The following is a 72,089-nucleotide window of genomic DNA, read 5'->3' as shown; positions in this document are numbered from 1 at the left end:
TGTCAGGTACAAACTGAGAAAACCAGGAATTCACAGTTATAGGATAATGTTAAATCAGGAATACTATCCATTGCACACAGTGCCTTATCTTGCAATATTTTTCTTTTGACTTTTCAACATTCCTCTTTTAGTTTCAGTGCTTGGTTTATTTGCTGGCTTGTGTTTGTGTCGGTGTGTCATCAGTCCTGTCTCCGGCGATTTATTATTGTCAGAAGCGACGGGTGCTGTTTTCAGTGTGGGGCCCCTGTCATCATTACTCTGCATTAACTCTCTAATAGGGGTTTTGTTATTAGTTAAGTACCAAAATCTCTGTGGCAGGCTGTGAAAATGAAGATGAAAAGACATAAGAGTGAACCAGCAGAGCGATGGGCGATAGCAAACTTATATATTATATATTACGGTGCACTGCATGACACTGCTGCTAGTGTAACCTCCTTAGGATACTTGCTTCTCCCAGTTCTACACTACACACACCATATTTCAGTCTTGAACATGCATTCCCTGCACCGCTGGACTCCATCGCTGCCCGACAGCTCTGAGACTGCTTTGAATAAAAAGCATCAACTGGGAATATGGGCTTGGATACTCAAAGCAACAGCGTTTTCTCCTGTTACAACACTGCTCCTTGTATCCAGCTGTGCATGAGTCCATATTTAGTCCCAGTTTTTGCTATTTCCCATCTCAACCTGAAGAAGGCAACATCTGCATGACATCAGAGTGATAACTGTGCATCGCGGTCTTGTGGATGGTCAGTATGGATCTCATAACAGGATAAATCTGGATGCTGCTGCGGTGCTGAGGGTCTAATCTGAGGTCATGATGGCAAACAGCGAGCAGCAGCTAGGACAGCATATTGGTCCATTCATCTTAATGAGTCCTATGGGCAGGGCTGCAGCGGACATTGAGGGAAGGAGCTTTTGCCTGAAAGCCGTCTCCGGTGACCTTCTGGGAGTAACAAATGGAGCGCCTCGGTCTGGCAGATGAAACAACCGACTTGGCCGAGGAGGCTGCCAACTACAGTAAAACTCTGCGAGAAGAGAAGAGAAAGAGAAGGAGAAAGAAGAGAGTAGTACCCCTATCAGTCCGATTTTTTTTTTACAGCGTCCTTTCCAGTGCATCAATTCCACCATTCCCTCACGCCCAAGTGAGTTATTACATTTTGTTCACGTTCGGCTTGCGGAAGCACTAATTGAATGCATCCAATATTCAGGCAACACCCACCTACCAACATGACCTTGGTTACTGGTTCCCGATAAGTTGAACACACACAACTAGTGAGCAGTGAGGAAATACGGCCTTGCAACATGCTGTGTCATCAGTGTATACAGGCGATAGTGGGCCAAACGCAACCTGCAACACCCAATTTGCAAAGGCGTGTTTGGGGAGCTACAACATGGAGTCATTTCTGGCTTAGCAAGCAATTATGAAGGGAGAAGAAGAGAGAGACAGAGAGAGAAGAGAGAGAAGGGAGGAGAGGGCGACTGTGGGATTGAAATCTGAGGATGGTGCAGAAATTTGTCAGTCCTCCGTGCTGACACCCTTATCCAAGTCATCTTCCTGTGGCTGGTGATATATGGCTAAGGTGACCGTAATCATTATTCACAGACTGGTCTTCTTTTTCCCTGGCATCTATTCCTCCTGGGTCTGATCAAGTGTGTTCTATTATCCCACGGTAATGATTTGTGGAGGTCTGTGGCGGTGCAGCATCTGAAGGACGGCACGTTGTAGCGCCTTCCAAAACAATATCATAACCCGCATCCATTAGCCATATGGGTTTCATTCCCCAGATTTGCCCGATGCAATTTAGACGTCCTCCCCGACGGTGCCACAGCGCAAGCTCCAGATTGATTTAATTAGATTTTTCCTTTGTTCCTCTGATTTTCGCACTTTAAAAAAATGCATTTACTCAAGACGCTTGTTTCCATTTATCATCTGCTTTGTGATTAACATAAAGATGAAAAATGGAAACCACATCTTACAGTGAGTCTGACAGTGTTATACTCTATATTTTCAAGAGGTAAAGTTGCTTATGTTTTATTTTTGCTTCAGTGGGGAACAATGAAGTGTGGTAGCTCTCCCTCTGCAGTGCTTGCATTTTAAAGCCTTTGATTGAGTCTGTGATGTGTTTTGCATTCAGTAGAGCATGGGATCCATATTTACTACCAGTGCAGTGTTTGGTGTGTAATTGACTTCTGAACGCATAAATAATGACAGTGGTTCTGGCTTGTTGTTCCCTTTCTCTTCTCGCTTGCTAGATCCCTCTTATTGTCCGTCCTCTTCTCCAACTCGCTTCTAAGGCCCAACACACCAGCCAAAGCCCTTGAGAAAGAACAATAAGTTTGAAACAAAGAGTAAACACATAGCTTCGCTCCAGGTAGCCAAGGTATCCAGAAAAAAACATGATCTTCCATCTATATATGGAAACCGTTTTTGGGTCTGTGTTGCTCAGTGGGTCGAGCATTGCACTAACACTGTCAGGGTTAGAGGTTCAATTCCCACTGGGGTCACTCATGCTTAAAATGTAAGCACTCAGGCTACTGTAAGGTACTTTGGATAAAAGCATCCAACTGCCAATGTGATATGAACTATAGCTTTGCAGGGCAAAAAATAGAACATGAGCAACCCCAATTCATTTAGTCTCATATTCAGCCTTCAAATCTTATTTTTCTTCAACCAAGAGAAATATTCTTCCAATGAGGAGAGATAACTCCACTTGTTTCCAATGCAGTTTCACTTCTTTCAGGAGTTTTCTAGAAATTAGTGTCAATATCTTGAAACAAGTCAGAAAAAAGGCAGATCACTGCACTACTAACAAGAAAACGACACTTGATTCTACAAAATTCTTAAAACAAGTCGATTTGCATTGGAAACAAGTGAAATTATTGAACCCCACTGGCAGATTTTTTCACTCATTTTAAGAAAATGACGATTTTAGGACTCAATAATAGACTAAATGACGAGATTTTTTGCAGTGAAAGTAGTTTTGATCGTTGCCAGCCTGCTCACTTTAACCAAAGATTTATAGCGCTGGCCTTACCGGGGGATGAGGAAGTGTCACCAGGTAGTGACAGACTGGAGTTGACGAATGTGTTCACTCTGTGCTCAGTGTTGCGTCACGTCCAGCGGATGTGTCAGAGTCAAGTTAACGTCTCCTAACTATGAGACACATTCCTCCGGTCTATTCCCATGCAGCCACTCCATATTTCATCACCCATACCGGTCTGACTCAGGATTTGAACTCATTAGTTTCTGCTGGTATTTCTGTCTCGTCTTGCCAGGTCATAATCTGAGTATAAATATGTAATTTGAAAGCAGACAACAGGATCGATACCGAAGGAAGATACCGAAAATCCTCCTTCTTTTCTCTTGTTTTATGAATCGATAGACAAAAAAATCAAACCCTGCAGTCGTCGGCGTCTCTGCTAGGTGTTTGGTCCGGAGGTATCATCATCTCCACTGACCTCTCTGTTGACAAAAATGATGAGAGCAGCGTCTCTCTGCTCCAGCTGACTGCAGATTACTTCACACACACACACAGAGACAGAGTCAGGGTTTTTTTTATTTTCTCTCAACAGTGTATTGTGTTGCATCATGTGCTCAACACTTTTTCCCTCTCTCTCAGCATTAGCGCTGCTGCTGGAAACTCGACCATAAAAAAGATTTACCATTGAGGCTTTATTGACGTGCGCGGACATAATGCCACCGTACTAAATGCAAAAATCATTTCTAATTATATTTTCTAACCGAAAGCTGATTTACCCGGAGTCGTTTCGGCAGACGGATGGCAGCCTATAACAAAACGAGAGGCAAGTTCATCAATTTCAGGAAAAGTACCTTCCCATGTGGCTGCTATAGGAATTAGGGGAGGAAAGGCTCAGAATAAGGCCTCACTTCTCTTTTTCAGCCCAGAATGGTTTTGGCTGCTTTTCATTTCTGCTCAAATAATGCTAAGCTAAAGGCTAATGAACATGAGATAATAAGAAATAACGTTCCCTCACATTACTTTATCATACAAATAAAAAAAAGCAGATATAGCCGATAGATAGAGTGGGTTTTTGAGGACTTAAAAATGATTATTGACTTTAAATGTGAGTTATTTACTGGCTTATCTCAGGATTTTGGGTGCAAATTTGTCCCACTAGAATACTCAGACTGAACCTTGAATGGGACACGCTTTGGTTTTGTCTGGCTGTCAGGGCCTTTTTGTCTGCATGTAGCACAAGTGATACAGGCGTGATGCTTAATTCTCCGCTGCTATCTACTGCTATCAATTAGAGCTTTTATGGGGAGGTGCTGTCAGCGTTACCATGGCAACCAGTGTCTTTGGCAGTGCGTTGCATCCCCTGCAGGGCCGCGGATGGAGCGCTCGCGAGTATTACTGCACAGTACATTTTAAAGATTCAAAATCTTCATCGCCCAGGGACAGAAACAATAAGCATGAAATACTTAGCAGTGTTGGCAGGCTGCGGCGTTCACGGACCTAGTTTCTCCTCCGCTTTGTTCCCTTGGCTTTTATGCGATTTGCTGAGGCTATTTTGATTGTTAACGGACAGCTTTGACGATTTAAGGAAGTTGCAAAGAGTGTCTAGCAGGCAGCAGCAGCAAGTCATTGGATGCTAGCCCAGAGTTATACGGCATATACTTACTTTTGCGACTAAATATCACCTGTGCTGACCCACTTTTACAAGCTGCTTTGAGGATTCTGTCAAATGAAAACGTCTGAGCTAACAACTTACTATCCCTTAAATGCGGCTGGGATTCCCTATAGTACACTTTAAGAGCGGTCATGTCCAGGTTTCTTGAGGTGTTGTGATTTAGTGGTCGGTTTTACATGAGTGTGAAACTGAAAATATCCAGAGAGACAGGCATGAGCTGCAGATAAAGAGTGGCCGAGCTCAGCCATGGAGTGAAAGGAGGAGGAGGAGGATGAGGAGGAGGAGGAGGGAAGAGTTTAGTCTCTCTGGCTGCCTGTCTGGCCCTGTGCAGAGTGACGCTGATGAGGAGAAACCTGAACCTTCTTTGGGATGAGAAAAACACCAGCAGCCCCCTCTATCCCACCTGTGAGTTATGGCCCTCCTTTATCTGATGGAGCACTTAGTCGCCGGTCCAGCCTTGTTTTCAAGTATTCTTTTCACTTACGACGCATCGATCGCTGTTGCCAAGTGTTAATGATGAGTCATACTATTAAATGTGATGACCTGCTGCCCGTATTCTATTACCTTGCTTTCTTACAGAGGCAAACCCCCCTGTAATTAAGGTTCAAGAAGATGCAGCTGGAGAAGCAGATTATAGAGCCAAAACCCAATTAGAAATAGCCTTCCCCCGAAGAGCGCCGAAGAAGAAATGTCGAGCGCGGTTTTAAAAGTTTTAATGTTTTATTGGTTTCTGCCACCGGAGGAGATGAATGTTTTCTTAAAGCTGATGCTGATGTAAAATACTGCTGTGAGAATGGCAGGATAATCATTTACAGGAATTAACGGTTAGAGTCCCAGGCTTTTTAATTTATGCTGCTTTCATTTTTCTATTGACTGCGGGACTAGGAGCTGTTGGGAGCGTGTGGTGAAAGATGTAATACCGAGGGTCTCCGGTCAGACTAAGGGTTTTTACAGTCATTAATAATTTAATGTGACAAAGCAGGGTGTGACAGTGTTGTGTAATCACGGGGCGGTGCACTGAGCTATTAGGGGCTCTGTTCTTACACGATCTTAAAGTGAAAAGAAACTGCAACTGAGTCGATAAGTGATCTTTTTAGACTTTTGTCAGCTTCATGTCAAAGATCACCGAATTCCCTCTAGATCGGCTGCCTGAGGGAGGAAAAGTGATGGGTTGGAGCCATTTCTGGAGCTCATGCAGTATGTGGGGCTGCACCAGCCTCAGATGGTGGCTGAGAGACTTTCATTTAATGGCAAGCTAAATTATTCACATGATAAGAGCGAATCAAAAATTTTTCATTAGCATTAGTTATGTCTGGGTGGCATCAGCGCGGCTTCTCTTTTGATGGGAACAGTCGACGCCTCACTGACGCCTACAGATCTTTTAAGGATTATTGTTGATTTTATTTGATATTATAGAGTGAAGACAAAAGGAAATAAGATGGGAGGGGAGATAAAACGAGACAGAGTTTCAGAGCTTCAGTACATTCACACTGCAACGTCATAAGTATTTGTTTATTTGTTTATTGATAAGGATCCCCATTAGCTGTACACAAGGTCAGCTATTCTTCCTGGGGTCCCACTAAACCTAAAATAGAAGTAGAAATATAGAGACATATTAATAAGATAAGACACATTTGTACAGTAAAAGTAAAAATGACGTACACCTTCACCCGCTTTTGTTGTTGTTATCATATATCTTGATACATATAAATCTTACAGGATATATAACATTGTATGGCATATTATTTTACATTCTTCATCCACTCACTATGCCTACAGTTTGTTCCATCCAAAAAATTTCCATATGAATAAATGAATTCCATGAGTAAGAAGATGGTAAAAAAAAAAACAAACAGTCTTTATCCTTTTAGATACAGCGTCTTGGAAGGTAGAGTATAACTGAGGTCAATTTTACAACAAAGGTTTTCATTTTTGACGGATTCTTGTCGTCATGGTAAACACCTTTAACCCTTTCTCACCATTGATTTAAGGCTGGAGGCTGTAGATTTAGCGTTCAGAGTATGTTCATTGTTGAACACCCGCCACAACGTTGATGTAAGGTTCATGAAGTCGACCTGGCAACAAAATATTTCAGATGCCAGGGATGTATTGGGTTTTCTTTGGCCATGGATTTCATTTCCAAAGCTTGCAGTCTTTCCAGAAAGCCAAAGAGTCCTCGCAGGTTTATTGCAGTCTCAGGTCAGTCCTGCAATTCTGCATTCAGGTCAGCTTTTAACCGCCCGGAGGGATTTAATAAAGGACGTGTCAGAGGCCATAAAGGCTGGAAAACTGGAAATATTCTGCAGTCAAAATAGGAAAATCCTATTAATATTTAATGTGTCCCACTATAGCAGAGTGGGGTTGAAACGGGTTTTTTTTCCTTTGCCATCAATTAGCTGTGTCATCAATAATCATGGGCGAGACCAAGCTGCTCTTGCGAGGAGCGTGCAGACGTTACAACCCACAAGACTGAAGAAGAGATTGTTTTGTTTTTTTTCTGTTTTCATGGAGGTGAAGGACAGAGTTATATTTGTGATTCAGTGATCAGGCTAAGCACATAAAAAATAGCCTGAACTGGAATTTTGTTGCTTACAGTGTTGTTGCTTACTGTTGTGCTGCTGGATGAAAGGTTGCCGAAAAGTGGAATAAAGGGAAAAACATTCTTGTTTTGCACATCAATAACCCTTAACCCTGCTTCAGAAACTATAAACGATTGAGATATTGAATGAACAGGGCAGAAAAGAAAAACTTGTTATGTTCAAATCACCCTACTTCTTTCTCTGTGTGCCCTCTCCAAAAAAAATAATAATAATAAATCGTCAGCAACATTCAAATAACGCTCCCTGCAAAAATACAGCTTGATTCCAACTTTCTGAAATCTGTCAAATCCACAGCAAGAGCCACAATAATGTCTTTAGCTGTCAGTTTGCACCATAACGAGATCCGTAAAACCGTCTGTAGCGGGGGGGGGGGAGATTCAACATTATGCAACCTGTTAGAATTCAGAATATAGAAAAGGGTGGAAAATGTTTCAGCGTCCCCTCAGGGCAAGACTTTTTTTTTTTTTTTTTTTTCAAGAATCACATACAATACATCAAGAGTTTTTGTCACTGGATAGAATGAGGTGGAAGTCTGTTTCAAGTCAGGGTACAGAACGTCCTCGGGGATGTAACCTAAATGTTTTTATCTGCACAGATCTGCTGCCATGCCTGCCATATCTCTGACTCAATACGGCTGCTCTGTTGACCTTGGGGGGGGGGGGGTGACAGAGGGAGATGGGATGTATTTTAGCCTGGAAAAGGAAACACTGTAAGGTCGGAGTCGGGTTGTTCCAGGATGTACTTGCTCACACATGGGGGAGAACATTTTCACGAGCATCTGGAGAGCGTGTGCCTGCCTGGACACTGCTCCTCTCTTGGGTACGATATACACTAGTATACTACATAGTATCAAATCTCTGAGGTTGCAATTATAAGTGCTGAAGGAAACACAGCAGGGCCACAGTTCTCATTCTTCAGCGCTGTTGTGCTGAGTCTCCCCTTTCACTTTCTTCTCACCTGCACAAAGCACAGCAATCAGCCGTCCCCTTCGTTTTGCCCCTTCAGCATACACACTGCGTTTTTGTTCCCTCGTTCTCAAATAAATTACATCTGCTGTTTCCTCGTGTGGTATTCTTAGTATTTGTGCGTCATAAATAGGGTGGCAGGGAGTAACAGTGGTTAGAGAGTCTGTCCCGCAACAGAAAGTTCACAGTTTTAAGTCTACAGCGTCCAGCAGCAGCCATGTGACCTTTAACCTCAACCTCCTCACGTATTGTAAATCGCTAGAGCGAAATCGTGTCAGTGAAACCCCTGAAATTTAACTGCAACTCTTATCAAATTTTGGTTTGCTGGTAGCCTGAAGGTTAGAGAACCATGCTTGTGACTGGAAACCCTGGATTGGCTGGACAAATCAGCAGATTGGAGTTCCAGTTATAGAAACATTTCTCGGACGCAGAGCAGAAATAATCAAATTGGTTGAAACCTCAATGGGTGGAGCCAAACAACCACAGTCTTCTTCTAGGTTGGTAATGTTACAAAAAGACAAGGGGTAAGAGATGCAGGTAATATTATGAAGCCTTGTGTTCTTGCTAACTTACTAACTAAAAAAAAAATCCAATTTAATCATACTAAGTTAGCTAGTTAGCCTAGCTGACCTAGCTGAAGTTCAAAAAGCCATACTAGCCTATAGCTATCTAGGTAGTTAGCTAACTGCTGACCTTCCAACATCATGAATGCCATGATCATGAATGAATGAAAAAAGGAAATCATTGCCATTTATAGTTTTTATTTATATTTTGACCAGAATTGCTTCTTTGCCATTCAAGTTCGCCAGTTAGCTAACTAACGCCAGTTAGCTAACTATCGCTCTGAAAAACTGTGGTTCTTTGTCTCCCATTGAGGTTTAACTCAACCAATGAGATTATTTCTGCCTCCAGAGCAGCTCTGCCTTGGAGAAATATTTGTATGACTAATCAGCAAAACATTTGTGCAGGGTATAATTGTCCAGTACAAGAAACTCTCTCTCCTCCTAACAGCTACTGTACCTTCTGAGGCGCCCTTGAGCAAGACACTAAAGCCCCAGCTGCTCCAGTGGAGTCACTCAGCAGTTACCAGCAGCTCACAGGCATGAATGTGCATACCTGCGAGTGGGAAACAGGGAAGTGCAATGTATTCTCAGTCAGCCTGACCTGGATAAATGAAGGTTAAACCAAAAAAACCCCTCTGAGAATGGATACAGAGAATGAATAAGCACATTGCTGGATTACAGAAAACTTTACAGGGTGTGTAGGGGTGGCGGTGGGGGTGTGGGTGGTGTTTGGGGTGGGGGTAGAGGTGGTGGGTGGGTGGGAGAAGGGAGGGGATGGGGGCAGAGACAACAGAGAGGGCCAGCTCTTTAAAATAACAGTTTGTTTGGAGCGAGTGACCTCGGGGTTAACAAATGCATTTGCAGGTCACGGGTGTCCTCCATCTCCACAGCCACTTCCATCGAGCGGAGGACAGCCCAGCATTTTCCATGATTAGGTGCTGCCGCTGCATCACAAGCACAATGGAGATGAGAGGGACGGTGGGGGAATGAAAGGGGGAGACAGAAGAGGAGAAAGATGAGGAGGGATTGGATTGGAGACGAGCGCAGCAGGGCCATCCATTCTGAATACGCCGGCGATTGCCTGGATCGGTAGATCTAGTCCGCGGATGAGTGTCCCGACCTTCAGTGGTTATCTTTAGTATGGACCACTGACCCGGCACATTGCTCTCTTTGTCACGATATGCTTAAAGCTGCACTAGGCAAGATTTTTATGTAAAAAAACACCCATCCTATCAACCTAAATCACAAAGTGGGGCCGCAATGGAGAAGAGCGTCCCATCTCCGCTAATCGAAATGCTGTAGATTTGCCCTGTTTGCCCGAATGAAATTCTGGGGTCAGGTGTGGTTAGTAGCAGGAAAACTTTTCCACCCTCAGGAAATGACAAATCAAAACTTAAGTGGGAAATACAGAACTTGCTACTGAACAGCAGAGAGTGAAAGCTGGACTCACCAACGTTAGATCTTTTGCCTTTCTTGTCCTTTTGGTTTCCCTTGGTATAAATTATCATAGACCAGGTTATTTTTTATATATATATATCTTTGGTGCTCAGCGCTCATTACTGTGGTGTTTCTACACTACACTTCCCAGAGATCACCTGTCAATCAAACAGCGTGGGCGGGACTATGACGTTCCTTTAGCCTTTAGCTGCTGAGGAGCAGGAACAGACATTTATTTATATGAAAATGTCATAGATTATCACTTTAACTTTTCAGCTAATAGGGCTAAAATTTTGGTTTTAACTTACTGTGCTAGGGCATGTTATCACATTGATATATGAATCAATGTACATATAATATACCAATATACATACAGTATATAATAATGTATAATATTGAAACAACAGATAGGGTCAATGACAAATTTTAATCTTATTTTAACCTTTATTTTAACCGTCACCGACCACTCCAATTTCACCAGTCAATCTGAGGCGGCTTCTTCTTCTTCTAAGCCTCTTTGTAGACCATGTATCCCTCTGTATCCCTATAGCTTTAACCTATACATGATGTTTGCGTAGATTTTCTTGCTCTCTGAAGCCGAGCAACATCTCTTTCTTGCGGCGCCATGATGAATATGTTGCAGCGCAAACGCCCACAGTCCCAGTGGTACGATCATTTTCCACTCGACTGATCTGGCTTCTGTTTAATGAGGCTGACACCTTCACGCTCCACATAATGAACCCACCTGTGACTTCACTAACTTATGCAGTTCCATTCTTTACATGTAAAGGTGTGCTGCTGCTGCTGCTGCTGCTGCTGCTGCTGCTGCTGCTGCTGCGCGGCATCATTTACATTCATCGCGCCGCGCTCGCCATGCGTTTCCCGTGTGGGGATTTAATTTCAACTTTGTTAGATTTACAGCTACCGTTAGAGGAGACATGTTTAGTTGCAGAGGAACAAGTCTTGAAGATGCCTTCTATGAGTCTGTTTCTGTTTGACCCTCTTTCTCTGTCTGCGTCTCTATTTACTTTGGTCTCCCCTTATCTGAAGTATGACAAAGATGTCTGCCCTTGGCTACACATGCCTGACCAGCAGCCACCCACTGACAGCATAGTCAGTGCACACCAAGGTTTAGAAACAGGCAGCTGAGACATCTTCATTCTGTTGAGGAATAGATTTTTCTGTTGCATGCAGAGAGCCTTAGTCCTACAGAAAAGTAATATGTTGTGACATTTTCATATAAATAAAGGTCCTTTTGCTTTTGTTGATATAACACAATAGTGATTCAACCCATACCTAAAAAACTTTTTCATTTGCTGTTCTAAACGCCCACTAGCTTTCCCCCAAAAAATATCCTCTTGTACACAGGAAGTGATGCAATACGTTACCGAAAGCAGCAACAGCAGTTTGTTTGGAATAAACAGAAGAAGAAGAACTGGGTAGTTAGCACGAGCAGTGATAGCCAGCATGGCTGAACAGACAGAGAAAAGAGCGCCAACCTACAGAAACTCAACCTTCATCAACAGAAAATCAAATAATAAAAGTGATCTCTGGGAAGCGCAGTGCAAAATCACTACAGCAATGTCTGCTTAGCACCAAAGATGTCACTAAAATAAAAAATAGAAAACCTGCTCCAGTTAGATTATAAGAAAGTCCAGAGGATCTAAAATGGCTTGAATTATAAGTACTGAAAAATCCCAACATAAACCCTGTTAGAGTCCAGGAGCGGCTGTGGATAAGAACAGTAGCAAACCTTCGCTCACGCCGGCGGCCCGGTTTAGAGAGTAGAAGAAGAAGAAGAAGCACACTAGCCTTTAGCTGCTGTCCATGGTGCTGATTCAGCCTCTTACCCTGGATTACACTGCTGCATACTGAGGCACAATGGCAGGATAAGAGCCGGGGCCGGTATGCTCAACGGCTTTTTGTCTGAATAAATGGGTTCTACCGTTTAACTTAGACAGAAAATGAATGTAATGATTCTTTGGTTATCTCAGGTGACACAAAGGTATATTTACATTCACGGCAGGTATTCTCACTCCAAATACTGTAGCTCATTAGTGTGGCCACTTGTCTGGGCAAATAGCTGTTACTTCACTGAAATTTTAAAGCAGGCTACAGCTGCATCCTTTTATGATGGGGAATTTAATAAATAACTAGCGCGTCAGTAATGCTATATGATTAATTTTCTCTATGATTTGTGAGATAAGTAGCAGTCTTTCAACATATTTTGTTTGAAGAAAGACTAGTCATTACAAGAAATGTATATAATGGACCAGTCTCTGTGTGGTTGGTAAGGAGAGAGGTGACTTCCAATAGAGATTGATGTCGACCATGTGATGGGGGTTACAAACCCATTTCTAAACGTAGAGCCCGTGATACCATGGCCAAGGTAAAGCTCTCCTGTTATGTATAATGCATCCTCTCAGGCCGTTCTGCTCTCTACACCCAGAGCAAGAAGAGGGAAATTGTAAATAAATCTATTAAGACGTGACACGGGTTGCACAGCTCCGCGCAATGCACACATAAAATGTATGGCTGTAATATTGTTGTATGTGCGGCACAAAGCAAATAGATGACTATCAAGGCCCGGGTTATGAGGCAGAGTTTATATGAGTTCTGTGATCATTGGAATGCATTTTTATACTCAGCTGTAAATAAACCAATGGCAAGAGTGGCCATGGGCAGATGAGCCTCCGTTAAAAAAAAAAAAACTGCAGAATCCCATTAATTTTTTTTATATTTTTTATAAAAGCGGCCATGTTTTATGAAGCCAACTCCACTCAATATTATTTCCAAGGTCCGTAGCTCGGCATTGGAGTGTGGGCGTAGCTGACAGGATCTCATTACAAAGGGTGTAGCACGACGCCGTACAATAACAAACCGTAGATCTCCGGGCCCGCAGACATCTAAGCCAGTGTTCTGCTCATCTCATCGCAGCAGTCAACCTCTTTCTTCCCTTTTGATTTCATCGTTTTCATTTCTGCTTGCCCTCTTGCGATATCACACGCCGAAAGCGATGTCCTTGCGCCGAGGCTTGAAAGAATACTATATGTGTAGCATCGGGCCACTGAGACACGATGCTCACGTACTTCCAGTCATCACAACAAGGAAGTGAAATAGAGCTGTCCGCACTCCATCACAGCATTTTTTGATTTTTTTTTTTTTTCAAAGTCTGTGCCAGCGCTGCATCACTACACACAGCACACAAAAAGAGCTCTCTTTAACTCCTGATTTGGCTCCAATGACTTGATGTTTGGCTGCGTGTGTTGATGTGATTTACTCCCGGCCCCCAGCTGATGCTTTCCACATTATTTGTCAACACAGCAGAGCATTACTTATTAATGAGTTCTTCATGCTTTATTAAACTTACTGTCATAACACTTCATCAGGGACCTTGGAGAAAGTTCTCTCCTCCTCCGCCCACTGATGAAAATAACTCTTTCAAGCTGAAAGGGAAAAAGTTGTTTATTTTACATATTTGCTCAATTTTCCTCACAGGATCTGACACTCCACCGCTTACAGAGCCAAGCGGAAATTAAGCACTAGATCAAACTTTGAGGATTTATACCGGTTGCTATTGGACTGGGCTGCTGGATGTGTGCTGCGCTCTTGGCCGTGGGCATTTTAGAGGAGACTGTCGGTGTTATTGCAGAGGGGTGTTTGCATTTGCACTATCAGTCAGGCCGGGCATAGTCTTTGGCATGCTTAGCCATCACCATTTATCTTTCCTGTAGATGTCCATTTACAGAGCCTCACGCCTGATGATTTCAGCAATCTAAAGTTATCACCACCTCACCAGTGAGTGCAGTTATGCCAAATGGGCCCGCTGCCTGCCAAAAGGAGTGCGGCTCCCCCTGCCACGTCTGATCAGCGGGCGCTGCCATCACGACGGAGACAGCCTGGTTATTTTAGGCATGGCTCCTCTCCTGTGTCCCCTCCAGCGTCTCCTGCAGGGCTGCTGTCATCTTTATGGATGTCACTTGCTGCAGGAGAACATGGCCGTGCTTGCCCGGCCTGAGAAGTCCTCAGGAGGGGCGTGCCGCCTGGGCCAAATTATCTGGAAGTCCTCCCCTCCTGAACTTACTTCATTGGAGGCAGACAATCCCTGATCCTGCTTTGCAGAGTCATTCTGTGTTTGTTGCTGTGATATAGACTTACTGCCTTTTTTAATACATTCAACCCTCTATTTAATCCACTTCAAAGCTAAGTTGGTTAATAGGAATATCCTCAAAAGCAAGTGTTCATTATTTGTACCGCTAGAAGTTATTTTTATTTGTCTTTTTCATCTTTAATACCGTGATGTATCACAAAGTCTAGACTTGGACATATAATGACAGAACAGATAGCATCTGTTTTTATAGTCTGCTTTTAAACTCAGACAAAGGAGATAATCTCATCATCACCTGAGTGTGGCATGATGTTGCACCATCTCAGCTCGAATGATCAAAGACAAGAAAAACAAGCTAATTGGCACTCCCTGGAGACACCGGGCTGGAGGATAGATCCAGTCTGGAGCGCTGCCTCAAAAAGCTAAAAATATTCTCTTTGAAATTATACAATGCAAAAGTTGCGGTATACAGGGTGTCATTTAAACTGGCAAATTAAAATGAGACAGAGAATTCGGAAAGAATACTTGCATCGAATTGTTTCGCCTCTCTAACTGCTCAGTGAACTGATAATAATGCCTGCGTTACAAAGTTAAAGCTGCACTAGGCAAGATTTAGAAAAGGCATCAGTCTTATCGGCCTAAATGACAAAGATAGAGAAGAGCGTCCCATTCCCATCAGTGTTGGGGGTAACGTGTTGTAAAGTAATGCGTTACTGTAATCACATTACTTTTTCCTGTAAGGTAAGGAGTAAGGTAAGGCATTACTGTTGCGATTTCAGTAATCACATTACAGTTACTGATCTAACAGATCGGTCGTTACTTAATTTCATTTTTTAGCCTCTATAACCTATTGGTGTAATATCTATCAAAACTGACTTCAAATCATGTCAGAAATATCAGAATTACAAGTAGAGCACACATAAACAAGACAACAAAGTGGAAAAAATTCACTGCTGTAGACTATCTTTCTTTTTTTTCCTTTATCTTTTAAAACCTTAAAAGAAAGATTTTGTGTCTGTCATTATTTAGATACTTCTGGTAATGTGGGCTTAGGTCGACAATATTTATCGGCCCAATGAACGCAAGTAAGCCTAGCACAATCATTTTAGGGTGTAACGCAAAAGTAATGTAACGAGGAGTGCAACTAATTACTTTTAATAGGGAGTAATTGGAATCACCAGTGTGTCTAGTGCAGCCTTAAGTGAAAGCGTTTATAAAAGGAAATTCAGTTACCACACCTGTCACTCCGGACTTGTTGAACCATAGTTAAGCATAAGTTTAGAAAGCACTTAAAGTTGCCACTCATTTATCTTCTGTGTGAGCAAAACAGGCAAACACAAGAGGCCCTGCCGGCTTCTCGGTTATAATGAGCCTAAATGGGTCTAAATGTCAGGGAACAAGAGCAGCTGCTAGAGCCTGGCAGGCCGCTGTCATAGTGGTAATAGTTGACTGGCACATACAGTCTGCCACAGGAGCCGGGCAATTACGTGGGCAGACAAACTCCCTTATCTCTAATGAACACTTGCAGTCGCTTTAAAAGCTTTCACATCTGTCCTGGCGGAGGGGGGGGGTAGGGGTGTGTGTGTGGGGACGGTTGGGGAGGGGGGGGGGGGGGAGTACTACTCTCTTACCAACATGCACTCTCCTCTGAACTGCTTCAGCAATTTGTGTCTGTTCGGGGGCTGCAGGACGACTGCGGGCAAATAGCTGATCGTTATTGCGGCGGGTTTTGAAAGGTGGAAAACAAAGTTCGGCCTCCACACTGCTCTCCTAATTATGGGCTTTCAGTGTAATAATCTTGGATTGTTTAAAGGTGCCCTTTAACAGCCAAACCCTTCTATCTGCACATTACCTGTGTGGCAACAGCCCCGCTTCTCTAACGCCCATTAGCAGTTTGTCTCATTGTCTGACACAGCTTACCGGCTGAATCACATCTCGCTTAAAGGTGAAGTCATGTAGCAGTAATTACAACATAGTCACAGAATAGTAAGCCTGCCAGTCTTATCAGTCGCATCGCACATCAGGTATCGATTATTATTTTTTTTTTTAAGATTTATTTTTGGCATTTTATGCTTTATTGACAGAGAGATAGTGAGAGAGAGACAGGAAGGTATGGGAGAGAGAGGGGAGGATTCGAACCTGGGTCGCTGCGGGAAAGATTGAGCCTTATGGTACGCGCTCTACTCGGTGAGCCACCGGGGCGCCTAGGTATCGATTTTTAACATCAATGCTGGTGTTCATTTATTCATCCTCCACATCCTGAATATGTCCTTGCGTACAGAGTATATATGAACTTCTGCAATTTCCAAATCGCAGAGGCTGCAATTAACTGCTTAAGAGAGAGGAGTGTCCAAAATGGATTTGTGAACAAGGTATTTTAGAGCTCCAGGTAATCTTTGGTCCATGAATTAAGTACAATATTGGTGAAAACCCTTTCATCAGACTCAAACTCAGTAAATCCTGCACACTGCACACAATTTTTTTATAAACAAAACCACTTTAAACAATTAAAAGATGTATGTGAAGAAAAACTTGTGATTATATGAATCGCAGTTTACATTGTAATTTTCTGTCAAATAATCGCAATTTTTTTGTCAATAACGTTCAGCCCTATTACAGAGTCATTCATGTTTTCTTTAACCTTAAACCTGTAGTTCTACCAGCATACTAGACACTTGACAACAGGACAATCAACAAACAAAGACAAAAAAAAGAAAATGTCCCATTTGCATAACTCTGCTTTGACTGGCTGCATTTATGTGTCTTACAAATTGCATCATCTAAGATCATTAGCATGAATCACTGTGGAAGCCTGACACAGCAAAATGAAAGAGCGAGAAAGAAAGGCTGAGCAGAGAATGATTATGAGGGATCTCGGAGCGCTCCTATCTCTGGCACACACACGCCGCTGCTGTCACCAGACGAGCTGTTGCCAGTCAGCAGAGGACCGTGGAGACGGAGAGGAGACAGAGAGCCGGCTGTGTTTATTCTCCGTGAAGCCGGTAGCGGGACGGCGGGCCGGTGCGGTTGTGACAGGGCTGGTGACAGGGCGGCGCGGCGTGATTGACTCCACACCCTGTGGAAATTATCACTGGGGGCTGAGGAATGAAGCGGAGTAAGCCCAGCGCTATCGCATGTCACTGTCCCCCGCGCCGAGGAATACGCATGTCACCCGAGTCTGACGGACTGTCTGGGCGAATGTAACAGTCCCGTCTGAGATACCCAGGGCTTTGGCTTACATGTTTTTCGTTAAAGCTGCACGGGGGCAACTTTGCATGTCGGCAGCAGAGACATAAATTGCAATTTCAGTAAACAGAAATCATGTAACGTGACGTCAGTAAACTGCACACGGCACGCTCATGTTTATCAACCCGGCCGGTCTGTGATGCTTTATACCAAAGGAAACCAAAGGGATAAGACAGGCAAAAGATCTAACGTTGGACAGAGCGCTCACTTGCTGCTGGTTTGGAGGCTTCTACTCGTCACTTCCTGTGGGCGGAGAAGTGTCCATACCTGACAAAATTTGGGCCAATAGGGCGAACCGACAGCGTCTCAATTAGGTTGGATGGGACGCTCTTCTCTACTGCAGCACCACTTTGTGATTTAGGCTGATAACACTTGTGTATTTTTACATAAAAATCATGCCACCTGCAGCTTTAATATCTTTCACAGTGGACACATTTTCTGGGTGCTGAATTCTGTTTCGCTTTGATTGAGATTTTTGGAGCCAAAACGGATACCGATCTGATCAGATTTCAGATTTCTTGCAGACTTCTTTATACCTTCAGCAGTTGTCTCGTCTCAACAAGTTGTAGCACCGTTTAAGCAGGAAAAATGACTTGAATGAAGGATTGGAAGACTGTGACATTTATGAAGTTTGACAAAGTACAGCTAAACTTGATACAGTTTCATCTAAGTCTGACAAAAGACAGCTAAACCTGACGCAAGTCCATGTAACTCTGACAAAGTACATCTACAAATGACAAAGGTGACTGAGGATGTCCTCAGTTTGCATGCAACTGCAAATACCTTGATACATAAAGCACTGCATTGTATCAAAGTATTTGACTAATGTTTTCAAAACCTACCTTCCAAGCAGCATGTATACACGGGGGTTAAGCGTCCTTTCTCAGCAGCATTTCGGCAGCATTGGACACATCAAACCAGAAACTCTTTGACTACAAGGTGATTTCATTCAGCAAAAACCCACCTGCCCACCTTGAAGTGAATCCTATGTGAATAAATAAAGAAGATCCTGCACCGTTAGATGGTACAATGTCATTCACCAGCAGCTGCACACAGCTGGGTGGTTAACAACTGCTCATATTTTCTGCTCCATAAATTAGATTGGAAGAGTGTTAGTTGGTCTCACTGATCATCAGTGTCATATACCTGATAGAAACAGGTTATAAAAGAGATTCCAATCATACAGCTCAGATATAGGCAAGTTATAAAACCACAGTTATTTACTGATTGGATTGGCAGCCTTTTGATCAACGCCTCCCCGATTTCAGGTAATAAATTATAATAATGTTGACACTAAGTATTTGTCGATGATATTTTTCTTGATTTTCACCAGCGTCAGCTAAGTGTTGCTTACAAACCTTTTCTCATCAAGATCCAAATGGAAGTGGATTGTCTTCCCCCGGATCCATACAATAGATAAACCATTTGCTCATAAGTCATCTGTAAACCCAACCGACACCTTTCAGCAGGCGTCACCGGAGAGGAAAATCGATTCCAAAGTTCAAACCTTTTAAGTCTTTATGGAACCTGCCGAGTAATTGGCTGTCCTTATGGGTCTCCTACAAGTCTGGATAGGAGTCTGCCCGGCGTTTTACTGGCCCGGCTTTAAAAGGCCTCCGCATAAGACCGGGTCACGCTCCCTCCTCAGATGGCCGGTGGCGGGACAGGCACTGGGAGCAGCCGATAAACTGGGAGGGCGCTCGATGAAGCCTCGGCCGATGATGGCGAGCTGAGCTGGGATCTGCTTGAAGGCTGTCACTTTTACAGCTGACCTTGAGCAGAGTTCCTCCCAGTAATTTATGGCAAATAATGTTCTAAGGAGTCCCATTTCCAAGATTCACTGTCATTTTGCACTAAACGATCACTCTGCCTCAAAAGACAATCTGCACTCCTGACAGGGCAATCCCATAAAAAATATTGCCCGACCACCTAGGTGTCCTATCCAATTATGTGAAGTAGGAATTAATACTTTAAAAAGCTGCTAGTTTTTTAAAGGTTATTGCAATTTATTCTACCTGTTTCCCAGGCACATTATGATTGATTGACTTCAGGCATCATTAGTTTCTGTGTGGCGCCTTGCCGAGAAAGCGCCCGCATGGCCAGTTAACTGATATAATAGTTACTGAATATTCAAATCCTTCTCCAGCCTGTGTGTTATGGCAGAATGGCAAGCCGAAGGCGCTATATTTCAGTGATGTCTCAACTGAGCTGGGCTTCGAATGGGATGCTAGTCAGTGGCACCAGAGTGACCATTTAGCCCATCAAAAGCCACTGCACCAAGCAGGCTAGTCTAAACTTTACATCGTGGTCGACGATGGTGGTTCTGATAAAACTTAAAGACCCCATGAAACGGCATCTTTACTTTCTTAATTTGATGTATTTCCTGTTGAAACAGGATGTTGGGGCGGGAGATAACGCAGTGAGGGATCATTCAGAAGTCTAAATCAATAGAATATGAGTCAGGAAGAGAGAGGCAGCTTTATTTGGTGGGAGGGGCTACTGGTGCAGCATGAGGTCACTATGAAAGATACCCTGTCTTCCAAGTAAAGGTAATGGGAGTTCATTTCATGGGGACTTTAAAGACAAAAAGATCATCCAACATCCTATTCAAAATCATCCTTCACATCGCTTGAGCTGCACTTACGTAGGTTACAATAATGATGATAATAGACACAACTGTATCGATTTTGAGTTACTGTAATGAGGTGTGAACCAATTTAAATCTCCAATATGCAGATTTCCACCTGGATGCAGGTGTATTGCAAGCCCTGCCCTCTTCCCGCTCAGTTGCTACAGTTCCCACCCCAACACCTGTCACTCATCTTGATGAGCTGTCTACCTTGAAGCAGCATCTAGCCTGAGGCTGAGGTAACGGCATCCGTAAAGCCTCCACAGGCGATGAAGTAGCAACGCTTCGCTTTTCTTCCATTTCTTACTGCTTTCCACTCTTGTTGTTGTTGCCTTGACTTCCCTGTGGCTGATAGCCACAGCCACGCTCACCGCTGGCTGGCCCACATTAAACGATACACACCCTAAAATGTCCCAAACATCACTGAAAAGCCAATTTCAGGCAAACTGGGATTTAGGCATGAACACAAAGGTGTCACAGTCACAGGCTGGTAAGGTATAATATACTCTGTTTATTTATTGTTATTTTAATGTTAAAAGAGTTGCATATTTTAGCTTGGTTAGACACATAACAGGACTTGTTTTGTGGGAAAGTGGGAGCTCAGGGTCTCCTGGTGGCTCAGGTGACACACCATGTGCCAGTGATGTCCTGGGTTTGAACCTTAGACCTTTGTCGCATGTCTTCCCCGCCTCTCTCTCCCAATCTTTCCTGTGTCTGCCTACTGTCAAATAAAGGAAAAAATGCCAAATAGTTATGATTTTAATGACTTGTGTTGCGGTGGAGAGTCCCCCGGTCTGACACGGAGTGATCAAGCTCCTGCACGTGTCGCTACGCAGCTCGGCCTGTGATGAAACCAGCGAGTCTCACCCATTAATAATTACAATCCGGCACACAAGGACATCTGTTTCCCGGGGCTGTATCAGCACATACACAGTAACTTGATGCAGGAGGGCTAAAAGTGGACTCATGTGGTGACACTGCAGTTTTTCACCCAACCTCTCTTCGCGGCTGTCTCGGCGCAGTGCCAGGTCATGTTATAAATTAACGCATTAGCAGTTTTGGTTTGGCTCCCGTAGCCTGATAAAAACAGGTTGAAGACCAAGCCGAGATCCCCACAGCTGTAGAGGTGGGATAAGAGTTAGTGGACACGAAAGCTATTTGTCATTGTTAATTATTTGAGTGCTAGCCCCACAAAAGACATCCAAACTAATTAACAAACACAACTAGGAGAGCAGCAGGGGACATCACGGCTGCATTAACACTGGGAATTGTTTTTGGTGTTCTTGGGACCTAGTTTGACTCCATAAAGTTGAATGACTTTATAAAGTGAACTTTTAAGTAATTTGGTCACAGTATTTGCTAAGTTATAATCCTACTATTTTTATCTCAAGCGAGCTACTTTTTGCCATGTAATGCAGATAATTTATTATGTGAGAATAAAGATAATTTCCGAGAAATATGCGTATTTTCTGTTATCTGTGTTCTCTGTATAGGAGGTGTGTCTATTAGCGTTAAAGCTGCTCTAGGCAGATTTTTATGTAAAAATATACCCATCTTATCGCCTAAATCACAAAGTGAGGCTGCAACAGAGAAAAGTGAGATACCATGGATTCACCACATTTGCCTCTTCTCTGCCCATAGGAAGTAATTAAAAACAGGAACAAATTGAAAATTAAGAGCCAAACACAGAGAAAGCTGGACTCAGATCTTTTTCCTCTCTCGTCCCTTTGGTTTCCTTTGGTATAAAACAGCACAGACCAGCCAGGTTGGTAGACATGAGCATGTTGTGTGTGCAGTTTACTGACATCACCTTACATGATTTCTGTGTACATTGTCAAACACTTGCCTCTCGCTGCCATTTAGAGCCGCGAACGTGTGAAGTTTCCGAGCGCAGTTTAAATGTGTTAATTCCACATTTATAATGTAGTCATTGTCACACTGTCGACACTCGACACTGTTACAGAGCAGGCAGAAGGTTCTGTGTCTTGCTAAAAGACACTTAACTACCAGCTCAGTGTCTAATTATCTGTACCATGATAAACTTCATGGAAGACCGGTGAGCTCTACTTGAGCCCTTTCTAGTAATTAGCAGTGCAGAAGGCATGTAGGCTCCACAAGTACAAACTGTTGAAAAATGCTGTGGGGACCCGCACTCAACTAGAGAATTACAGCAAAGCAAAAAGAGGCAGGAAGGGTAGCAGAAAGTATATTTAACCATGCCTGACCACGTGCAAAAATATGCAAAAAGCGGCTTGTGCAAGATTAGACAAATATGTTTAGTTTGACCAGCTACAATTCCCGGATGGTAATTACACTAGAAGTTTCCAACAAGTCCTCCAACCCATACGACCACATAGGTTGTTTGTTCCTACCCTCTAAAACGACCCAGTGTTTCCAACGTGATCTCACAAAAATACGTGAAATGAAAACAACTTGGGTTATGGTTATGGTTAGGCAACTATAACAATTTGGTTAAGGTTAGGAAAATGGTTTGGTCATGGTTAAATTTGGAAACGCTGGGAATCAAACCGCGGTCGCCGACATCAAAGACAAACGTATACGCCCATCCGCCATCCCCGACCACAACGCCCTTACTTTCCACCGTGTTATTTTTATTTCAATGTTGAGAGAGAAACGTGACAGTCACGTGACGTGGACGCAGACCAGCGTAGCACATTGTCGTTATTTACACGACCGCTAGAGGTCGCTTAACGTTAAAACGTAACTATTGGTCGTAATAAGCTGCTTGTACAAACAACCTATGGGGTCGTTTTTTGGGGGAGGACAGGCTGGAAGTTTCAGCTCTTTCAGTAGTTTGGTAAACTACATTCTCAGAGTATTTTTGGATACAACTTGTATTTAGTAGAGCTTTCATTATAAGTTTAGTAGAGCTTGCATTGTAAAGCCTTACTTTATAATGCAAGATCCCTATCGGCAGATCAAACAGTGGATTCCATTAAACAGCGCTTGCAGGTATATTGCCGCTGTGAAGGCTGTGCTGAGAAATGTGTTTGTCAAATTAATCTCGCTAATGCCGCTTAAAGTAATGGTAGGCGTGGATTTTTTTGATACATATACACTTTAGGTAAGCATGTTGTTTCACAAGCATTAGACGGAAAGGCCATCAGTAAAGGAGGAGTCATCCATCAGCTCACTGAGCGTTCATCCATATAGTGCAGTGGTGAAACTCCAGCTCTCTCACTCTCCCTCTCTCTCTGTCTCCTCTCCCTTTTTCATCTTTGCTGCTTCAGTATTACACCCCCCCCCTCCTCCTCCTCCTCCTCCTCCCTGCCTTGAAGGATACTAAAACCTAGCCATGGGAGCAAGAATCCTAGGAACACCATTGGCCACTCAGATTAAAAGGGAGAGGGGAAGTGCAGAGGTTGACATATTTATCACTTGAAGGTAAAGCTTGCCTGTGTAGCCGCTTTTGTGCACCGCATTCAATTACATGTAAAGGTACAGCATGGGGAGTTAGAGATGGAGAGAGAGAAAGAGAGAGGGGGGGGGGATGGAGGAGAAAGAGGGAGAAAGACAGGCAGAGAGAGAGAGAGAGAGGAGCAGGAGGGTTTAAGTTCTGGAAATCAACACTACATCACAAAGCGTGTAAAAATGTGTTATCTCCTTTTGACTCGCATTGTGCGCTAGCCACAGGGACTCCTCTTCTCCCCGACTTCTGTTCTGATTCATCCAAGTACAATGTTGCTGTTAATAATTAGAGAGGAGGTGTAAGACGCGGCGGGCGGATTCACCGGCAGAACAATCTGTTGCACACAGAGCTGTCTCATTTTAATAATTAAAACAAATCTACTCTTGTGCATATTTGCATAAGTTAAATGAATATTTGTTCTGCGCGGCTTGGCAAACACATTCCCGTCATCGCAATGTGTGAGCGCGGTCATGATTGGCAGAGCGCGTTGTCCTGCAGGAGGAGCGGCGGCCTCCACACAACAACGGTGTAGGCGCGTATTTCCCAGGATGCATTGTGATCGTCCGTCAATTCCGGTGCGCGAACAGGTGATAAATATAAATGCAAGTAAACAAACAATATTTAGAGGATTTAGACATATTTATGAAATGAACTCATCTGCAATATTTCATTACTCATTGTTCTGTGTCATTTTTATTATTTATTCTTATTATTAATTATTAGGCCTGCTTAAGGGCAAGTGCGTTCCGTTTCAAATATTCTGCTCCCCCTCGGACCCCGCCCCCCTGTTCTGACCCCGCCCCCCTGCTCTGACCCCACCCCCCTGCTCTGCAAGTGGCCACTCGCGTTGCGTACGGTGCTACGTATTACCAAGTGCCGAGGGGAAGTGAAGGAGGGCTTGTTAAGTGACTAATGAAACGCAGCTCAGGTCTCTAGCAGCAGTGGCATGAATGAACAGCAGAGTGAGAGTGCGAGCTGTCAGATTATTAAAACCGCCTCACTGACTTGTTTGAATTGTGATTGGTGATTGAGTCAGCTGGTACTGATCAGCTGGAGAGTTGTTTGGATGAAACAGCTGATAGCTGATCAGCTGGGCGCAGGCATGGTCCCATACTGTACACTTTATAGTTATAGGCCAAAACGTAAAGTTTTTCATATAGCGCCACTATCTGGCCGATTGGTGTCATTTTTTTTTGCCTGAGTAGCGGTTGACCATTCAAATGTATATCTGCCAAGTTTGGTTGTTGTGGGACTTACGGTTTCTGAGCTCCAGATATTTTAACCGGAGAAAAATTATAATCCTAACAAATACAATAGTGTTTCTGCACTGCGTGCTCGAAATGCATATACGGAAAAAAACATAGATGTAGTTACATAAAAGAACAGTAAATAATGATATAAGCTCCATTTACAGTCTTTATAAATAAAGGGCAGTAATGCGGGGTTATGATTGGCAGAGTGTGTTGTCCTGCAGGAGGAGCGGCGGGCTCCACACTGCGGCAGCGATACCAGAAACAGCGCGGGTTCACGGCCTTATACCTGACCTTATCAGACGTGATTTATCTCCGCTCGATGCAGCCGCCGCACTCGCTCTTTTAAGTGATTAAAGGACTGTGCGTTTCCTTTTGGGCACCTCAGCCCGTGGGATTTGACCCCTTGACCCCTTGACCTCCGGGGGGGGGGGGGGGGGGGGGGGTGTCGGCCCAGACTGCTGTAGTCACAACATCTCTACCTTCTACCTTCTGAACCTCCTGTGAGGCCGGAGGAAATGAACTAAAGCACCGTATGATTCTTATTGATTGCTATGTGCCCCACCTTCACAATTGATGTTATAACATTCTCATGATTGGGTATTGTCTCACTGAATAAGCTCACATGGAATAACTTATAGCATGACTTAAAGTGGAGAATCAATACGGAATACAGAAAGAAATGCCTGTGGATTATTTATTTTTTCAGTTATTTATTTATTTATTTTTCCCCAGAGGCTGGAATTAAAAGTCTTCCATTTTGGCTAGTAATGAATGGACCCGAAAAGCACAGACGCTAAAATTTTTCATCATGTTGCACCTTTACCAGGCCTTACTATAAATCTCCATCTTAACCAGTAAATTAGTCTATTACTGAATCCTAAAATCACATTTTTCTTAAAACAAGTGAAGAAAACTGCCAATGCGGTGAGATAATTTCACTTGTTTCTGATGCAAATCAACTTGTTTCAAGAATTTTGTAGAATCAAGTGTCATTTTCTTGTTAGTAGAGCAGTGATCTGCCCTTTTCTGACTTGTTTCAAGATACTGACACTAGACAATTCCTGAAAGAAGTGAAACTGCATTGGAAACAAATGGAGTTATCTCACCTCATTGGCAGAATTGTTCTCGTGTTTTAAGAAAAATAAGATTTGAAGGTTGAATGTGAGACTAAATGTGACTTGTTAAGATGGATGTTTTTTTTGCAGTTTATGTACATTTATAGCACACGTCATTTTGCTGGATGCTTTTTCCCCAAGTGCACAGTGTTTACAGTACGATTAGGGCATTTTTAGGACATTTTTAGCATGGGCAGCCCCTGTGGGAACTGACCTCTAACCCTGGCAGCATCACTCAGCAGTGCAGGTATTGTACAGTTTCAGCTTTCACCCTTTGGCTGCTCTGTGATTGCTATCCGAGGACAATATGATTCATGTGGAGTGAATGCACAGTTGCACAGTGGTCACTTTGTTTACGTAACGCTTGACTGACTTTCAAATCTAAAAAATCCTTTCTTTCCAGAGCATCCGCACACACTTGGCGGGCTGATTTTAATTAACTGAGGAGAGGAGCAATTTTACACTGATGAGTCGTGTTTTATTCTCATCTGCGGGGACATTTTAACTAAGCACGCTGCCTCCCGACTGGATGCCAGGCATTGCATTCATTTGTCATGCAAACTAGAAGTGGATGAGCCTTTTTCCCCGGGCTGGGAGCTAAAAAATCAGTCTGCGGTTTTGTTCAGAGACATTACCGTGGTGGTGTGATGGCTTGTAAATCAAAATGAGAAGAGGTTTCGCTTTCAGTTTCTGCTCTAGGCATTCTTCACCACAGAAATCCTTTATTTTCTAGCATAGATCTAAAATGTGATTGTTTAAAAAGGCTGATATTCCTTTCCAGTTTTGTCCCAAACATCATAGTTAATACTGAACTGAAGTATCACTAGGGTTCGACCGATATGGGTTTTTGATACCAATACTGATATTTTTGTTTTGAAGCTGCCAATAGCCAATATTTTAAATTTAACCATTTTTATGCCCAAAAAATTACAAGTATTCAGTGTTTCCCCCAGAATTGTTGTTCTTGTCACGGTTGAAAAGCCTCTGAAAAAGCATTTAGACCATCATGGGACACTAAAACTCTCCATTGAAACCAATACTAATGAAATTCTTTTAGGGTTAGCAGATCTTTAAGGCAGGGAGACCCACCTCGTCTATTCAATGGTATGGGGAAACTCTGGGATAGATGAGGCCTTTAAAAGAAGAATTTATTTACAAAAAACATTATTGGCTAAAAGAAAAAATGCAAAGAAAATAAGATTTGATTGCAGGTTTTACAGGCTGTGTTTGAAGCAGCTGTGGTCAGGGAGGAAGCTCCATCATGTCAGAGGTGGACGACATCAGCAAACCAATATATTGATCCAACTATCGGCTCTGGCCTACAGTAGGTGATTATTTACTTCCTCTACCTGACCTTGGTGTTTGACTTCTTCCTGTTTACCTGTCAACAGTTCAGCTTAGATGGCTGATGAGACCTGCTGCTGCCTCGCTTGGCACACGTTGTTATTGTGGTACCAGCCTCTGCTTTTTTGGGGGGGGAGAGGGGGAGGGTGAGCAGTAAATCCACACCACACTCATCCATCAATGTGCCCATGTTGCAGCTCTCTCTCTCTCTCTCTGTCTCTCTCTCTCCCTCCCCCAGCTTAGCTGAGCAACGTCCCTGCTTATACAATTTCTGTGGCACATGATTAATCCTACCTCTCATATCTCTTCTCATGTGTCAGCACCTTCGCTGCTTTATAGGCTTATTCTGAAATGAAGTGACAGTTCCGCTCTGAAATATCACCAAATTAAGACTGCTGGCATGTGTAAACAACACAAATATACACCAAAAACCATAAATCAAATTGAGGGCAACGCCTAACTCTCGTATTAAAACTTTGTTGACCCTCTAACAGTCAAAGGTTGTCTGTGAGGTTGAGCCTTTTTAGCTGGTTTTACATTAGTCATCTTTTAGCTTAATTTTTTTAGTTGATTACTCATTTTTAAGGACATTTTTTGATGTTGTATGCATTATTTCCTGGAAAAAATATAATCATGAATCACACATATGGATTTACCATAGTATAACTCACAAGTAAATGTGGGTCTTTGATAAGCACTGCATCTTAACAGGTCATTTTGCATGGTTGCATTCATGAGCAGGAGGATATAATGTGGGGAAAAGCAATTTAACAGATTTTATTACACAATAAAATTCCAACATATCAGCCACAGGGCGCCACAAAACTGTCATTTTTGGCGTTTTGAGCATTTGATTATTAAGTTGCTGTTTTTTTAACCTTTGCAACAATCTTGATTGACACTCACTTGCTTTACACCAACAACAGACTGCTAAAAATCTCTTAACAGGTCATTTAGTCTATTATTGAGTGCTCAAATCAGAATGTTCTTCAAATAAGTGAAAAAATCTGCCAGTTGTTAGATAATTTCACCCTTTTCCAATGCAAATCAATTTGTTTCAAGAATTTTGTAGAATCAAGTGTCATTTTCTTGATAGTAGCACAGTGATCTGATCTTTTTCTGACTTGTTTCAAGATATTGACTCATTTCTAGAAAACAAACGGGACAAAAGCGTCTGCTAATGACGTAATGTAGTGAAAATTCCTAAAAGAAGTGAAACTGCATTGGAAACAATGCAACAAATGCAATGGAAGTGGAGTTATCTCACCTCATTGGCAGAATTTTTGTCTTGGTTTGAGAAAAATAAGATTTGAAGGCTGAATATGAGACTAAATGACTTGTAAGATAGACATTTTTTTTTTTTTTGCAGCGTAACGCCTTCTACACATAATTCATTTATATCAAATTCATTTCCTTCATGATTCCTGCATATTTTCGCGCAGCAAGACGCCCTCCTCAGCTCCTTGAAAGTTTGAAGTCGCAACACGGTCTCACGGCAGTTCGTGAAATAGTCACGAAAATTTAATCTATTGATTCGTGTACATGGACACAATTTTGCCATTTTTTTTCATGACACTCAGAACGACTTAAAAACAACCTTTTTTTCGTGAAATGAACACAACCTAAATACCGTGCCTCCACCACGACCTGAATTACGTTCCTCCACCACAAATTTGAAAACGTAAGTTTAGGCAAATAAAACAACTTGTGCAGGCACGAAAGATACTTCCAACTGAAATACATTAGTTTGAAAGTCGTTCTGAGTGTCAGGAAAAAAATGGGAAAATCGTGTCCATGTACACGAATCAATAGATTAAATTTCGTGACTATTTCACGAACTGCCGTGAGACCGGGTTGGAAGCCGGGGTAACTTTGAACAAAAGTTCAGAGGAAGCGAGACACTTGAACGGGGGAGGAGCGGGAGGAGAGAGATCTCCCAGCGGAGGTTTGCTCAGCCTGCTGGGAGGAGACAGCTGGAGACGCTAACCGGCTCCCGGCTTCTGAGGCGCGCTCACCTGCATATGCATGAAGTCAAACGTAGTATGACAAGCTCCATCATATGTGCGCATGCAGACTAACGGGAGATAACACACACACACACACACACACACACACACACACAGAGAGAGAGACATACATAGGCTGAGACGTAGGGCACAGCGCTGAAACCAACTGTTCAAGCGTGTTTAAATTATCACCCGTCAGCCTGGATTTAGTTGGTTTCTGAAGGGGCTGGAATTTAAATTTAAAAAAAAAATTTTGCGGCTCTGACACAGAAATCATCAACACCCCGTCTCCCTCTCTCCCTCCCTCCTTCCTTCTCTTGTCATCCGTCATAAAGTACAGGCATCGGAGGCCTACCCATCAATTTGACTCATTTCCTTTTAAGATCATAGGGATTTATTTCAGTTTTACTCAGGAGGCTCTGCACAATGACTAAAGAAGTAGCGGGGAAGATTTTCTAAAGAGACACAAAGCTGCCATCAGCAAAGCGATACACACATGAAAAATGGATACACACTCAAGTATTTCATAATGGGGTTTTATGTGTTGTTTTTTTGTTCATTTCGTATGAAGAGAGTTATGGAGTTGTGGCTGATGGTACCAACAGAGAAATAGACATAAATTACCCCTTTACATTTCCTTCAGCTGTGTTAGTGAGTGTATTTCCATTTAAAGCAATATTCCACTTAGGTTTAACATGGGGGTTGTTTGACACTTGACCACCATGAAAACCAGAATATAAACTAATCACCAAGATCGGATGCAGCTGGACGAGTTTGTAGCGTTCTGATTTTTACTTCCCATTCATTTGAATGAGGCCACGAAAATAGTCTGAAAACTGACATTTAAACACGTTTGTGAACAGATTCAACAACAGATCCCGCTTTTAAGACAACAAAGCAGTGCTGGGTCCGTCGTCATTTTGCATTTCTATTCTTGGTTTACACTAAAATTTGTATTTAAAAATAGAAGTAGATCCGGTCTCCTAAACAGGAACTATCTCTCCTAAATGGTCTCCATCCACTATGTTCCCTTCTATCAATAAAAATGCTATTCGGGCGAAATTATGTTCTAAAACGTTGGACCCACAGTCAGTTGAAAATCACAGTAGTGGGATCTGTTGTTGATTTTGTTCACTAACACGTTAAATGTAAGTTTTCAGTCTATTTTCGTGGCCTCATTCAAATGAATGGGAAGTAAAAATCCGAACGCTACAAACTCGTCCAGCTGCATCCGATTTTAGTGATTAGATTATATTCTGGTTTTCATGGCGGTCAAGTGCCGAATAACCCCCATGTTAAAACTAAGTGGAATATTGCTTTAAGTGATGAAGCCTCTTGGTCAGTGTGGTGAGCTTGGTGTCTTTCTCCCAGCAGCCTCGGCGTTAAACGCAGATCAATAGAGGCCCGTCCTCACGTTGATCCTGGTTGTGACTGTGACTTCTTGCCGTCCTCGCTCATGCCTCTGTTCTCATGTCGGGCACTGGCAATGAGCAAGTGGTAATAACTATAATGACACAATTAGCTCTTAATTCAATGCAAATGCCAAACCTCAGACCCGCAGCGCTCCGTCAGCCCCGGGGCGTCAAAGGTGGCCGCCCCGTTGTGGCTTAAATGTTCCTGAGTAACTATCAAAGGCTGCACACTTACCGCTCCCACACCTTCGGGCGCCGAGATATTTCATCCCAACACAATAGAAGATATTGTGTAGTCGGCTTATTTATGGATCGACGCTGTTCCCTTTTAGCTTGCAGGGCAGAGCTCTGCCACGGTCTAATGAGGCAGAAGACAACCTGAAATCAATAGCTGCTCCCAGCGCAGTGCAATGAGAACAGCCCCAACAGAGGACTCCAGTAATTAAATGTATTTCACCATGTATAACGGCCGGCTGGTTAAAGGTTGGAGAGCCGGAGAGTTATTTTGCGGGAATTTGTCCGAATGTAGGTTAAGTCTATTTTTTTCTTGTCAAACCGAATCTCCCGCGTTCGGTGTGTTTTTTTTTATTCTCAGGGCTTTAGTGTGTGTTCTGGCCTTGTTAGTTTTAATGCATGGAGGCTTAGTGCGTTCCCTGTAGTGGAGTACTTTGGCCCCGATGTAAACGCTTGATGTAGTGCAAATGACTACTGTAACAGTGCGGCCAGTGCCTCAGCAGGGCACTGTGGTTGCCGGCGTGCCGGTGGGGAGTGAATGGGAATGTGGAGTAATTACCTTGACGAGTCCACAGTGGAGGTGAGCCGGCCGTACTACCCGCCGGTCCCAAGACACTTCACTGTGAACAACACATGATCAGCCAGTGATAATGAGCAAATCCAGTCACTTTTTCTTCCTTCTCTGACTAGGCTGGCCTTTTCCGAAGTAGCCTGCTGTTTTTCGGATTGGTAATTATGTCATTTGTCAGAACATATTGAGCGCTTGTTAAGAATTTAGAATTTTTTTTAAGTGAATCGCAATGTAACACCGAAATCTGGTCAGAGGAATTTTAGTGTTCAAACTGAAATTTAAAAACATAAAGAAAGCGATTCACTTGGTATATTGTCAGAATCGGCTTTGTTTGCGTTTGTTTATGTGCTTGAAATGTGATTTTGAGACCTGTTTCACCACACAATGGCAGTGAATGGAGAGAGAAAAAAATGCAATTCTCCAATCGTCTCTACGGAGATAACAGAGAATCGCCGATTTTGGGGTTTTATCATGTCCAGGAAGCTACACAGCCCAAGGTAAAACCAAAGTTCAACATCATAAGAAACAAAAACACTGCAAAAAAAATCCATCCCAACAAGTCATTTAGTCTCTTTTTCTTAAAACCTTATAGTGCAGTTTCACTTGTTTCAGGAATTTTCTATAATACAACAAATTACTGCACTACTATCAAGAAAATGACACTTGATTCTACAAAATTCTTGAAACAAGTTGAAATGATCTCACCCCACTGACAGATTTTTTCACTTGTTTTAAGAAAATTACGATTTTTAGGACTCAATAATAGATTAAATGACTAAACGAGATTTTTTGCAGTGTAGGCCTTCTTGCAGTTCTTTTATATCTGTATTATCAACAAAATTTGAAATCAAAACTGCCATAAAAAGAACATTTAGTCCGCTTCCCCCTTCACATAATCACAGTGTAATGGTATCCATGTTTCGTTCCGTTCAGGTGAACCGTAAATGGCAGAAGCGCGGCGATGAAAGCGGCGCCGAAGCAATATTCAGGGCCATTGCCTCGGGCGATGCGGCCTTATATTGTTGCATGTCGCTGCTAGGCAACTCAGACATCCTGGTGGTATTGGGGACATAATTGAAGTTGATATTAAAAGACAGGAGCAATGCGTAAGTCATGAGAGGAACACGGCGGGGTCATCGCTGAAACACATCCAGCACGCTGCCAAACGACACGCCGGTGTAACTGCAGTCACCTTCCCTGTATACTTGACAAACTGCTGCCAGCCGGGCACACAGGGTACAAAACAGATACATAAACCACTGCCCTTCACACGAGCCCTGGACTCGCTCTGGCATAATGGCATTGTAAAGGTTATTGTCATCACTTAAGATGTGCTCACAAGACAATCATGTGAAGGGGAGACTAAAAGGTGCGGGGACTGAAATTGCATCAACGCGACTCTGATCTTCACCTCACCTCCAGGTGTTTGTATTGTATGTGAAGGGTGAACGCTGAAAACACCTGGTGGGCATGAGAATTATGGCGTTCACCCATTATTTTTTTGGCGGCGTTAATTTTTGGCAGCGCTGATTTCAGGCTGTGGCGCGCTGACAACATGCTTCTGGAGGGGTGAGGGTGGAGGTGGACAACACCAAGGCTGCATGACGAATATTTTGCTGTAGGTAATGTTTTGTGAAGGTTATTGCTAAGTTAACCTGCGCTAAACAACCGGTGGACAACAACAGTAAATGTTTTTATGTGTTAGAATGTCTTCCTGAGTAAGTTTCTGATGTATTGTGCTTAGCGTAATCCCCGTAACCACACATTCCCAGAGCCAAAGAGAAAATAACTTTGCGCTGCTCGCCTTGCACTGCAAAATATGGCACATTCCCTAAGTCTCTGTACTTCTATTCCTGGGATCATCTGCTGTACGGCGGGTGGAGTGGGTTCACTGTAATCTGTCATCGTGGGCTACTAGTGTCACCGGCCTCCCACTGCTGGAGCAGAACTCCTGAAGCACAGCGCTCTGTGTACAATACGCACTGCAGAAATATCCACTTTAACAAGTCATTTCATCTTGTGTTAAGTCTTAAAAGGTTATTTTTCTTAAAAGCAATGTGTGTTCAATACAATTCAACTTGTTTTTTCTAGAAACCAATGACAAAACTGCCTTAAATTCAGGCAGATCACTCCATTTGTTTCAGGGTAATGTCATTTGATTTGAAAGAAATACTGCTTGATTGTTTCAGGTTTTTTTGTAGAAACAAATGACAAAATCTTAAAATACGAGGCAGATAACCCCATAATGTCATTTGATTCGAAGAAATTATTGCGACAACTTTGATTTGCTTTGGAAAGTTGAATTGTTTCGGAGACATTATGTTACCGCATTTGCAGAGTTATTCACTTATTTTAACAGAAATGAGATTTTAGTATTCAATACAAAATTAAATGGCATGTTAAGACGGACATTTTTTGCAGTGCGAGGCGTCTGTCTCCAACTTGTTTATTTGAAGTGATATTTTCGGAGATTAAACACAGCCGATACATAGCTTAGCCGTGTTTAGCGAGCGCTGCGTTCGGCGGGCGCACGCACAAAACGACAGAGAGAGAGAGGGGGGGGGGGGGGGGACGGGACGTTATCATTCAACAGCAACACATCCTATCTATTATTCATGGGCCATGTACTCGCTGCAGTCTTCATTCTGTGTAACAAGGCTTTTCGATTCCATCTCCCCCCCGCTCCGACGGTGGCGCCCCTACGCACACTCCGCGCCTGCCATGTGAAATTGTGGATTTTGCCTAGTTAATGCAGCCATATGAATTATTAATTGTAATAAGTGGAGCTTCCAGGCTCCGTGTTTTATTGCGTCCTCCTTCACTGCTCTCTGACATTACAGAAATGGCAAATGTGTCCGAGACGGGCCGAGTCCATTAATAATAGGGCCGAGCTTTGTTTCTTCCGTGACTCGAGACCTCGCTCGCCTGGAATAAGGTCTGGCTGTGTGGGATTTGGTGCGATTTAATGTGTTCCCTTCTAACCCCAGAGTAGGAATATTATGAGGGCTGTATACTGAGGGGCAACAGGAATGCTTTAAGGAGCACGATGGGTCATTTGCACCAAAAGCTGCGGTTAAGTGTGCATTTTAGACAATGTTAGAGTAATGTTTCTTCAAATGTATCTTATTGAACTCTCTGAGCTGCACAGCGAACCCTCCACCACCGCTCTAGCTGTCTGTTAAACAAGTGTATTATCATCAGTGGAGCCTTTCTGTAAAGACGAGAAAAAGGGATTCTTTAGATGGATTCACCTCTTCATACTGTAACAAATGGGTGGACAGTATGGACTCAGATTTGAGGTGATAATCCGCCCCTTTATTGTCACCTAGATAGATGCTTTTTTCATAAGAGATTTCTCCCGGCTCCAGCGAAGAGAGCGCTACACCTCGTGTCTTAACTAACTGCGGACCAGACCATGGGGAGGTTAGAAGCAAAGTCTGTGATTTATTACCCTCTACTGCTAAATTAGGTCTCATATGCTAAGGTCCCGCGAAGCTAATACATTCTGTGGTTATAGAAAATACAACCTATCGTCTGAGAAAAGAAATACATGTGGACTTATTCCACTGAAAAATAAAATATCAGTTATACTTTTTTCAGAAACACAAATGTACTTTTTTACATGCCAAAGTAGGGTCAGATAGATACAATATATAGTGTCTGTTTGGCGTCATACAGTGGGCAAGTCTGTGTCCCTCGGTAGCTGCACAAACAGCCAGGATGAATAAATATTTCATTTCCAGTTGAGTGGCATCCCAAGAACAAGAAAAACATAGGTATATCTATATTTGGATGCATTATTAATAGAGAATCAGCATTTTGACGCATTTGCTTTCTCCAGGGCCTTGAATGGATTTCACTGCTTTGTTGTATGGAGTGTGTGTCATTTTTTTTTTTTCCTTTTCAAGAGTAATGTAAGACAAAAAGGATTCACACTGTTAAAGTCATTTCTGTTTTGCTAATCACCGACTTATATAACACAACAGTGATTCGACCTATACCCACTTCATGAATACTTTTATATGCGCTACATTTGCTGTTCTAAACAGCCAATGTCAGGGAGGTCTTTCTCTGGAAAAAATACCTTTAGGGCACATGAAGTGATGCATTTCTGGCAGTTTGTTTGGAATAAACAGAAGAAGAACTGGGTAGTTAGCATGAGCAGCGATAGCCGCCATGGCTGAACAGACGAAGAACAGAGCGCCACCTACAGAAACTCAAACTTCATCAACAGAAAATCCAAGGAAAAAAGACGTCACAGTCCCGCCCACACTGTTTGATTGACAGGTGATCTCTGAGAAATGCAGTGCAGAAACACCACAGCAATAAGCAAAAAAAATCAACAAAAGAATCGTACGGTAATCACTTTAATTTCAAATGTGCTTCCTCCATATTTCCTTTTGTTTAGACACATCTGGTGATGATTGGCAGTGTCTCTGCTCTGGAATGACATCTCCTTCAGCATGTCAGTTCATACCTGAATGACGCCTGTGAGGCTTTGTTGGGAAACACAGTGATACGGGCGTTTGGAGAAGAATCTGCCTAACCATGCAGAGCATCCTGCAGCGCGTGGCAAAAGTCCACTGGGCTCCTCTATAGCAGATGATGGGCAGCTCATTGCTGTTTCCTCTGACAGTGCAAGTGAAGTGGGATCCAATGGGTCTTTGAAAATTATGTCTGCTTTTTAACTACCTTTACATTTCACCTCATGGTTAAACCATTTTTTGTGGTAGATATGAAACGCACCTCTGTTTTTCTCAGCACACTCTCAGCTGAATGGTCACTAAAACTCCATCTTCTGCACTCAGAAATAAACATTTAGACAGCAGTGTTGGGGTCGTTACTGGAAAAAAGTAATAGATTACACATTATTTGTTACTTTTCTATAATAGTAATGAATTACTTTACTTATCTCTCCCTGAGAAAAGTAATGAGTTACACAACTCGTTACATTGCTTACACCCTAAAAAGATTGTGCTAGGCTTACTTGTGTTCATTGGTCCAGTAAATATTGTCGACCTAAGTCACATTAGCAGCAGAAGTATCTAAATAATGACAGACACAAAATCTTTCTTTGAAGGTTTTAAGCAAAGATGGAGCATACAGCATTAAATTCAGACTTTCCGAGTCACATTCTCCACTTTGTTGGCTCATTCATGCGCTCTACTCCTAATCTCCGACATGATTGAAGGCAGAATAAGACGAGGGGAATTTTTAAATAGATATTAATATATATTAAACAATGTAACGCAAGTAACAACCTATCTGTTAGATCAGTAGCTGTAATGTGATTACTCAAACTGGAACAGTAATGCCTTACTTTTACTCCATTAAAGAGAAAAGTAATGTGATTACAGTAACGCATTGCGTTGTAACACGTTACCGCCAACACAGTCAGACAATAATGAAGAGAAAACACATTGAACGTATATTTGTTTTTGGCATTTTATTCTAAACACACACAATTAAGTTCTAAACAAACTTTTCTTCTGATGTTGGAGTCTCTCCAGCTCTTTGGGACATCGTTCCCAGCTGCAGGGATAACTCATTTGTCCCCTGGGCGATACAAAGCCGTTTTGGCCCTGGGCGTTTTTGTCCATAACGTTTCCGAATACCCTTGTGGTGTATTTACAGTCATTTATCCATCCAAGTGCCACTCAATGTAGCAGTTCTTCCACTCACCTGGCACAGTGCACACACACTCACTCACACACACACACACACACACACACAGACTTTTGAGTGTCTTTTCCCCAAGTGTGCTTATAAAAGTCTTATCCATATGCGCTATACTCTGTGTAGTGAAGTCAGTGCCGATCCATTTACTGTCACAAAGCTTTCTTTTTGGCTGGGAGGCCAGCCAGATCAGCTGGAGGGAATCAGCAGCTATGATTGGTCACAGAAAAACAATCTCTATACACAAAGATGCAGTATCCGAGTACGAGTCAATCTGGGGTGTGTTTATACACACGCTGTGCAACTCAAGTCATTTTCAGTCATTTTTAAGTCATTTAAAGTCATTTTTAAGTCATTTTAAGTAATTTTAAATAATTTTTAAGTCATTTTAAAGAGCCAAAAGCGTGGTTTCCTTTAGCATTCAGCAAGACAATCAGACAAACCATTCAAAAGTTTAATTGTTGCATTGAAGTTGCATTTTCAGAGAATTGGTATGATGGGATGACGGTTCCACCATTCAGCGACAGTGTCAGGGTGACCTTGTGGTAATCGAGATATTCCCCATAACCAGAAGGTCACTGGTTTGATTCCCACAACAGCCAGCGTATCCATCAACAGCTGTGTGTCCTGTCAAACTGTCCTTGAGCAACACACTCAGCCCCTTCCTGGTCACCCTCCGTAAGTCGCTCTGGATGAGAGTGTCAGCTAAATGTAAATGCGGCGGACTGATAATCAGCTGAGCCGAAGCACTTCTCACTGCCATTCTGACCCATCAGTGCTCTGATTGACATGAGACACTGATAGGACTGGGCAGGCTGTGATAGAGATGGATTGGCTACGGGCTGCAAACATCACGTAACCGCTGTTAATGTCAGTATCAACATTATTAAGAGCAATACAGACATAGTATTCCTGTCAGGCAGACATTGGATATTGGATATGAAAACTACAGCTACCTGGGAGAGAGTGTTGTGGGAGACATGCTGAGTATGATCGATATCCCGCTCTGCAGCCGTGGGTTGTATCTGAGCTCATGATCAGAATGTGTGAAGTTATCTGGACTTCACAGCAAGCATGTTTGGAGCGGTTTATTCAGTCTCTCTCCTCTTCCAAGAGAACTGCGGCTTCGTTGGGAGTGAGAATGAAATCTGAGCCGACTACAGGAAAATGAGCCCAAAACTCAAGGTTTTATGGGTATAAGGAGACAGATGTTGACATCTGATAGCCAGCAGTTCCTCATGCGTAGAAAGCCTAGTATAGTAAATTAAACTGAGGGGAAACTGTAGTCTGAACTGATGTTCATATTCATGTATTTCTTCATGTGTTCTTTCTCAACTGCCACGAACACCAGAGAAGGTAAATTACGGAATAGGATTTGTTTTAACTCTCCCCAGCCGCCAAAATCTCTAACCTCGGGGATGACGGGTTACAATAAGCGTGACAATAACGTCCAATGAGCGAGCTACTTGTGAGTCCATGTGACTTTTGTCCTGGTTTACTTGTACTTGTTAACCTAAACAAACCAAATTCAAAAACGTAAAAAAGTCAACTTTTCCACTATCGTTCAGACCAAAGAAAACAAACTGTAAGCGTAACCGCAGCCTAACAGCAAAGCGACACCTTGACACTCGCTTTACTGACAGTCAAAGCTGAGCGGTCCTGAGAAAGGGTTAACGGCGATGAGAGGGATGTCCTGCTGAGCTGTGCTGTTTGCCGACAACCTGATGGAGACCTGATCGCGGGCAGCGATAGGTCTCTGCTGAGGGAGGCGGATGAAATTTTAAACACCCGCGTTGGCTTCTTCATGCAAAGCAGAGCAGAGGACCTGTCAGTGGGAATCAGAAGGTGCGTGATGGTTGGAAACAGTTGAAAGGTTCTGCATAAGCGCTGCCTGGCTAATTAGCCGCATGCATATGTCGACTCCCGCTGCAGGGAGTCCTACCTCCACAACCACTTCAGCAATCCCCAGGACGTTCACACAAGGTGTCAAACCCCCCACCGCCGTCCTATCTGCATCATTGTCAGTTGTAGTTGAGCACAGCGGATAGATACGCTTCACTTCTCCATGCGATTGCTATTCAGTTCGAAGGAACACGGGCATGAAGTATATACACTGCAAAAAATGTTGTGAAGTGATTTTTATCTTGTTTCCAGACGTAACAACCTTATTTTGTGATATTTTTAGTGAAATTATCTCACTGCACTGGCAGATAGCCTTGCTGGTTTCAATAAATTTCACTTGATACATGCCAATATCATCATAGAATAAGAAATCATCATAAAACGATGAAGAAAATCATGAAACAAGAAACTTTCTCCGAGACAACGTCACTTTTACCAAGTAAATGTCCTGAAACAAGTCGCATTATACTGAAAAAAGGTAGGAAGATAAAATTACATTGTCAGTTTTTGCAGTGTAACGCTGAGTCTTTGCAGCTGAGGATGGACCAAGGTTGCTGCATTTCAGGTCAACAAAGACAAGCTGATGAGAGGAACTGCTGATGTATGAGGTGGGGAATGGTGTGCGCTGGATGTGCAGCAGGCAGATATCTCAGCAAAGTCCCTGCAGTGTTTTCATGACTCAGAGTCTTATCACTTACACATTACTCAGCTCTAACCTCCGGTAGCCACCTCCCTCCCTCCCTCCCTCCCTCCCTCCCCCCCCTCTGCCCCCTCAGGACCTTGGCTCGTCAAGCTATGAAAGAAGGTGAGAAGGTTTTCCCTGTTTTGACGGGCTGTCTCTGGTTGAGCCTCGAAAGGATGATGGGGTTTGTTTACCCTGGTGTGTGTGTGTGTGTGTGCATAATTTACTGATAAAATCTGGTCTTGTTATTGCTCTTTCATCTCTGTGAACAGGGAAAAAAACCACAAAAACACCCAGCATGTTTTTCTATCTCCTGCTCGATCTTGGGAAAGGGATTGTTGTTGTTCCACAAGATGATCAGGTGTTAGTTTGCTGACTGAAACAAAATATTTAGAGACGGAAGAGGATTTGCTTTATCTGCTTTCTGGGTTCTTAAAGGCACAGCTTGACATTTGCAGCTAGTTGATTATTTACTCATGTCAAGTTTAAATCATTCTCCCGATCAAACTGAACTCGCCTAGAAAGAGATATTCCAAAGGTTAAAGGTCCCGTATCATTCAGTTTTTGTGAGTTTGTTTTCAAATATACTCTGACTCAGGAAAAGAATAATGTTCTTTTATGATGTTTGGCAGTTAGTTAAAAGGGTATTTATTGGATGCATTTAAAGACTAAGTCCTCACAGGCAGAACAGTCACAATACTGGACACCGACTGGCCGATAGCAATGGCTTGAAATGGCTTGTAAAAAAGAATGAATTGTTGAAATTGAAATTTAACCACTCATAATCCTAATCATATATACTGTATACAAAATTTGGATTTCTGTAATAGGGCCCCTTTAAAATGAAGAGGCATTTTTGCAGAAAAAATCTCAATCATATTGTGTACTAATAGATCATTAGGTTATGTTCAATCCAGAATTGGATGATTTTGCGGTTTGCTGTGATCTGTGTAGGTTACAAAATCCCCTACTTATTAAAAGCTTCCACCTGCAGTATCACCACTGCATACAATGTCTAGATAACAGTGTAGAAGTTAAAGAAGCATGAAGAGCTTTCGTGGGCTTGTCACGGCGGATATGTCATGGATATTTGGACAGAGATGTTTCCACCTGACAAGCAAGTGTTTGGAAGGATGCCCGTTCTCCTAGCTGGTGAGCAGAGGCAGAACAGCATGTCACGGTAATAGAAGAAAATCAGATGAGCTGAGGCTGTGCAGGCAAGCTGCCCCGGGGGCTGCTGGGAATTGAGCGCGCTGCTCCTCCGGTGGCTGAACAGACATCAGCCTGCCGATCGGCGCCGCTCTGAGGCCCAGACGCACCGCCGGCCTGCCTGCCTGTCTGCCTGCCTGCCTGTCTGCCTGCCTCCTGGTCCGCCTGCAGGCCCAAACCAGGCATGATCATCCCCCCTGATCCAGAGCTGGAGGAAGGGGGGGAGGATGGTTCACCAGCTGTTAGAGGCGCACAGCTGCTCTGGAGGCCGCTCCTCTAGCAGGTGTTTCTACCTGATGTGATTCAGGATTCTCCCAGCGGTGGAGCCAGAGCACCGAGCCCCTCCCACCACACACACACACACACACACACACACACACACACACACACATAAACACACACCTTCTCCAACACCTCCCTGTTCACCTACGGATATCACGCGCCCTCTGCTAACAAATCCTATTAGTGCACTTAACTCTGAAGCTAAAACAGGCCTCTCTACTTAATCTTGTTAGTTGTCACCATGTACAGCGACACGGGGAAGGATGTGACACGGAGGTATACATCACAGAAAAACAATGTGGCTGCCCTCAAATGAGACGGGCATGAACCCGGTGAAAATAGTTGGAAAAGGATGAAGCATTAAGTTACAACTGTTACAACAAAAGAAGTCTTAGTTGGGCATTACTTTACAAAAGACAGGAAGGACCTAGGCAACTCTTCAATTGAAAAAGTTAAAAAGCTTTTATTATATGGCTAAAAAGCTTTTTAACTTTTTCAGTTGAAGAGTTGCCTTGGTCCTTTCTTTCTTTTTTGTATAATTTTGATATTCCCTTACCAAAGAGCTCCTTCTTTTTTAATACAAATTCCCACTGAAGCACTTTTTCTGCTTTCTGCTTTTTGCATTCTTTGTATATTCTAATCTTTTTGTATTGTATTTGTATTCTGTATAGTTACTAGTTACCAGTAATGTAATCCAAGGGATTACTCAAACTCAGTAATGTATTCTGAACATTTTCAGATTACTTGGCCATATCTGAGGTATAAAGGTGCAGACTGAAATTTAAAAATTACAGTTCAGGAAATTTATTTCAGCTTTGCATGCAAACACAAATTTTCTTCTGTGCCACATTTTACAAACACCTGCCACTGTTTAAACGGCCTCATGAGTTTCTCACTTTCACTTTAGAAGTTTTCCCAGAAGTAATCCTGTAAGAACCTGTAACCAAAATTCAAAAGCAAAAATCAAAAGGATGATTTTTTTTTTTAGATTTAGAATACCTAACACCAAGTTTTCTGTTACTACCCAACCCACAAGGACTCTGCCTATTTTGGAAATGTTTTTTATTCCCTCTCGGCTTGTGTTCAAAAGGAGAGAGCAGAGAGGAGAGAACATCGTGATTGCAATTTAACGTTTGAAGTGATATGTAGCCACCAGTGTGTTAGTACACCTCTTAAAAGGAAATATCTTGTCATTCATCTTACATCTCCAAGGAGTTTGTGCGTTTCTGTTTGTGTCTGTGCGCCAGTGTATATATGTGTGTGTGTGTGTGTGTGTGTAGGAGTCATGCCTTAAAATGGGAGTAACTGCCACAGTACGCGGGGCCTTGAGGGAAAAAAAAGCGTAAACCTTGCGGGTTTGACTCCCCCTGTTTGTCTCTAAGGCTCAGAGTTTATGAGTGTTGTCTTATTTGTTGTTTCACGGTCACACAGCAGTCGGCAGTAAAGCCACATATCGCCTCCTAAGTTCACAACATTCATTCCTTCTGCCGCTTCTCTCTCCTGTCATGTCGGGGCTTTGTAAGAGGCACTCACAGGCTCATTGTTAGACTTAGTAATTAGCCACTTTGGATTTGAAGACCTGTCTTATTACATCTTGTTTGGAGATGAAAGGGAGGGTTCACCATTCGCACGGCGCTCGCACACGAGGTCAACCGCTCTCAAAGCCGCGGAGCTCGCAAAAAACCCAGAGAACTAATCTAGTTTGTGATTTCCACTAATTGTGTGTTTGCTCTCGGTAGCAAAGTCCCCCCCTTTTTACATGTTGATTTCTTTTTGAATGCGGTGACAGCGCTGTGTTATCATGCTGTGAGAGTTTGCCATTCACTCCAAGGACAAGAGAGGCACTTCACAGAAAACGCTTTGAAATGTAGACAAAGTTATTTAGATTCAGATATGGGGAGCGTGGTAAAGTGAAGCACCGTGCTATTATGTTTAGGTCCGTTGTATATTTGACTTACACACACTGGCACACGCACACACACACACACACACACTGTGCGTTTCCCACCTCGGTGCTTCTTATAGTACACAATGACAGACGAGACGGTGCCACAGCAGAGTTCAAGACAAAGGGATCCGCAGCGACGGGTGATAAATAATGTAGGTGTAATATCACAAAATGGACGCGCGGTTTAGAGGAGTGGAGTGGAGGTCGGAGGGGGGCGGGGTGCCGAGCCGCACAGCAGAATCATTCCCTTGTGCATAAGCAAAGATCAATAACAATAATAAAGCCCATAGTGGTGAATTATTCATCAATACTCTGCTCTCTCTCTCTCTCTCTCTCTCTCTCTCTCTTTTATCCCTCCACAATGTCTTCAGCTGACTCAATCCAGCATTACGGACGATAATGCCGCTGCTGCTGTCTGTCTCCGTAAAACTTTCCAGAATTTGTTCTCATTAACAAAGAGCCAAATGCATATTATTAGGGTTTTTTTCTTTTCTGCACCTTTGATGAACGGATAACTTCATCTTTGATTCCAGCCGGCCTCTTTGGAGTCTGCACCAATTCTGTCAGAGGGTAAAATCTGCAAGGCTGTGTGAAGTAGACTGTGGGGACTTTGGCATTTATAGTTGTTGCCTGGCTGCCTCCGCAAATAATACATGTGGAGTCAATCACCCAGCTGAATGCGCTCTCCCAAAATATGTATCTATGGACTCAAATATTTAGTCGTTACATCAGGTAAACATGAACAAAGATGTGACTTGGTTCGGCATGAAACATGACAGCGTTGTTTCTGTGCCTTGAACATGAGTCATTTGGGAGAGGAGGGGGGGGGGGGGGGGATATAGATATATATTCACACAGATATAGACGCCTATTTCAGTTTTCTCGGTGATCATTTCCCTTTCTCTAATGTTCCCCATCAATCCATCTGGACATTTCGCGGCCCTATTCATGTTGAAACGCAATACAGATAAGGGGGAAACAGCAACACCAAAGCGTCAGTGAGTTATTTGATGTGTAGAAAATGGCATTGATCTGACATGATAGATCTGGGGACAATATGGCACGAGTCCCCAACAAGGCTTTCCTGTCACACTGCCCAGCTGCTGCTGCTGCTGCTGCTGCTGCCGTCCTCATGATCGAGTCCCCAGGCCAGTGTGTGTGTGTGTGTGTGTGTGTGTGTGTGTGTGTGTGTGTGTGCTGCGAAAACTGACGAACTTGTTAAGTTATTTCATCTTGTATCCAGACTCATCAAGTTTATTTCAGGATTTTTTTTAGTGAAATCATCTTACTGCACTGGCAGATAATTCAACAAATTTGATGTTTGCTTGGTAAAAGTGAAATTGTCTTCGAGAAAGTTTCTTGTTTCAAGATTTTCTTCATTGTTTTATGATGATTTCTTGTCATATTGGCATGTATTAAGTAAAATTTATTGAAACCAGCAAGATTATCTGCCAGTGCAGTGAGATAATTTGACTAGAAATATCATGAAATAAGCTCGATAGGTCTGGAAACAAGTTAAAATCACTGGAGAGCTCGTCATTTTTTGCAGTGTGTGTGTGTGTGTGTGTGTGTGTGTGTGTGTGTGTGTGTGGAGTGGTCATGGAGGGAGACTATAGGGACCAGTAGGGGAGGGGGTTGGTGGTCCCGGACCTCTGCTAGTACAGCAGCAGCCTTCTCACTTGTACAATGAGCTAACAGAATGGGAACTCTACTGAGGGCTCAACTGCAGTGATCTATTTTTACCAGGACCCCAGTGTGCTGTTCTGAAAATGAGAACAGTGCAGCGCAAATAATTAGCACAGCGCAGCAGGCACCTTAATAAGTAAACAGGTTTTTGTGTAATGTCACTGTATATAACCACTTTCTGTCAAGCCTGAATTTTATGACACAGTATATGGAAACTAATTATGGTTGTTATCGGGCCTGTAAACAGCAACACTTTTCAATGTTTTAATTACATGCACTCTTAAAAAAGAAATAACAGAGAGAGACTGGTCAGCATTTCTGTAATCGCGCAGTGTTTTCTGTAATCGCTTTCTGCTGCGCTTGTTCTTAGCCCATTAGCCCAGAAGGCTGTAAGCTTCTTGTATGATTGATCATTCATGACATGCGTCGGTCAAAACGGTGTAAAACAAATTACCTGCTTTTCATTTTTCATCTGTTTTGCAGGTAGTAAACATTCAGGAAATCAGGGTGCTTGGAGACAGCCGAGGTCAGGAGCTGAGAGGAGAGGAAATGAAAAAAAAAAAAAAAAAAAAAATGACAGAGGAGGGCGAACTGTCGCTGTGGACTGGAATACCAGAGTGCTGTGGCAGGCTGCTTGGCATTTATTTCCTAGTCAAATGCACTAGCCACTAAAAATTAGCTACTTGTTCCAATTTAATAGATTCTAGTGACTAATTCGTGTGTAATTTGGTACTAGTGCTTATTTTTTTAGGCACTACTCTGCCAGTTAAAAGGCACTAGTCACTAAAGATTAGCCACTAGTACTTATTTTTTTTGCTTAATAGTCACTATTCTGTCTGTTAAAAGGCACTAGTCACTAACAATTAGGCAATAGTACTTACCTTTTTCTCACTGGTCACTATTCTGACATTTAAAAGGCACTATAGTCACTAAATATGAGGCGCTAGTACTTATTTTTGGTCACCACAAGTCACTATTCTGCCTGTTAAAAGGCACTAGTCACTAACGATTAGGCACTAGTACTTACTTTTTAGTCAGAAGTCACTGTTCTATCTGCTAAAAGGCACTAGTCACTAAAATTACACCCTTGTTCTTAGTACTAGAGGCTAATTTAAGGCACTAGTCACTAAAAATTAGGTGCTAGTACTTAGTTTTGGTTACTATAGTCACTATTCTGCTAGTTAAAAGGCACTAATCACTAACAATTAGGCACTAGTACTTATTTTTGGTCGCTATAGTCACTATTCTGCCCGTTAAAAGCGCTAGTCACTAAAATTAGGCGCTAGTACTAGTTTTTTTGTCACTATAGTCACTATTCTGACAGTTGCTGTGCTGCTCAGTTTGTGTCTGGTGTGTCGAAAAGCTTTAAATACTCTATCGAACGCGCCTTATTATGGATGTCGCTGCTTTGATGTCAAATCTCCACTTGGTTCTGTCGACTCGCTGCGCTCATGTCAGTTCCTCCTGCTGTCTGCTAAGCTGCATTTTGACTCAAAGCTCCAGCAAACTTCTCACCAAACAGCGAGAAACTTCTGAAGTTCTATTTGATTTATCTGATCAGAAACTTCCACAGCAGAGAGAATTCCTCTCAAGATCGTTACTGACGGCGCTCCTCACTCTGAAGTGTCTGCAGACTATTTTATTTCCCTTGCTGAGGACCTCCCTGCTTACCGCGCGACGCCTCGCATCTGTGAAAAAGATTGTCACCGTTTGTTTTCCTCCGACGCCTCCCTGCACCCTCTGGTCGTTCAATCAAAACATTCCTCAGTCCTCAAGTCCTTCAAGGAGAATATCTCAGAAGCTCATCTCCGTTTATTTGGGTCACACTGTGTAAGAGTCCGCTGTACATACAAGACAAATAGGAGTGATCCAACCTGGCAGGGGGGGGGGGGGCAGCCATCATTTCAGAAGAGAGCGGGGACAGCTTGGTGGAACGATCCTATCCCATTCGATTTTTAAACGTAAATCAACATCTAGCGGGGGGGACAGATTTTCATTTTTTCGCGAGTGTATACAGCTTCCTGGTATACATTAGTCGAAATATACCACACACTCCGCCTGGGAAGGATACAAACTGCCGGAGCCACTGTAAATTTTCCCAGGTCCTGCAGGAACAAAAACGGATGCTTTGGCCCGATGCATAGTTTATGAAAATAAACTGCTCCATAATTGATCATTCTGTATGGGCCCCCTCTCGTGCTCACGGCCTGGCACAGCTGTTCATAGTTGTAGCTCCTTGACAGCGGCGAACAATTAATTTCTGCTTATGCTTATAAATAGTCGTAAATAAAGTGCAGCAACTCGTACTCGCTATTCATTAGCACAACAGAGTGTTGTCTAGTGAGCCTCTGCAGGTCAAAGACTGTGTGGAATGGAAACTCGTTCTCTCCGCTGCAAGAGTTTCCATTTTAATGACTGATGTTGTTTAGTGCTAAAGTCTTTAAAGAGTCTTTAAATCTTACAAGCGAGAAACTCTGCCAGTTTGGGTGAGATAATTTCACTTGTTTCCAGTGCAGTACAGTTTTACTTGTTTTGAGAATTTTCTTGAAACAAATGAAAAAAAGGGAAATACGGTAGAGATAATATCACTTGTCATTAAAGAAAACTATTGAAAAGAGTTGCTTTCCACTGCAAAAAAAGTTTATTTATCTCTCCCCACTGGCAAATTTTGTCACTTTTTTAAAGAAAAAGTCTGATTATAAAACTCAGCACTAGACTTAAAACAATATAAATCTAAAAACTGTAAATATTTTTTGCAGTGGGATCTGTGAATGACTCCCTTGTGTCTCAGAGATACGGCCCCATAATGAAAAACATTTCTTTTCTAAATGGGAATCCACAAACACAGGCGTGGCCCCTGGCTAAGTGGCTTTATTCTTCTGTATTGTCAGACTGATGAAATTGCAATTGCTCTGCTAGTCTCCCTTCAGAAGCCACCACAAGGCAATATGACTTAAATGTTTTGCAGTCACGGCGGGGTCAGACGCTCTCTCCACTTGTTTATGAGATGCTGCAGCGGACTTCCTCTGTTGTATTATATTAGCCGTCGGATACAGGCATTTTAGAAACCGGATTAGAATAAAGTGGGGTCATGCTGAAGTAGTGCTATGACTTCTGTTTGGGTCTGTTATTCCATAATTTGATTAGCGTACCCAGTCACACTTTGGTAAGCTGACAGATGTAGGAAAGGGCTCAGGTATTTATTTGCACAAAAAAAAGAAAGAAAGTCTACTCATAATTAGAGTGAGAGATAATTTTGTGCTCCATCTGTAATAAAGGAGGTACTGCCCTCTCTTGGCTGAAGAGATGAGTGTTTTGGGTTTTTTTTCTTTGAAGGTCAAAAGAGTCATGTGCTGCATACACATTCACATAATGTTACGGTTCTTACCATTTTTTGTTTTTATCTGTAAGGCATAGAGTAAATATCTATAATCAAAATCGTGTATGTGAGATTGAAAACTCCAGTATGATGCACAAGAGCTGCCTGAAATTATTGGTTTGGTATCATGGTGTAGAATGGAGTCGCTGTAAATACTGGGTAACACTTAGATGTGTATATATAAAAAGGAAACAAGGGAAGAAGAAAACAAACAATGCTCTTAGGGGTAGAATTAGGTCTGATATGAAACAGCAGATGGAGCTGAAAAAGTACGATGTCCAGATACTAGAAGAAGAAGAAACAGGACGGACAAACCCCGTCTTTATTGGTATACTACGATTCCTCTGAGAATGAATTTCGTATTCTCCATACAATACTCAGTCAGTCAACAGCATGACTTTTTCTTTGTTGGACAGATCCGGATACATCAGCTCTCTGGGAGGGTGATACAGGCTCAATTTGGAGTTCTAGCTCGTTTGGGAATTTCAGCTTTCCTTAGGATTAACAACCTCCAGCTCTCACCTCCAGCATCCCCGGAGTTTGACAATTGGACAGCTGTCTCCATAGTCATTTTTTAAGGTTAGCTTCAGACCTAACCGCTGATTTGTGGCTGCACTCCATATTATGCATTCACAGCCTCGAAACTGGGCACTCGCAGCAGGCGGATTGCCCATACATTAGATCAAATCTGATTCCAGAGTTGGCAGAAATAAATAAATAAATTTTACAAAGTGGTGGGTGGGTGGGCATTTCCTCTAATGGCACTGCAGCACTTTTCAGGCTTCTGTGAGTGTGGCTTAATCACTTGTAAGACTTGATTGAGTGTGTGTTAATAAACATTAGGCTGTCTCTCTTCCCCTGGTGATTAGTGGTTTATGTGCTCTGCTCTCCGCAGGCTGAAGACGCAGTCCTGAAGATTGATGGAGGGCCATGCTATTCAAACAGCAGGCATTGCTGAGACAGAAGCTCTTCGTTCTGGGCAGCCTTGCTATCGGAAGTCTCCTCTATCTTGTGGCCAGGGTTGGGACCTTGGATAGGTGGGTGATCTCTATCACACTCTGAACAGTACATTGTTTTATTTAAAATAATAATCTGTGACATTTTCATATAAATACATTTCTGTTTTGCTGCTCTCTATACCTGATTGATATAACACAATAGAGATTCAACCTATACCCAGTTCATAAAAACATTTGCTGTTACAAAAACCAGGTGTCAGGTAGATCTTTCCCGGGAAAAATCCTGCATCACACAGGAAGTGATGCGTTTTATGTTTCCGGTTTGTTTGGAATAAACAGAAGAAGAACTGGGTAGTTAGCATGAGCAGCGATAGCCACCACAGCTGAACAGACAAAGAAAAGAGCGCCACCTACAGACTCTCAAACTTAATTAACAGAAAATCCAAGCTCCGCCCACACTGTTTGATTGACAGGTGATCTCTGGGAAGTGCAGTGCAGAAACACCACAGCAATCAATAACAAGAATCTTGTGGATTACTACTTCCACCGAACCAAACATTTTATTTCATATCAAGTTAAGAATCTTTGTAATACAAGAAATTATTATCATATTGAGACTGAGGATGTTTTTTTTCTTTTTGTCTTATTCAGGCTTCAGCCCATTTGCCCCATTGAGAGCAGACTGGCCCCTCCTGAGCCGGAGCAAATCCCTCTCCGCACCCTGCAGTTTAAGCGTGGCCTGCTCCATGAACTCCGTAAGGGCAATGCCACCAAAGAGCAAATCCGCCTGCACAACCTGGTACAGCAGCTGCCTCGGGCCATCATCATTGGGGTGCGCAAGGGGGGCACCCGCGCCCTACTGGAGATGCTCAACCTGCATCCGGCAGTGGTCAAGGCCTCGCAGGAGATCCACTTCTTCGACAACGACCAAAACTACGCCCGGGGCATCGACTGGTACAGGGAGAAAATGCCCTTCTCCTTCCCCCACCAGATTACCATCGAGAAGAGCCCCGCCTACTTCATCACAGAGGAGGTCCCTGAACGCATCTTCAAGATGAACTCCTCCATCAAGCTGCTGATCATCGTGCGCGAACCCACGACGAGAGCCGTGTCAGACTACACGCAGGTGCTGGAGGGCAAGGAGCGCAAAAACAAGACCTACCACAAGTTCGAGAAGCTGGCCATCGACGCCAACACCTGCGAGGTGAACACAAAGTACAAAGCGGTTCGCACCAGCATCTACACCAAGCACTTGGAGCGCTGGCTGAAGTACTTCCCCGTGGAGCAGTTCCACATCGTGGACGGGGACCGGCTCATCACAGACCCGCTGCCGGAGCTGCAGCTTGTCGAGCGCTTCCTCAACCTCCCCTCTAGGATCAGTCAGTATAACCTGTACTTCAACGCCACCAGGGGATTTTACTGTCTGCGATTTAACATTGTCTTCAACAAGTGCCTGGCAGGCAGCAAGGGGCGCATCCATCCCGAGGTGGACCCGTCGGTGGTGGCTAAACTGCAGAAGTTCTTTCACCCCTTCAATCAGAAGTTTTACCAGATCACTGGTAGGACCTTCAACTGGCCATGATGAGCTTTGAACTTCTGAAGTGAGGTTGTTCGGCCGAGCATTTTTAAAATGCCAGGCTGGACAATCTCAAAAGATATTAATAGCACTTTGATTGAATTTAATACAAGAATGACATTGTGACCAAATATTAAAGGACGTTGATGTACGTTTGTTTTTAAGTGTGTGAAGGTAAAGGGAAATCGTTTGAAGGTTTGACTAAAAGATTCGGTTTATAGCACTTGATCTTGCAAAATATTTCACCTGTCTGTCATAGTTCCCCATGAAAAAAAAAATCCAGTACTTAAGTGTGTGATTAACTAAAGAGATTATTTTTATGTTACCATATATTGCTTTTCAAAAGACTATCAAAAACCCAACATTCATGCTGTTATGATAAGCTTTAAGTGTGATGCCTTTCCATGATAAAACACCATAAAGGAAGACAAAATGTGTAACATTTGATAAGCAACAAAATCTTCATTTGTTTCCCATCACATTGTTTATTTGATCCAAACTGCATGTGCAATCAAGATACCATTATTACATTGTACACTCTTATGTTTCTTGTCTTTTTTCATTCAATACCATTGTATACTTTCACTATATTTTTTTATTTTCAATAAATACTGTGGTTACTCCATTACCAGATGATCTCCTTTAGTTATTTTTCTCAGCACAACAGAACCCAACCCGAAGACAGAAAAGACTCATAAGAATAGGATCCAGTGTTTCAAGCTTGACTCAAACCATGTCCAAAACTTTCAAGCATTTACGACTCGAGCTTGTGTTATATTGTAACTCTGTTGCTTTCCCCCCCACATTGGTTTGCAATACGCTTGGCAAAAAGCCATAGTAAAAAGTCATCTGATGATACTTGTCAAACCAACTGTTTATTCTATGATGATTAGCAAATTTGTCTGTTTATGTGCAAATATTCATTCTGTATCATAAGTGTGTTGTTCAAAATAAAAAAAAAGATTTAATTAAAAGAACATGTAAACATTTGTCAGCTGATTTATTGTTTACTTTGGTTTCACTTTTACTTTTAATTTAACTTAATTAACCCAGAGAGAAGAACAGAACAGAACAGAATAGAATAGACTATTAGACTAGAATAGAATTGAATAGAATAGAATAGAATATCTTGATCCAAGGCACAGGAAGAAACTCATCATGTTTCAGAGATTTTGGAAGTGATGTCTATTCAAACAGCTATTCTGCGATTCTTGAAACTACAGCTGGCATTTATTATTTATAGCAATTCAAAATGTAAATTCAAAACATAAATTTAATTGCATTGAAATTAATTATTCTAGTGCAGATTAATCAAGATTCTATCTAGACAGGGTACTGAGCCATACAAGCACAAAAAGGATTTTTATCAGATTTTTTTTCCAAACTACCAATGGGCCTGATTCCAATTTCTGTGACACTTTAATTTGAAAGCAGTTAGCCATGCAAAACCTGGGGCAAGAAGTGAGGGGCAGCAGGGTGGTGTAGGGAGTAGGGAGACTACGGCATTGTCACTGCTGAAGTGTCCTTGAGCAAAACACTGAATCCCTACCAGCTGCTCTGTAGCTGAGCCTGACCTTTGACCTCTCTGTGAAGGGGAGGGCAAGAAAAAAGGAGAATTTCTCTTCAGGGATACGATCAAGTGAATGCATGACAGTGCTCCTTGCACATGAGGTAAGTCATATATCGTCGACTGCTTGGATGCAAGCAGACTCAATGATTTCACTTGTGGTGGATTCAGAGAAAGACAGCAGAAGGGAGTAAGATGATGCTGACATCTAGTGTTGTGTGATTGTACAAGACCAACAAGTCAATATCTGGACTCATGCCTTCATTTTATTGAAGCTACAAGTTTAGGATTAACAACAAGTTATTTCATAAACCATGACAAGCAACATGATGTTTTACATCTAGGACTTGGCTCCCAGCACAGCTGTCAGCCCAACAAGTGTTTCTCCATGGGTTTGCAGTTGATCTCATGTGGTGTGATAGCCTGTTAACAGACTGTAAATTTACCCAAAGTATTTCTGCAGCAGCATTAAAACCCTTCCTGACTCAGTGTGCTAGTGCTGTGTGTGTGTGTGTGTGTGTGTGTGTGTGTGTGTGTGTGTGTGTGTGTGTGTGCGTGCGTGCGCGCGCGCGTGGGGCCGGGGCCACTTCATAACTGTCAGCCCCGCCCCCCGATGCCGTTGCGCCTCCCCCATTCAACAAGACGCACTATCGTTTTATTCTTCTTCTCTGTTGATCCCGTCCATCCTATTCTTCATCAGCTAAAACGATCACAAACTAACTAATAATTTAAAAAGTACTGTAAACATGGCTTACACGACCGCAGGCGGGACTAAGAAGAAGGTCTGCTACTACTACGACGGTATGGGATATCCTGGTGTCTGAATATGAGGAGCCCAAATTGGGGCATCTGGCAGGCTAACGCTAGCCGCTTAGCTAGTACTGTTGAGCGTTAACTGCACGGCTATTATCACAAGCTAGCTTAGCTAACGACCCACTTGCTAGCGTTAATAACCGCCGTTTGTGTGGCCTGGTGTTAACTAACGGCACCCTGCCTCTTGACATGTAGCGTTAATCTAAAGCACAGATAACGTTATGTACCTTGCAACACGTGTAAAGTGCCAGTGAGAATAAAAAAAATATAACGTAACATCAACTAAAATGATGCATGAGATGATGTCGATGTGAATGAGCTTAACACTGGTACAACACCACTCATTATATCAGCAGTTGCAACCACCAGACTTTACCATTAATTGCACCTCAACACATAATCCCCATGTTATTCCTATGGGCTTGGACACTTCAGGGAATGATTTTCCCAGAAATCTACACCTGCAGAATCAAAACTTATATTTCTGAGGCCATAAAATGGCATTTGCAACAATTTCATTCACGTTGTAGTCTGGCCTAATTGATGCGTACTCACTGAATTCAATGTTTATGCCTCTCTGAACCCAGATGAGCAACATTTCACAGGAGGGGAAGTCGCCCTGACCCAGAAACTGTACCCATTCCCAAAGTGTCACTTGGGATGTCCCGGCTTTCCTGTTTTTACGTTTTGGGAGAGATTTATTCATGTGCACAAATATTGACCAAGCTGTTCAAGATGATAGAAATAACATAAGCTTGTGCAAATAATTAGTCTACTTTTGAAATACTTTCCTTGTTTATTCACATTAAGTCCTGGAAGTCAGTGTGTTTTGCGTGCCAACATGGCCATCTGACACACACCTGTATAGCACACAAATTCAGTCTTAGCCTTAAAAGGGCTCTTGATGGTTTGCGTCTCTGTGGCTTTCAAGTATGTCATACTGCGAGTTGTGAATATGCTGTTTAACCTGTTATAATTCCCTTTGCAGGTGACATAGGAAATTATTACTATGGACAAGGGCATCCCATGAAACCACATCGTATCCGCATGACTCACAACCTACTCCTGAACTATGGACTTTACAGGAAAATGGAAATATATGTACGTTTCTAACCACTCTGATTTATTTATTCAACACCTTTTCTACATTACCTATTTCTCTGCAGTAACATTTTAACAGGACGCAAGATTTAAATGAAACAAACTCAATCAAACTGCTCTGATTCTTTCACTTTGCAGAGACCACACAAAGCCACAGCAGAGGAGATGACAAAATACCACAGCGACGATTACATCAAGTTCCTCCGATCCATACGGCCAGACAACATGCCAGAGTTCAGCAAGCAAATGCAGCGGTGTAAGTGATGCGTGCTTACGTCATGGCTTCCTCACGCAGGGTTCCCGCTGGTCAGGGAATTTCTGGAATATCATGGAATTTGGTGTATTCCAGATGGGGAAAGTCAGGGAATTTGATCAATTCTTTGCGGAAGTCAGGGAATATCAGGGAATTTTACAAATGGGTCACTTTACAGGAATATGCAAGTATGTATTTTACAGCTTGTCTTATACATTCATGGTATTAGATGGTGTTTTTCAGCTGTTTTAATATATTGTATGGACACCTTTCCACAGCAAGCACAAATGTTTTGGAAACCAGAGTTGTCTGAGCTGAAAAATAACATTAACAAACCAGGAAGGAATAATTGTTTTGGTCATGGAAGCGCCCTGATGTAGTCATGGAAAGTTATGGAAAAGTCAGGGAATTTTACATCAGGGCCGCAGTGGGAACCCAGCTCATAAGACAACACTTAGACCACACAAACACAAAGTTAAATTCCTCAATTAGCTCTTGTTCCTGTTTCGTTGATGTGCTCACATCAGTAATTGAATGATTTCTTGTTGATTTACATGTGTTGTGCTTCATTGCTCTCCCCTGCAGTCAACGTCGGAGAGGACTGTCCCGTGTTCGATGGCTTGTTTGAGTTCTGCCAACTATCCACCGGCGGCTCTGCTGGTAAGTTAAAGGAAAATATGTAACAAGTGAGCAGTTTGACAGGATGGGGGAGTGGCACCTCCCTTGTCAGCACAAAGATGAAATGCATCCCCCTCTGAGAGTCAAGATTTCAGGAAAAAATGTGAAGGAAATAAGCGATTTACCTACCCATCATCCTCTTTGTTACTCACTTAGTAGGGATGAGACACTCTGTTGCAGCTCCAATTTGTGATTTAGGTTGATAACGTGTGTGTTATTGCATACAAATCTTGCCTAGTGCAGCTTTAAAATATAGTTTACTAAAATACACTATATTCAAATACAAAATATTAATTTTGTGCTATTAAACCTTTTGTAAGAGTGTCACATTTTTCCAGTAGTGGGTATGTCATTTTGTCGCAAGGCTCTTTCGCTGAAAAAATCACTGTAAAATCACAATAACAGGGTGTAACATCATTCACAGCATACAGTCTGTTGACAAATCACTGTCAGCATCACTTCAGCATCACTGAAGAGCCAAGCCAGTCATTACAGCTGTGTTTGGTACCTTAGGATTTAGGGATTTGGCTTCAGAAGCGATGCTGGAGCAGACCGTGGGTGTTTGTGCAAGCTGTAGCGCTTGTGCCGTGCAATTACACATGCGTATATTTAAACCTGTGAACTTGTAACTGAAACGGATGTCTCTTTTGCACAGCGGGTTCAGTGAAACTGAACCGACAGCAGACTGACATCGCGGTTAACTGGGCTGGAGGACTTCACCACGCGAAGAAGTCCGAGGCCTCTGGGTTCTGCTACGTGAATGACATCGTCCTGGCCATCTTGGAGCTGCTCAAGTGAGTTTCACCGCCTGCCTGTCAAAAACATGACAGCATTTCCATTTCACACAATGAAATTACGCTGCCATTATGTCAGAAATATGCTCATGCTTGCTCAGGGCAGAAACATTGTCAAGTTGTTTTGTGAGTTCTGCACTTTCTCTTGAAAATACCAAACAGTGCAGCCTTTCTGCTTGTTCTAGCTCTGCGTGTGTTGTCCCTCATCCCCAGGTACCACCAGAGGGTGCTGTACATCGATATTGACATCCACCACGGGGACGGAGTGGAGGAGGCCTTCTACACCACAGACAGGGTCATGACCGTGTCCTTCCATAAATACGGGGAGTATTTCCCCGGGACTGGAGACCTCAGGGTGAGAGGCATCCTTCATTCTCACTTACATAGTTACTTAGATCATTCACGTTTTAAGTTGAGGTTTTTGTTTTCAGGTATGAAAACAACTAAAAGTGGGATTGATTGTGTGAAAAGCTCATAGGCAGTAGAGAAGAAGAAAAAGAACAGCAATACACATATCTGTACAATAAGAATGTAACACACAATATTAAGTGTTAAGTTGAAAATGTTTTGAAAAGGCATTATTGTCTTGTTGATCTGCTGTGGCACTTTTCACTCATTTTCACTCTCAAACTAATTATGGCACCTCTGTGATGAATATTCTCTCATTTGAAAATCATTTAGAGTATATTATTATATTATTTAGTGATTTATCCGTGTGCCTGTCTGTTATCCCTCATGTTCTCCAATGCCCTTCTCTGTTCTTAGGATATTGGAGCTGGAAAAGGCAAATATTACGCTGTCAACTTCCCGCTGAGGGATGGCATTGATGATGAGTCATACGAGAAGATCTTCAAGCCTGTGAGTATGCTGCTGTAAATCATGAAAATGGCAAATGGCACTCAGTATTATTGTCATTTTCAAAATACACTGGATCTGATGTAAAAATCCCTTATGCCATAACTGTAGTTAAGCACTTTGAAAGCTCTGAAACTTTGCTCAAATGTTAAAGTGTGGTTAAAGTGTAAACTATAGTGATCAAGTGAGCTCCTCCCATCACAGATGGCCTGTTGAATTAGGCCCAGGGATACATCAACACTAACTACCAGCCTCCAGGAACCACCTAGATTATCACTTTTATTACCCAGCATTCCAGTGCTTATACCTCAGTAACAGATTTAAGGTTGTGTGTCCTGACACTAGGCTTGGGCGATTGGGCGAATACATCAGGGATAGGTGATGAATTCAGGTGGAAATTAGCTTGTTCATTTAAAATGTAGCCTGAAAGTGCAAGACACTCAAATGGGGAAGTACACACAGGGACAAAAATCATGCTGAAACAGATTTTGAATGTATTTATAGCCAGCACAGAAGGTAGCCTAACGCACAACAACATTTCCCAGAGGGGTGCGCTGGTTTTGTCCTTGCTTCTGCTTCCCCATTTGAATGTCTTATGCTACTACTTCCTATTGTGAATGCATCGTGACCTGATAACTTGTTAATCAGTTTTTTTCTTGATTGATTTAAAATGTAAAAAAAAAGCCCCTTGTCTTTGCTCAATTAAAAGCTACATTTCAATTCAAGTCATTACGTCTAAACCGCACACACTTTCTGATTGTCTGTCGTCCCCCACCCGGCCTGGACGAATGCATCAGATCATCCAACTTATCCAACTCACGTGACTTACTGTGTAACTGTCCGTTGTGGCCCTGCAGGTGATGGCCAAGGTGATGGAGATGTACCAGCCCAGCGCCGTGGTTCTTCAGTGCGGTGCGGACTCGCTCTCAGGAGATCGTCTCGGCTGCTTCAACCTCACCATCCGCGGTAAGGACGCCTGCACGTTTACATGAACTTGTGGGATAAATGCTGTTATTTCCATGCGATGTTCAGACGGTTCTGGCCTGAGAATAGTCTTAAGAAACCAGGTGAACGCATTGTTGACTGCCATTCATCTAGCATCAACAACCGATGCTATAAGTATTACTCTGTACTCTATAACTCTGTCTTTACCAGGCCACGCCAAGTGTGTTGAGTACATGAAGTCCTTCAACCTGCCGCTGCTCATGCTGGGCGGAGGAGGCTACACCATTCGCAACGTGGCCCGCTGCTGGACCTACGAGACCGCTGTGGCTCTGGACACGGACATCCCAGACGGTCTGTCACTGATTCCACATCAAAATACCAGTTAATATGAATGATGCTATTGATAGGAATTTACACTAATTGTACTTGTGGTTAAATTAGGAAGTGATAGCCTAGAGGTTAGAGAAGTGGTCTTGTGACTGGAATGTTTTGCTGACTGACAGTGGAAAATCTGGGTGGGGGAAACTGAATGAGAAACTTAAAGCTTAAAAAATGAAATATATTGTATGAAACTGTTTAAATGACTACGGCAGTTGTAGCCTACCTGTAGATGTGGTGGATGCTCCTATCTAAAGTGCCTTACAGTATTATGAATGCAAACATTTTTATCATGGGAAGCCCCAGTGGGAATTGAACCCCTTACCCTGGCGATGTTAGTGCCATGCTCTGCCTATTGAGCTACAAGGCCACCACCCTACCTGTATCATCACGTGTTGTAAATTAGTAGAGTTTCATTTTATTTCAACTACTGTATGGCATCATTGTTACTCTGCTAGTGTCAGTTTCCAAAGCTCATGGGTAGGGTTGGATATCAAAAAACCTATTAGTACTGAACTGATTTTTGGTATCTATTAATTTTAAGGCATAAAAAAAGGTTTGGAAAGTATTGAAAAGCTTCAAACTTTTAGATTCTTAAAGTGATAACTTTTTTCATGAGAAATTCTTCTGAGGAAATCAGTGAACCATGGTCTGATTCTATTAAGAGAAGCAGAAGGCCTGTACAAATGCTATGCAGAATATAATTTACTCTATTGCGTAATGAAATGTGCTTTTATTCAGCAAAGAGAGGTATCAGAAAAGAGCATCAGCTGAGCATTTGAAATATGGATCTAAAAACTTCCAATAGTACCCAGCTCTGCAAGTCAGACTGCAGCACTTTTCACGGTTTACCTCCCTCTGCCCTCTTCAACCTGGGTGGCAGGGGGATCCGGGGATCGCTCTTGAGGGAATGTTATACGACTTCACCTCTAGAACGGGACGGCCCGGTTACTTCCTTACCCTGCAGGGAGCTGACGAAGCAGAATGTCTCTGCCACTGAGTGTGTGTAACGGAGAGAGAGAGAGAGGACATTATCACAGCCTGTCGAAAGGGCCAGCAGTTCTCTTAATGGAATTTCAGGACATTAACTGAACTCCTCACTCCTTTCAATATATCCTCCCCACAGTGAGGGATCGGTGTAGGCTATAAATCACATTAACAGGTGTGTTATCGCTCCTTTTTCATTCGAAAGGACAGATAATTTGACACTTTGTTTTAACATCAGCGTATAAATCTTTTAACAGCCGTGTTCATCTTGGCCAAGACGGTTCGCTTACTTTTCCCAATGATGTTTCTATTCCAGAACTGCCATACAATGACTACTTTGAGTACTTTGGGCCTGACTTCAAGCTGCACATCAGCCCCTCCAACATGACCAACCAGAACACACAGGAGTACATGGACAAGATCAAGTATGTGTCATAATTTTATAATAGCTTTTCTTAACAAAGTTTCAAAGTCATGCAAAAATAAACGGAACAAAAAATATATAGCATAGAGCAAAATATGGGTCCTGTTAGTATTTTCAACAATATTTTTATTAGTGATTGATTATGCAAAACGTTAGATATGATAAGATAGCGTCAATAGTGTATTTTTTTTTCTGGCCACCTTAATGGAAATTTACTTTAATTGTAACAGTCCACTGCAGGTTCCTATAATATAATTTCCTTGTATTGGGTTATTGAATGTGTTCCAGTGATCTCATGTTTGTTAATGAAATCTGTTATGTGCTGTTAACACGCTCAACCACCGCCTCATAACACACACCCTGCTGGTGACGTCACCACCTCAGCTACTGTAAAAGCCATGGAAAACGTAAATGTAAAGTGAAAATAAGAGTCTCCTATTTACATGTCAAATTAAGATGACAGGAGACAGCAGAAGAATAAGCTCAACTTCCTAGATCACCAACATTACAGGAAATAATGAGTGCAAGGGTGTCGGTGTATGGTGTAGTAAACAATGTATATGATGTGTATATATATGTAGTATGTATATGATGTAGTATGGCATTTGCTGGTATATAAAGCCCTTTGAGCCTTGACTGTGATAAAGGGCTATATAAATAAACAGGACTAGACTATAGAGTGCTTCACAATAGATGTAACAAATATTCCTGTGTCCTTTTGAAAGTTCATGTATGATAATTTAAGTACACCGTTCCATAGTTACTCTCAATATCGGCTGACCTGAATGCATTTCCCTTGTGTGTTTCATCATTCAGGCAACGACTCTTTGAGAACCTGCGGATGCTGCCTCACGCCCCTGGAGTGCAGATGCAGGCCGTCCCAGAGGACGCCATCCCAGACGACACGGTGGACGAGGACACAGAGGACCCTGACAAGCGCATGTCCAGTAAGAGGCCCTCCATTTGCCTAGAGCAGTGATTCTCAACCTTTTTCATATCAAGGACCCTAATTTAGTGCACATTTAGAGCCATAGACCCCCCCATTTGATGAGATTTTGTCTCTCTGACCCAAATCTGAGAATATTTTTATTGTTTTCCAGAATTCCATGACTATCTGTATTGTAGGTAGAGAGATAACAGAGAAACTATGAGCAAAACAGTCATTCTTCTACATTCTATAACTGTGTTGACTTCTTTTAAATGAAATAATGGTTGAAGTTTAACAATTCATCAATTTTCTGGGGACCCCCTGGAACCCCCTGAAGGACCCCTGGTGGTCCCCGGACCCCACGTTGAGAGCCACTGGCCTAGAGGATCCCTTTTGTAAAGCATGTACATGTGTTACTGTAACTGCTGATATTGCTCTGGCGTCTTGCCAAGCTCAACTTTCCGATCATGTGGCTGTTATCAGATGTAATATTGCTTCTCAGGTTGTGATCAGATAGAACGCTTTTTTCTCATGCTCAAACACAAAGTGCTGTGAGCGTTGCTGCTAACAGAGAGACCACGAGCTCAAAGAGCACAAGGAGCGTTGCATCATTTGCGTAAGTTTGACTACAACTTGCAACATTTGCTGAAAATACAAATGCACTGGAGAAAGTCAGCGATTGCTCTGCTTGCTCTCGAAAAAGAGGATGAGGAGCCAGTTCCAAAACCGAGGCTGTAGTTGCCATCACTCATTGAGAAACTGCAAGAATCTACTTACTTCCCTCTAGGCGCTTCTAATTTTGTCTCTGTCTGACATTGCCGTAATGTGTGATACAGCTATAAGTGAGATATGTTCACCTTGCAGCCCAGAGGGAGCGCCCCAAAACATGCTGCGTCCAAAACACAAGGCACATAGATTGGAGGAGATGCAAACCACTGAAAAAGGCTCAAGTATATTAAAAAAAAAATAAAGTCCTATGTGAAAGAAATGTCCTTATACTCCTTCACACAGCACACCCAGCATTAAAGTGAGATATTTACACCTCTGAACAGAAGCAATGCATTTACACTAGACCAGGGCAGGAAACTACCTCTTCTGTCCACGGGCCACATTGTCTAGTAAATCCCCAAATTGACCGAGCACTCTCACTATTTTACCGGCCAAGTAGATTTTTAGAACACAATAGGAGCGCCAAACGATGGTTGGTTACCTGCCAAAGTGGCTTGTAGGATAGATGAGCTTAAAAGCCTGAGCCAAAACAGCGGCAGGTGTAAATTCCCCCCCCCTGCTCAAGACATCTTTGCTAATTAAGCAGGCTGTCCTCTTCCACAACACTTCCAAGTCGCACAGATATGCACGCGTGTCTGTTAAACCATTGCAAATACGCGATAACGATAATGATGCTGCTATTGACAGTGCCAGGTAATCCGTCTTGGCTGTCATTGAAGACCTACCCTATCTAAGCGTGATGTTTTCTTGTCTCGCTGCAGTTCGAGCCTCAGACAAGAGGATAGCCTGCGATGAAGAGTTCTCCGACTCCGAGGACGAGGGAGAGGGAGGCAGGAGGAACGTGGCCAATCACAAGAAGGGAGCGAAACGGCCGAGAGTCGAGGAGGACAAGAAGGAAGGCGAGGAGAAGAAAGTTGGTGGGTATTCTGGCAGGCTTATTATTCTACAGTGGTGAAATGACATAAAAATATGTTAAAATCTGTTTTTTTGTTTTGTTATTGTTGTTTCTCCCTGCTCCAGAGATTAAAGAGGAAGAGAAAGCAAAAGACAGCAGTGCTGAGAAGACTGACTCAAAAAGGTGATAAAAAGCAACAGTGTTTCTATCAATATTTGTCTAAAAAGTGACATTTTATTTAGTCTTTACAGATATACAGTACGTGGTCCCAAGAAAATACCTAGATTTTTTTAATTTAATGTTTAATATTTGCTCACTTCTCTTCTGAGGCATTCAAATCTAGTCCTGATGATTCTATGCTGTTCTATATTGAGTTCAGAGATTTTGAAAGTGTGTGTATGTAATTTTATTCAAAAATGTATCTGGTTGACCCTTACCCAATAGCAGCTATAGTAGTTGTGTCTCTGCATTTATGTCATCTAATGGTGTTATTATGAACACCATTCGATTTTAATTCAGAATTTGACTGTAAAAGTTTAATTTGAAACGGCTATTCATTAGAAACCTCACATAATTCAACACACCATTTCCCATAACAAGTCTAAAGCCCTACAGTGAATCTCCAGCTGAAATGAGTTTGACGCTCATCATTCCTCATCTTTCTTTTGGCAGCATCAAGACTGAGCAGACCAGCAGTGCCTGAAAACATCTTTTTTTTAAAAATTGTTTTCTTGTTTTTTTTCCCACAACACAACGGTGCTATCCGCCCTCGAGGATCCAACTCTCAACTGACTCCACATCAGAAGCATTATATTTATTACCGATCTCCATATCCTAGCTGTAAATCTGTTGTGAACGTTAAGGTTTTCCCTTCTGTGTGTTGTAGCAGTGGATTTCTTGAATCCACCGATTCCAACTTGAATCTGCCATACTGCTTCCTTTGATACCATTTGAACGCGTTTATTCCAATGTGCTTCACCTTCTGAATGAAATGTCGGCTTGTTTTTAGAAAATTATGTGGTATAGGTCTACCCGTAGATTAACCAACAAGGATTTCATATGTTTAAAATTTGATATTTTGCATTTGCCAATAAAACTTTTTTATACTATTGCGTTGAAATGTGTTCTTCTGTGAGACTAGTACTGTTGTGTTGTACCCACAGATCCTGGATGGATAGAAATGACACTTCCTAGTGTATCAGGATAACTTCTTTTGGTGCACCTAACATGGCTTCCAGAGAGTTTTGATCATGAACATATGAAGTTAGAATGTTCATCACGACTGCCACTGGAATGTTCGGCCAAATGATGTTGTTGCCACGGTAACACACCAGCTTTCTGAGTCTCATTCACCAAATCAACACTGACTTCCATGACAAAATTATCAAAAATACTATGCCAGTTTATTGTAAGTGCGTCAGCCTGATGACCATTCAATAATGTATATAGATTTGAATCGGGGCTTACCTTTCTATCAATTCAATTTCTATGGTTGTACTCTTGTGTCATGGAAATATTCAGCCACACGGGGGCGACATAACCTAAAAATCCTCACTTAGTGCAAAGGGCATTGGTGTTTTGGTTCTTACCTAGAGTGGTAAGAGTGGTACGGCCCACTTCCGGACTTCTTCACTTTGTAAATAAACGTAGACGAACGAGTACACAGCTTTTTTTTTAATGTCTTTATACAGATACAGCATCTCCTGCATCACTTGAGGACAGATAGAGGCCGAGTGCTGCAGTGGGAAGCAGGAGCGCTAGCCCTGGTAATTGCTGTTGTCGTAAGGAGAAAGCTCTCCCCAAACTCCGTTCAAAAACTGGCAGTTAAATGTTTACACGCTTATCGGCAAGCGTACATACATAATAGAACATATTATAAGATCTTTGACGAATCAGTACTGTCTTCTGGTAAATTCGGCAAATAGACGATCCACCAAGAAGGACTTTATTTTAATAAAATTGCGATGTATATATATTGTTGACACTGCTCGCTACCGCCCACCAATGTAGCTACATTTTTGTGGAGGAAGATAGGGAGTAACAGTCGAACCAGTTCTAAAAGTTGACGTTTTATTAAAATACGTGCTGTTTGATGTATTGCATGTATGCCGAATTGAACGCTGGGTCCTACTGATTCCTAAAGAGTCTTAAGTTATGTTTTATCAGGCATGTATATGTCGTAATTATCAAGGAAACCTTAAACTGACAGATTTTTTAAATGGAGTTTGGTGTTTTGTTCTTGCCATACAAGACAGAACGGCTCGTGTCGGGGCTACAGGAGCACTGAGGACACGCAGGAGGCAGAATCATAACCAATGCTAATGGGAAGTGCAATGCAGCTGTTGCCCCAGGCTAAAGACATAGACTGCTCTGATGGAGAGGTATGTATTGTTGTTGGCTATAATGAGGTATGTAAAATGCACAGTTATGACAAGACTGTTTCAGTATAGCCTTTAGCCTAAGGTTTATCATTTGTTTACAGCCCTGCAGATCATACTTGAGCTAATTTCACATGCAGAAATTCAAGCTAGGCAAGCAGAGGAGCCATAAAAGATGAGCATCTGACTGAGGTAGGATACTACTTTTGAAGAGTGAGATGTTGGGAATTGAGTGGGAATGTTTTGGTTTACCCACATTCACCATCTTCTTCATCATCAAGGCATTCAGGGCCTCTGACCAAGGATGTAGTGGAGGGTAAACTCACCTACATCCACTTTACCCACCTTTTTATAGTCTTGATGGTGTGAATTCATATAAGGTAGTATCAACTGATGTAAATTACATGAGGATAGGGTGTTTTAGTAGAAAAAGAATAACATGAATCAATACTTTTCTGGAAATTTAACAGGATTTTGTTCATAAATGGTGGTTGTGATTCCTTATGATGATTTTTGACAGGTCATAAATACCCACCTTTATATTCACCACCACATTGCATTTGGGGATATTAGGTCCTATTGAAACAGACATCAGCCCCCCTCCGCCTTCCAGCTTCTTGAATAATAACAACCCATCCCCCTCTTGCAGATGCATGATTGCATAGAAAGCAGTATTGGTCACAAATTGATCTGCGTGCTAGACAGCGTCTCAGACCAAAAACTGCTCGATTCAGGCTGCTTATTATGGAGCAGATTTGTGTCTATCCATGCTGACTATGCAGTTCTCTACTTCCTCTTTCTGATCAGGACTACTAGGCCTGCTGAACTGAAACATTTGACACACAACTGAACAAAGTCGACCTCAGGCTCAACTTTGGTTATGCAGACAGTCATGGTTAAAAACAACACACTGTGATGTCAGCTACAGGCCAGCGGGTCCCAGAGTGGGGTCTGGGGACCTTCAGGGGTCCTTCAGGGGGTTCCAGGACCCCCAGCAGAATGAGGAATTGTATAATTTCACTTTTATTTCGTTTGAAGAAATCACAGTGAGACAAAGTTATAGGAATGGCTGTTCACTCTCCTCACTGTTGCCCAATTCTGTACCAAATCATATCTACTAACCAAGTATGGGTCCCTGGGATAAAATCTTACCAAATAAAGGTCCATGGCACCAAAGTGTGTCTGTTTTGGAGACCTTGACATTAAAACATTTGGGAACTTCTGGTCTGTGACAAGTCCGAAAGTCTTTGCTTGCTCAGCTTTAGCGGTGCACAACACTTCTGTTTCTAGTAGTTGATTATTCTGCAGCTTTTATGACCGATTATTTGCATTTGGCAGAGTGCATGCCATGTCTGCTGTGTATCAGTCATTAGGCATGAGCCCAGTGTTCATTATAAATACTAATCTGTTTTCGTCTGCTTTTGCTCAACATGGAAATAACTTTTACTTCTCTCCAATGAAACAGTTGTAAACGTCCAGCAATAGAGTTGAAAATAGTCTAAGAAAGGTCTAAAAAGGGCCAATCAACTTCCAAATTTGCAACCTATTTTCATTGAAGGTGAGTCTTGGTTGGCAGCGCGCTTGTCAACAGATCAGATGCCAAGTGAGAGGCTGCTACTGATTACAGGAGGCCAAGTTCCTGTCAGGATCAGCTGGGAGGTGAAGCTGAGCTGGGTGTTTTGGGCCAGTTCATTCAAAACTCAGCTTAGGACAGTGTGTGGTGTGGAGTGAGCTCACATGTCTTGCGCTTTTGTTGAGATTTAGAGATATTTAGTGTCAGAATACCGTATTTAAGTGCTTTTCTAAAGGAATCTTTTGCATATTTTTTGTCATATTACACGCAGAGTATTTAGGAATTTGCTTTTCTCATATCCTTCTCAGGTACAGGTAAACATAAATGTTCGCCTTTCGTAAAGTCCCATGTATGTCGAGCTTCATCTCTAACCACGAGGCCCTTCTGCTGGATGTATTTTCTTTTTCTTACTAATTCTGCTTAAATCAACTTGCAATCACAATTAAGCAATTTCCTCTTAAGTTACAATTAAGTCCTTGTCCAGCTTACTTTTTACTGCCATACTTGATTTTATGTGGCATAAAAACTCCCTGGATCCTGGACTTTGGACTCAAGCCACAGGGCTGCTGCACCTCAAATAAATGTCTTAGAATATGATTAATCCACTTAACCCTAGGTAAATCAAAATCAGAGTTATACTCCAGACAAGCGCCATTACTTTACACCAAATTACTGCCATAATACCCTGGAGTAATACTGTTTTGTTTCTCCACCAAGCCTGGGAAAGAAAAAAGACAGATGCTGCTCAAATTTTATTCACATTTATTTTTGCTTTTAGTGTGCTCACAGAAAATTAGAACACCTTAAGCAGAGGAGTTTAATAGCAATTTTTGTAAGCAAAGTTACATTCCATCTCTAAGTCAAATTGGTCAAAGCTTCTCCAGTATTTACAAAAGAAAAAGAGACAAGATGCTACACAAACATTGCATCTGATAGAGATTCCTTAATTTGTCAAAGACCACTGAAAAAGCATTGTCTGCTGTAATCAAAACATACCACAGTATATAAACAGTAACCATTCCACTTATCACAGCTTGGTTGAGTTCAAAATTGCTTAAAAGGTCTTCCAGGATGACTTTGTTTATTGTTATCTTACAAAATGAGCGGGTGGAAAAAAGAGCTGCAAACTTCATGTGCTTCTTGAGATCAAGATTTCATTTGTACAATAATCACAGTTAAAAACACCCCGCCTATACATACTTACACTTTATTAAGGTCATAAAACCAGCAATAAACAATAAAGCCTATACAACTTGTATTTCTACTGAATCACTGACTGGTACAGCTAATGAGAGGTGAAAAGCTCCTATGATTTTATATGACTTCCTAAAACCTAGCTCTGGGAATTGTATTTTTTGTTGTCTTATAGTAAAAATGACTTAGTGTTGTAAACCGCATGGTCCTCTCATGGCGTATAGATGTTGGTCTTGTGTTTTTTTTTTTAAGACTACTCTTTACATAATAGTCTGTGGCACATTTCCCAAGCACAAGGGTGCCACTTCCAAATCCTTTTCCCTTGCCCTCCCTCAACCCCCTTCATTTACATCTCAGCTGAATCCCCATCTCCTTCATACCATGGGCATGTCCATACATTTTGACAAGTTTACATTTTGTATAAAAATGCAAAAGGAAAAAAAAAAACATTTAATACTGATGAAAAAAATATATGGCAGAGTGTGGATGTTTTTATCTGTTTTACATATTTAAGCCACCCACCTCCCTAGCCCGTTGGAATGGAAGTAACAATGGACCGAGATGGGTTTTGTGTAAGGGGGAATGGAAACCAAAAACAAAAAAAAGAAAAGCTTTAAAATATCCCTGGTCGTAGACAAGTTCTCCAAAGCCAGGAACTGGCATCACTCCAACATACAAACAGGGAAATGTTCTTTGATTATCTTTTTTTTTCTCCTTTTTTATTTCTTCCATTTTGCCCTTTGCATCCTCGGCCTTATTCTGCAGCCTCGGCTGCGGCCGGAGCCTCTGGTGACGCTGCCTCCTGCGCTGCCGGGGCGGCCTCCTCCGTTTTGGGCGCCTCCTCGGCCGCCTTGGCCTCTGGCGCAGGCTCGGCCGGCTTCTCCTCTGCCTTTGGCTCCTCTGCAGGCGCGGCGGCGGCGGCGGCGGCCTTGGCCTCCTCGGCAGGTTGCTCTGCCGCTGCTGCCTCTGGCTTGGCCTCTGCCGGGCTCGCTGCTTCCTTGGCCTCCTCTGCAGCAGGTGCGGCTTCTCCCTCGGCGGGCTTGGCCTCCTCAGCTGCGGCCCCCTCTGTGGCCTCAGCCTTGGCCTCCTCTGTGGACGCGGCCGCCTCTTCGTTCTCTGCCCCCTCGCCGGTCTCCTTTTTGGTCTTCTTGAAAGAAAAGCCGCTGAGCTTGAAAGACTTCTTGAAGGAGAAGCGCTTTTTCTTCTTCTTGGGGGTCTCGTTGCTGGTGGAAGGCGTGGCGCCGTCCTCAGGCTTCGCCGCCGCCTCTCCCTCAGCAGCAGGAGACGCAGCCTCTACCTTCTCCCCATCTCCAGCCTCTGCCTTCTCAGCGGGCGCAGGCTCTGCCTTCTCTGCCTCCTCTTTGGGGCTCTCCTCAGCTGTGGCGCTGCCGTTGGCCTGCACCTCCTCCTTTCCTGCCTCAGCGGCTGCAGGAGAAGCATCCCCATTTGCTTTAACATGGCCGTTTTCCTAAAAAGAGAAGCAGCGCCTATTAATACCATGTAAAGAGCTGGCACAAATTCAAGAGTGTAAAGTCGACCGATGCCTCCTACAGACACAAGGGGCAGCAGACACCACAAAATCAATAGTGACAAAAGCACAGGCTCTTCCTTCAGTGTTATGAAGCCCGACCTGGGCTCAGTGTTTTCACTTTAAGCATGCTTACAGTGCAACAGAGACGTTGTTTAGGACCCGGCATCTAAAAACTAAACTCATGTATTAGTTTCAACAGTCCAACGTGTTATTTGTCCTGTTTTTGCCGAGAATATAATTCATATCATGAGCTGGACGGAGCGCAGTGCCTCGACTGGATCGCAAGGGGTCGGTGCCTAGTCGCTCCAGCAACGGAGCGCCAAGGCAAAGCAGCTGCTCATTAAAACAGCAGATGCTCATTAGTCCACCAGATCACGAAGAGCAGCGTTCAGATGCATTTCACTAAAAAATAAAATATAGATGGGCATTTGAACTGTCATCATCCGTATCAAACTTTAATAAGCAACAGCTAATAACACCAGCCTCTGTCTCACTGGAGCGCACAGTTGGGTACGAGGCTCTCCCCTCCAGTGTGATAGTAGCCTGCCATCTCCACTTTCTAGTCGAGCATCTGTAACAAAAGGCGTGGTGCTCAGACCGGAGAAAGCCATTGTTGGCGTCGTGCATCTTGTCTCGTTCCCCAACTTCCAAATGCATCCGAGCAACTCGATTTGCACCAAATCTCGAATGAACAATCCATTATTTTATCAAAATTTGTATTTTTTGGAGCGAATTGATCCATTTTACCAATAAACCAATCAACACATGGCTTCATTCTAATCCTACAATGTGATCACATTCACAGTGACTTTATCCAAACAAAGGATTCACCCACTGTACCACCGAGGTTTCCTAGTCAAAAACAAATTCGTATGTTATTTTGTTAATTTACCTCAAAATAAATCCTGAATTTTGACCCCGTGTTCGTTATTTCAGTGGGGGAAAAAATCGAAATAGCAAATGATCAACTGTTGCTCATAAACTATAATCTATTCTGATTTAAAATCAAGTCTTATCATTTAGTTCAAACTCCCAACGTGCATCTCCATTCAATCTATCCACAATTACGCACGGATTGCGCCGTTGAAGCGCAGCCCTCCAGAATGCCTATATTCCCCTTGATGAATGTAAAGATGGTTGTAAAATATCATTTACCTGTCCATTGGTCTTGGTTGGTGAAGCGGCAGCCTCTCCTGGCTTTTCAGCCACGGTTTCGCCCTTTGCAGCTGTCTTGGAGAATTGCGCTCCCATGCTTTTCGCTCCAACAAAGAAACTCAACCGATCCAAAAACGAACAAAGACCACAAGCCTCTTTCTTGAAACACCAGCTCTTTGCTGTTGCCCCTCTCTGGAAAAAGTTCACTGGAAAAAAATAAACTAAAGTCCAGTTGCAGTGAAGAAAATTTTTAAAATTGCAGAAAACACTGCCAGGTGAGGAGAAGTAATAAAAATCCCAGATTGGTGGCTGTGTCGCTGTAGACAGGCTGGAAAATGGAGAAATTTCCCTTGTTGCTAATAAGATGCGGAGTCCAACGCCCAAGTGCAGAGATGAATGGGCGCTCCGAGCGATGACGGCACCGCACTCAGATTCAGCCAATCACAGCCGCCATCCAGCGAGTGGGCGGGGTTTAGAAAAAGGGAGTGAACAATAGCTTGTAGCGCTGCCTTCACGAGGTGTGGGAAAAACCCCAATCCGTTGAAACTAAATGACAACATTTCACTGTAAATCAATGGAACGATGAGTCAAAGCAATGACGTGTTTCACACTATTGCAATTAAGATTTTAAGTCTCTGGATGTTCAAACACATAGAGTGGCTCTTACCAAACCGAATCATCATTTGTTTGTTTCGAAATTAAGGGCTTTGCCAATTCTTTAACAAATAATAGGAAAGCTATAAAAACATCCCAAATATTAGAAAAGATGATTAAAAATTGATGATAGAGATAATCTGTAAAAACAATTATATTGTGATGTTCTGTCTTCTTTCCCTCGTTTACGCTGTTCATTTATTTTATTGTTATTGTCTCCATCTTTATAATTGTATTTTTTGTTAGTTATTTATATTGTGGTTAGTTATTTTACAGTTAGAGATTGTCATGAAGGGATTTTTCATAATAAAATAATGTAAAAATGCTTTCACACCTTCTAACGTATTTGAAAACGCCAATCACCACTTAGAAGTTTTCTGTAGTTTTCATGTAGGCCTAATACATATATATATATATAGTGAGTGATACCTTTTGAGTTTATGTTTTACAGCAAATCAGAACTGCAACTTCTACCACAAACGACAAAATCCAGAAAGTAGTTGTGTCGTGCCACAGCGTATCAAGAGTTGTGATTATGTGATAAAATCATACGTTTTGTTGTTTTATTTGAAATGATTATATTATTCCCCACACCTGACTAGAGATATTGCCTCGTTGGTGACGTCAGAAGTCAGTAGGTCGGAGACATCAGGGTCCATGCCTCCTGAGATTTGAGGTGAACGTTATTCCCAACTAGGAAGCTGGTATCTACCATCTTTTCCCCGTGCCGTGAATGCAGCATTGGATATTGTAACATATCTGCAAGGATCAACTTGTCGTGGCTGCTAATTTTCTGTTTTACAAATTACTAAATTGTTTCAACTGCTCAACTGATGAGGCTTTTTTTATTTTTTTTAAATCTTTTGATGCTTTCAGAAGTTTGAATATTAGAAAGTTGATGCTTACCTAATTATGGATTTATCTGGATTAACTGAAGATGACATAATCATTGGTAACAGTTCACTTCTGCTTGGCGACTTTGCCATGATGATTGACGTTTATTGTAGTCGGTTTAACTGGATGCAAGCTGCCATCTGCCTCCACTGTCTCAGTACTTTCCACTTGCATGCTGATGTGTTGATTAAAATCCATCTCTACTTCATCACTATTACTCCTGTGCAATATCTATATGGGATTCAATAAGAATGGCAACATATTGCTTCAAATGATTAGTCATTATAGTAATCACCTGCACAGGTGAAGAAGAGTTAGAGCTGATGGCACGTTTGAGAAATATTGCCTTGATAACCTTTATCTGACAGGAACCTCATCCTCAGATATCATTATGAGGCTGAAAGAGGGTCACCTGGCTTTGTAGCCATTAATATCCGTCCCAAAACTGTAGTGTGGTAGCCTACATTTTATACAGAATAAATTAAATGAAGGAATA

General features: G+C 42.5%; 3 protein-coding genes across 3 annotated transcripts; 2 read left to right on the top strand and 1 right to left on the bottom strand.

Annotated features, from left to right (window-relative positions):
* Positions 1-49,262: 49,262 nt before the first annotated feature.
* LOC139911690 (heparan sulfate glucosamine 3-O-sulfotransferase 5) lies at positions 49,263-50,873 on the top strand. Its single transcript, XM_071899265.2, has 2 exons — positions 49,263-49,369; positions 49,943-50,873. Exons 1-2 carry the CDS (start codon positions 49,263-49,265, stop codon positions 50,871-50,873), a joined length of 1,038 nt encoding a protein of 345 aa, XP_071755366.1.
* A 2,227-nt stretch (positions 50,874-53,100) lies between these two features.
* On the top strand, positions 53,101-63,299 carry LOC139911646 (histone deacetylase 2). The gene is made up of 14 exons (XM_071899205.2): positions 53,101-53,235; positions 54,236-54,348; positions 54,487-54,604; positions 55,187-55,261; positions 55,935-56,073; positions 56,287-56,428; positions 56,839-56,931; positions 57,786-57,894; positions 58,084-58,224; positions 59,555-59,663; positions 60,479-60,609; positions 62,081-62,236; positions 62,340-62,397; positions 62,887-63,299. The coding sequence occupies exons 1-14, from the start codon at positions 53,181-53,183 to the stop codon at positions 62,915-62,917; spliced, it is 1,470 nt and encodes a 489-aa protein (XP_071755306.1). The 5' UTR covers positions 53,101-53,180; the 3' UTR covers positions 62,918-63,299.
* Positions 63,300-66,910: 3,611 nt separating this feature from the next.
* Positions 66,911-70,274, bottom strand: marcksa (myristoylated alanine-rich protein kinase C substrate a). The gene is made up of 2 exons (XM_071899232.2): positions 70,046-70,274; positions 66,911-68,827 (listed from the first exon to the last, which is right to left on the bottom strand). Exons 1-2 carry the CDS (start codon positions 70,139-70,141, stop codon positions 68,114-68,116), a joined length of 810 nt encoding a protein of 269 aa, XP_071755333.2. The 5' UTR covers positions 70,142-70,274; the 3' UTR covers positions 66,911-68,113.
* Between the last annotated feature and the right edge of the window lie 1,815 nt (positions 70,275-72,089).

Source organism: Centroberyx gerrardi, chromosome 18, assembly GCF_048128805.1.
Source record: "Centroberyx gerrardi isolate f3 chromosome 18, fCenGer3.hap1.cur.20231027, whole genome shotgun sequence".
NCBI classification, from domain to species: domain Eukaryota; kingdom Metazoa; phylum Chordata; class Actinopteri; order Beryciformes; family Berycidae; genus Centroberyx; species Centroberyx gerrardi.
Note: the sequence above shows the minus strand (reverse complement) of the source record. Positions and strands in the feature narration are given on the sequence as shown.

Excerpts from the sequence above, each read along its gene's own strand:
- LOC139911646 (XM_071899205.2), top strand. The coding sequence starts at position 53,181 with ATGGCTTACACGACCGCAGGCGGGACTAAGAAGAAGGTCTGCTACTAC. Across the intron at positions 54,349-54,486 it reads ACAGGAAAATGGAAATATAT|AGACCACACAAAGCCACAGC; the intron begins GTACGTTTCTAA and ends TTCACTTTGCAG. Across the intron at positions 59,664-60,478 it reads GAGTACATGGACAAGATCAA|GCAACGACTCTTTGAGAACC; the intron begins GTATGTGTCATA and ends TTCATCATTCAG.
- LOC139911690 (XM_071899265.2), top strand. The coding sequence starts at position 49,263 with ATGCTATTCAAACAGCAGGCATTGCTGAGACAGAAGCTCTTCGTTCTG. Across the intron at positions 49,370-49,942 it reads AGGGTTGGGACCTTGGATAG|GCTTCAGCCCATTTGCCCCA; the intron begins GTGGGTGATCTC and ends TGTCTTATTCAG.
- marcksa (XM_071899232.2), bottom strand. The coding sequence starts at position 70,141 with ATGGGAGCGCAATTCTCCAAGACAGCTGCAAAGGGCGAAACCGTGGCT. Across the intron at positions 68,828-70,045 it reads CAACCAAGACCAATGGACAG|GAAAACGGCCATGTTAAAGC; the intron begins GTAAATGATATT and ends TTCTCTTTTTAG.